The 69,707-nt window shown below is 42.7% G+C and overlaps 4 protein-coding genes and 1 long non-coding RNA gene across 10 annotated transcripts in view; 3 read left to right on the forward strand and 2 right to left on the reverse strand.

Moving 5' to 3' along the window:
- Positions 1-6,506: 6,506 nt before the first annotated feature.
- On the forward strand, positions 6,507-8,843 carry LECT2 (leukocyte cell derived chemotaxin 2). Its single transcript, XM_008498288.2, has 4 exons — positions 6,507-6,609; positions 7,543-7,639; positions 7,761-7,906; positions 8,420-8,843. The coding sequence occupies exons 1-4, from the start codon at positions 6,555-6,557 to the stop codon at positions 8,584-8,586; spliced, it is 465 nt and encodes a 154-aa protein (XP_008496510.1). The 5' UTR covers positions 6,507-6,554; the 3' UTR covers positions 8,587-8,843.
- Positions 8,844-14,641: 5,798 nt separating this feature from the next.
- LOC103532511 (myeloid protein 1) lies at positions 14,642-19,448 on the forward strand. The gene is made up of 7 exons (XM_030459415.1): positions 14,642-14,765; positions 15,301-15,433; positions 16,284-16,435; positions 16,967-17,137; positions 17,873-17,987; positions 18,523-18,674; positions 19,211-19,448. The coding sequence occupies exons 1-7, from the start codon at positions 14,720-14,722 to the stop codon at positions 19,399-19,401; spliced, it is 960 nt and encodes a 319-aa protein (XP_030315275.1). The 5' UTR covers positions 14,642-14,719; the 3' UTR covers positions 19,402-19,448.
- A 524-nt stretch (positions 19,449-19,972) lies between these two features.
- On the reverse strand, positions 19,973-33,454 carry FBXL21P. Of its 4 annotated transcripts, none has more exons than XM_030459205.1 (8): positions 32,986-33,245; positions 30,040-30,135; positions 28,580-28,720; positions 26,207-26,658; positions 25,142-25,264; positions 24,283-24,454; positions 23,137-23,270; positions 19,973-20,277 (listed from the first exon to the last, which is right to left on the reverse strand). In XM_030459205.1, exons 4-8 carry the CDS (start codon positions 26,576-26,578, stop codon positions 20,152-20,154), a joined length of 927 nt encoding a protein of 308 aa, XP_030315065.1. In that variant the 5' UTR covers positions 26,579-26,658; positions 28,580-28,720; positions 30,040-30,135; positions 32,986-33,245; the 3' UTR covers positions 19,973-20,151. The 4 variants fall into 4 exon arrangements, with proteins under 4 accessions (XP_030315065.1, XP_030315064.1, XP_030315062.1 ...); XM_030459203.1 differs by lacking the exon at positions 19,973-20,277 and adding an exon at positions 33,318-33,449 and having other exon boundaries at positions 22,627-23,270; positions 32,986-33,172; XM_030459204.1 differs by lacking the exons at positions 19,973-20,277; positions 32,986-33,245 and adding an exon at positions 33,318-33,454 and having other exon boundaries at positions 20,976-23,270.
- A 19,613-nt stretch (positions 33,455-53,067) lies between these two features.
- Positions 53,068-65,591, reverse strand: SLC25A48 (solute carrier family 25 member 48). 3 transcript variants are annotated; one of them, XM_030459185.1, is made up of 8 exons: positions 65,502-65,591; positions 63,535-63,578; positions 60,988-61,059; positions 60,195-60,447; positions 59,822-60,070; positions 58,498-58,631; positions 55,328-55,457; positions 54,654-54,743 (listed from the first exon to the last, which is right to left on the reverse strand). In XM_030459185.1, the coding sequence occupies exons 4-7, from the start codon at positions 60,424-60,426 to the stop codon at positions 55,335-55,337; spliced, it is 738 nt and encodes a 245-aa protein (XP_030315045.1). In that variant the 5' UTR covers positions 60,427-60,447; positions 60,988-61,059; positions 63,535-63,578; positions 65,502-65,591; the 3' UTR covers positions 54,654-54,743; positions 55,328-55,334. The 3 variants fall into 3 exon arrangements, with proteins under 3 accessions (XP_030315043.1, XP_030315045.1, XP_030315042.1); XM_030459182.1 differs by lacking the exon at positions 65,502-65,591 and adding an exon at positions 65,367-65,493; XM_030459183.1 differs by lacking the exons at positions 55,328-55,457; positions 65,502-65,591 and adding an exon at positions 65,367-65,493 and having other exon boundaries at positions 53,068-54,743.
- LOC115599065 overlaps positions 65,163-69,707 on the forward strand; it is a 6,148-nt gene continuing 1,603 nt past the window's right edge. The window contains exon 1 of the long non-coding RNA XR_003988123.1: positions 65,163-65,282. This is a non-coding gene — a long non-coding RNA (uncharacterized LOC115599065). The remainder of the gene's footprint in view (positions 65,283-69,707) is intronic.

The raw sequence follows: 69,707 nt of genomic DNA on the forward strand, positions 1-69,707 counted from the left end.
GCAACCCAACCACTCACAAGTGAGGAAGGCATCCTTTGCCAGAAATCCAGCCGTACAGAGCCGAAAAGCCACTGCACCATCTGCTGGACACTGTCGGGAGGAGTTTCAGACAAGCTGCATCAGATACTGTCCTGTAGAAAACACGTTAATTTTTCATTAAGAAGTTTTTCCAATTGGACTGCCCAGATGAAACCACAGCACAGTTGAAAGCATCTCTCAGCCCAGATGGAGATGCCCATTGGTGTAATCTGCTCTGGGTACCAGGAATGGTAAAATCCAGCATCAGCCAGGACTAGGAGTGGATGGGCAGCTGAGAAGCTTCCTCCCAAGTTATTGCCTTGGGCAAAGGGAGGCAGTGAGGCTCCAGCATAACAAATATTTAAGCAAACGGTTAATTTTCCTCCATCAGGACCACAGAAGAGGAGGAATTACTCGATCCAGAATCAGCAGCATTTTGTACCAATGCTAAAATTACCCTTGAATGAGCTGTGGAAATACGATCACTTAAACACTTTGCAGTACTTCAGGCTAGACAGTGGTCTATAATTACATGGTTCCCCTTCAGAGCCCTGCCAAGGGGCCTTTCTCACAGTTTTTATTTTAGTGAGGGCAGGGCTCTGCCAGCCCCACAGGAGGGGTCAGGGAATATCTGCCTTTGCCTTTCAGCAAAACCAGCCTCAACCCCTGTGCCACATTTGCTGCCTGCAACCTTGCTAAATCCAGCAGCAGCTCCTCTTAAAGTGTAAAAGAAAATCTGCTGAGCACAAAAGACCAACAGTCACCACAACAGCTGCAGCACTTATTTTTTTAGTCATCCTCATGTGCTTTCAAATTTAAATATACAGTATATGGCACTTCTCTGTGCTGCTAAGGCCCAAGTACTGAGAAGTTGCTTGTGGGCTGATCCTAGAGGCTGGGATACCTGAACAGGGAAATTTGGGATCCTGGACACCACAAGACTTGGTTGGAGATTTGCATTGTGCCAAGATAAGTTTGTTCCTCCCTTCTCCCAAGTGAACACAGAGGTGCTGGAGCACAGCCATGGATGGCAGGAGGTGTAGAAGCACATGGGTGTTCAATGAAGGAAAAGCAAAATGCTTCCATTTGTGCCCATGAAACTCCATTAACAGCAGCCACTGGCTCAGTATTTCATGTCAGATAATGAACCCATCCCCAGAGAGGGCAGAGGATTTATCTTGTACTACCTGGCCCTTCCTGAGCACAGGGGGGATGTGCACACACAAAGCAGAAAGAAGAAAGGATCACAGAGCACCTGCACACACCAGTTCAGCCCAGTCCAAGTGACCAACCACATAAACCCCAGCACTGGAACTGGGCTTCCCTTAATAATGGAATCATTTTGGTTGGAAAAAAATTTTTAAGATTATCAAGTCCAAGTGTTAACCCAGGACTGCCAAGACCAGCACTAAACCATGTCCCTCAGCACCACAGCTACCTGGCTTTGAGACCCCACTAGGGATGGTGACCCCATCACTGCTCTGGGCATCCTGGAACAGGGCCTGACAACCCAGTACGTACATACAGACATTTTACCGCTCTGTGCAGATGCAGAGATCCGGAGACCTGAGGAAGAGCAGCTCACCAGGACTGTGTTCTGCTGCTCTCCATCAGAGGGCAGTGGCAGCCCAGCCATTGTCACCTCTCCGGCAGAGCCCAGCTCGTCTCATGAGTCCTTCCTGCTCCAGACGAGGAGGTGCAGCTCTTCCCTGCTTCCCAAAGCCAAGACCTGGCTAGGACCAGGTATCCACAGGTTTCTGGATGAGCCCAGCTGTACCAATACGAGAATTTGCTCAATAGCTTTTTGTTTTTGTTTTTTTTCTTTTAAAGGAAAGAAACAAACAACGAAACACCCAAATACTCCCAAACTCAGCAACCAGACAATAGCACAGATAAGGCCACTGATGGACAAAATGCAGAGGGTTACCATTGCCCTTGGACATAGGAGACATCTCAGGACTGATGCTCTGCAGAAGAGACACAGGGCTGTGCAGCTTGTCCCATCACACTTCACCACCCTGACAGGGATACAGAACCACAAACACATTTATTTACATTTATTTCTGCAGGAATCAACAGGCAGCTGTGAAGAAAAGTGAAGGTTCTAAAGCCAACAAAGGGTTAAATTAAATATTAGGTGCAAAGTCTCACAAACTTTCTATGGCCTGGGCTGGGATCTCACAGGGCAGCCTGGAGGCATCTCTGCATCCCTGGGGAAGCATCAGAGGGACAAATGGATGCCCAGGGTTGCACACAGCTTCTTCAGTTGCTTACAGGATCTAATAAAAAAACCACAAGGTTTTTTTTACAGATGGAAGCAGGGCTTTTTGAGGAACCACAAACCCCTTCTTTTCCACAGGCTGAATGTTTCAAAACTGTTTCTCCACGAAACTCTGCAATAAAGTCTCTAAATTACACTCATTAGTTAAATTGGGTTGCATTACCATCCTTTCCCTCAGTGCCTATTACACCAGCTGGATGCTGCATTTCAGAAATCCATTACATGCTAACAATATTTCCTCTTAAAAAAATAATAATTAAAAAAAGAAGCCTTTTGGGTGACAAAATAGTTTTGGTTTCTTTAAAGGTCTAAGATATTAAAGAAAGGAGGGGAGGGCAGATAGAACAGCTGCTCTTGGACACCAGCGTACTTTCTAGAATGCCCTGTTCTTCCAATTGGTTTTCTTTATTTATATAAGCATAATTAACAGAAAAAATAAGTTGTTATCCCCATAGACAGCTTTTTGACTAAATCAGTGTGAAGAAAACACGGGCAGCACGATTCAGAGCAGCCAGAGGGCAAGCGTGTTGGCAGATGGGATTGCAGCTCCTCACCTCCTTGTGTGGCTGATTTGTGGTGTTTCCCACCACCAGAAAAGGAGAAGAGAAATAAGATGTTGATAACAGACATCTGCAGTACCATTCCTTGGGGCTTACTTCCCTTAACTTCATGTTGGAAATTAAACTGTCATATTGCAAAACCCACATATTTCCGAAACCCAAAACTTAGGTAAGCAAACTCCCTCTATCTGCTACTGCAATCCACCCATACACAGGGATTTCACCCTATTTTACTACAGAGATCTTTTGAGCATAATTAGGTGCTTCAGGTTGTACACTAAGTGATGAAGAAAATGAGAAGGCTTCTGTCTGCTGGGTTTCTGCACTAAAACAAAACCCAGAGTAGGCTGTGAGCTTCAGTGTACCTGGAGTACCAAGGGGTGGGAGGAGGGAATAAAGAGCTGAGAATTCCCAGCCTTTACATCATTGCCTGCATACTCAGTCCTGCCTTGCTACTTGGTCAAACAGAAAGGAAACTGTTCTAGCTCTTTGCATCCCTCCTGTACCAGGAAAAAAGAAGCCCCCTTGGCAACAGGGTTGCTAAGTGGCAAGCTGAGGCAAACGCTTCCTCTGTAATAAAAGCTTTATTAGATCCCAGCACGGCTACAATTTTGGAAATTGCTTTTAGTGAGTTTGATGGGTTTCAGAGCAAGGATGTAATGTCATTGTCTTTTTAATTTGATCTTATTCAAATTACATTTAATGTGATTGCACCATGGTGGTTTGCTTGTATATGAGCACTTTATCATCTCACTACTTTTCACCCCTCTGCAATCAAGACACCCCCTCACCCCACTGTGTTACCCTAAACACAGCACAGCAGGTATTAAAAAACCACAGGATATCCAGCAAAGCTGCATTTGGGGGAGTTTTTTCCCCTTTCAGACACACCTGTTACCCAGGCTCTGCAGCCCCCACTAAAGAAGAGGGTTTATTTTCCCCACACAAACACATTTTAACCTCAATTTCTCCATGGCTCCCAGCCCCACGTGAGATGAGAAGAAACCCTGTCCTGCTGCACTTACCTCCTCTGTAGCTTCACATCCTTCCTAAGGACTCCTTCGTCACCTGCAACCCACAAGCTCTGCCCTGGGTTTCACTCCCTGTATCCTGCTTTTAACACTTTCACACACCTGCCCTCAAGGCAGAATCAATTAACTGCCAATTGCTGCCACCTTTCTGCAACTGGGTTTTCTGTAAAATAAAAATAAAAAAAACCCCGACCAAACAACCAGGAAACAACAAAAAAAACCAAAACACCAATACCAAAAGTTTGGCTTTGGTTGGTAACAAGCAAAATGGTAGATTGTGGGCATTGTTTCAGTCCTTGCAATATTGTTCAGATGCAGAATAAGACTGTAACCCCTTTGAACCACCCTGTGGTGGGTGCAGAGAAGGTGAGCAAGGGATCCACTGCTCTTGCTCAGCTTACACAAAATCTATGCTAATCTCTCTCTGCCTGACTGATTTTCATATGGAGGTATAATGTAAAATGACAGCAAATAAGTTATTCATAATTTAATTTACTCACTTAGCTCTGGAAAATAAATAACTAAATAGATTGTTTCTGTTAGCAAAATCAAAACAAACCCAGGGGGTCAAACCTTGCAGACCTCAGCAATCTTCCTACCTTCTACACAACAGAGGCATCAAGGCAGCAGTTTATTAAAAGACCCTGGAGAAAGCAATTTCCAAGCTGAGAATCCAGATTTCAAAACTCTCAACCCTTTGAAGCACATGAGCTGGAGAACAGTTTTGAGTGTCTACTTGTCCAGGTGTATTGGTCATAACATGGATTCAGAACATGAACAGAAGTTTCCTGTTGTGACTGCTCTGATGAGTCAGGGAAATACCAGAGATGGGATTGGGTGATAGCCAGGAGACCTTACTGGTGTTTTTTGGAGGATGACCTTGAACCTGGTAGGTTTTCCTATTGTATCTCCCCATAGTAGGTTCACCTCTGCTGCACTAAACTGAGTCTGCAACTTGAAGCTAAGTATCTGATCTTCAGGGTATTAATTAGTAACAGAATTAGAAAAATTAAAAAAGCTATTTTCTGAGTTTCTGAGGAAATGCAAAGAATTATTTATGTCAATTCTTTTTTCCTCTTTGATCTCAATTGGTCAGTTTCTAACAAAACTTGTAATTAACAAAATGAATTGAAGATAATGCAGTTTTATCTGGATTGGTTTAGCTGAGCCCTGGCCACTATTATTTTTCTCCCACATGCTCTGTCTAAACATATCATTTCAAAATGTTACTGTCAAACAGATCTTTCCCTGCTGTACATAAAATACTTGATGAGCAGGAAAGCAGCAAACCAGGAGCATTTCTTCCAGAGATAAAAAATCCCACAGGTATTCAAATGGGAGCTGAGAGTGTGGGAAGGCAGTGACAGGCTTAAAACCCCTCATGCAGCAGGGTGGGCATGACTCTTCTTGTCCTGAACTGCAGTGAGTGGTCTGGAGCTGAACCATCTCAGGTGGCCTCCACTTGTCTGTGCAGCCTGCTCCAGCCAGGCTTCAGCTGGAACCAGCTGTTAGCTCTGTCCAAGCCAAGCTCTTCCCTTGTCACTGTTACTGGATGACAGACAGAAGTGACATAGTTGGATGACACTTCACCAGGAGAAAGGGGAAGTAGGAGACAACTCATGTGCCTTGAAGAGATCCTGGTAGGATCATCCTCCTTTCCATGCAACACAACTTCTGTTGGGCAGCATGCACCAGCAGCTGGTGTTTCCATCACTGGCTAAGCTGGGTTTGAACCCCCTGCAGCAGAACTCCTCTTGGCCCAGCTTTGGGACATAAGGCCACTTCATCCACCTGGTGCCACAAAACACCCAGAGAGGGCACAGCACCCCAGCTGAAGGCCCTGCCCCAAACCTGTATCTAACCTGGGCTCTCTGGTTTTATTGCACAGAGAAAAAAAGTCAGTGGCTCCCAGTAACAAAACAAGAAGCCAGAGACTCAGAAGGCAAACAACTTCCAGCTCCTGGCTGCAAACCAGGGCAAAATGTTCCCTCCCTTCCCAGAAACAACTCTCAAGGTGGCCTTGTTTGTGCTCCAGTGTTCTTTACTTCCCTGTACTTTGGTCAGCCACACTATTATAGGGTTCATAACATTTTCCATTCAGGGGCAGGGAAGACTGTAAACAAGTGTCTCTCCCACTGTTCCAGATAAAGGTTCAGCAGCAGCAACATGGCAATACCTGGGAGGCACTGAGGAAGGGTCTCAACAGGTCACGTAACCAGGTTTTTCTTGCACGAGGTTGGATGTGATGTGTGGTACAAGGCTGTGTCCACCTGCATGAACCTCTTCTCATGAAGTGGTGGGAAGGCGAAATATCCATCCAGATTTTTTTAAAGTTCATTTGAACTCTTTTCCCTCTTCTCCAGCCAAGTTATTTTGCACAGCTTCAGGATTGTGCAACACAAGGAAATGAAGTGAAGGAATTACAAATTGTTTAACAGTTATGGGCTAGTTGTTAAAAAAATCAGATAAGCCCATTGGGCTGCTATTGCTCAATAGGTTGGAGCCTCTGCCCCACCAATTGGCCACAATCTGCCAGCAAAAGAGCTGAGGCCACAGGAGTTTTCTGGTTGGCTGGAAAAAATGGATACAGCCTCTCTTGGGATGTATAAATAGAAAGTAAAGTATTTTTCACCTGGCAGTTTGGAAGCAGAGCTTTCAAAGGACATGAAAATGCACCGAGTCACAGCAGTCATCATCTTGCTGGTTGCCATCTCCACTGGTGAGTTACCTGAATTTTGGTAAATGTTGCTCATTGTAACCTACCTTCCTTCTCTCTCTCTCTTTTTTTTTTTTTTCTTAATATGTTTATTTTTGTAATAGAGTGTATCTGCAAATATTTGGGAACTGATCTCTTCTCTGACACTTTTTTGCTTTTAAAAATAAGCCCCTTTGCATTGCATAGAAACCTCAACTGTAAAGTACCCTTTGTAGATCTGGTAAATATCTGGTAAAGAGTTATGGCAGATTTTTGTTGGAGTGACAATGTTGACTGAGTAAGAAAGAACCCACTGCAGCATTTCAGTGACTACCAGTATGCACATTTTCTTAAAAGCTTTTTACTTAAAGCACAGCCCACTGAGCAGTCAGTGTTCCCAGGTATGTTTCTATGTTTAATGTCATCACCTGTGCATGAAGAATGGACAATTCATTAAAATAATGAAAGCTACCTCCAATAAAGGGCTGCTTTGCTTGAGAAAGGCATTAGAGGTTTCCTGCACCCTGTTAGCCCCAGACATTCAGTGCCAGCATATTGTTTCCCCTGGTTTTGTGTAATCCCACAGCCCAACAGGGACAGTCCCTGATGAGCTGATAATTGATAAACATCAATTTGTTGCTTCTTGTTCATCCCATTCCTGCAGGAGAATGCCATGGGAAACCCTAGGTGAGGGTAGCAGGGCTGTTAGGAGCTGCTTTAACTACCCTCAGATGTCACTGAACACAGCATAAAACAAAGAAATGCTGTTTCAGTGCATCAATAAAATTCACTTGCATTAAAAAATGAACAGCCTTCTAGTTCCCTGAAGCCTGATCTGTGGTTACAGCAAAGTCCAAGGGGCCTTGCTACAGATTAAACATAGACTGGGAAATCCCCTTTTGAGCTTGCAGGTTTCAACTTCCATTTTTCTCTTTTCCTTTTTTTTTTTTTTTTCAGCTGCTGCAGCACAATGGGGGAGAGTCTGCTCAGGTCAATCCTCCAACAGAATCAGAGGCTGTGACTCCCATGGCTGTGGCAGATACAATGCTCCCAGGTACTGGGCTGGTGGACGATGGCTGCACTTGAAACTTTCCTAAAATAAAAATAAGCATGAAAAACCTCTAGCTGGCAAGGCTGTCTGACCCAGGCTAACCTCCTTTGCTCTCCCTCTTCAGAGGCTCAAGGAAGCACAAGGGAGTGGACGTGGTGTGCACGGACGGCTCGGAGGTGTACGCACCCTTCACGGGCACCATTGACAAACAAGCCAAGCCCTACGGAAACGGCAACGCCATCGATGATGGAGTCCAACTCTCAGGATCAGGTAGCAGAGCTGAGAGGCGCCTGTTGCACAAAGCTGGATTGCAAAATGCTCCAGTTTATTTGTACAGCCTTTACCTGAGCCAAAAATAACAAACTCAGCCCAAAAGGTATCATGTTTGCATGTCCACCCAAGTGAAAACTTGAACTCTGAAATCCGGGTTATGCTAATGGAGGAAAATTAATTGCCAGGATTACAGTGTTTCCCTCTATTAAAAGAGTCTAAGGGTGAGGCTGGTCCCTTTGCACATTTTGGATATTTAAAGGAACAGCCTCTGACTTGCTCAGGGAACTTTCCTCACCTTAAACCCCTTCCCCATGTTCCTCCTTGTTAATTCTTTTCTTTGCCCACTCTCTTTTCTTGACACTACAGGGGCATCACAGCACCTTCTATAACTCTTTCCACTGCTGAATCTCATATCCTTTTATTGCTGTTTGCATTTTGCAACTGAATGTTTACCAGACCTTTAAACCATCTCCAACAGTTTTCCCTCCTTTCTCCCTCCCCTGTCAACAGGATTCTGCATTAAGATGTTTTACATCAAACCCATCAAGTACAGAGGCTCCATCAAGAAAGGAGAGAAAATCGGTGTCCTGCTACCCATGCAAAGGGTCTACAGAGGAATCATCTCCCATGTCCACATCCAGAACTGCGACTTATCAGACCCTACTTCCAACCTGTAAATGGGTGACTGCACCTCGGGGGCAAAGGCTTCAACCCCACTCTGTATTCATTACATCTCTTAGGCACTGCTAGGCACTGTAGTAAAGCAGAAGCCACCATCCTTCAAACAGCTGTTCCACCTAAAATGTATCCCTGACCAAAATGATGGTTATTTGAAGATGAAGGGACCCAAAGTGAGGCAGAGCACACACTTCAAAGCTGCTATCACATCCTGCAGAGCACTAAGCTTGTACATGATGGCTGAAGCTGCAGGGAAGCGACAGGCCCGGGGAAGGTTGTGGGTTCTTCTACTGTGGTGGGATACAGTTAATTTTTTTCATAGCATGTATGGAGCTATGTTTTGGGGACTGGCTGGGCATCAGTTAGTTGGTGGTGAGCAATTGTTTTCATTTGCATCACTTGCCTTGCTTGGGTTTTATTTCTCCTTGCATTTTCCTTTCCATTACAATTTATTGTTACCATCATTATTATTTTCTTTCATTGCATTTTCTTTCCATTAATAAATTGTTCTTATCTCAACCCATGAGTTTTCTCACCTTTTACCCTTCAAGTTCTCTTCCCCCAATCCTGCTGGAGGGGGATGTGAGCGAGATGAACATGCATGATGTTAAACCACGTTGCTGAGGTTAAACCATGACATTTCTTGATGCTCTAAACCTCAAGAGTCCTTGACACAGAGCAGACCCCTGTGAGCCCTGCTGCAGCTCACTCCTCTTGGATTTTTCTGCTATCTTTGCAACTAAACACAAAAATATCTTTAAGAAACCAGAAATTTCACTTGTGCTTGCAAATGGAAAATCAAATTATTAAAGAGCTACTTCAGTACAAATTGTTTTCAATTCCTATGGCACAGTCAGAGTTTGGGCTGTGTTGTGGTTTTGGTTTTTCTTTCATTTTTTTTTTTAATGCACCTGGGAAGAAAAAAACCAAAATCATAAAGCTGAAACTCTAATCTTTCCTGGAGCCCACAACCAAAACAATAAAGCAACACCTATGAAGTAACTCATTACTTTTTACCAGACTCGTGCTTCAGGGTTGCCTTATTTCCAGGTTCCTTTTTGTCCAAGTGAGGCATTTCTTTCCATTAATAAATCAGCTGAAGACTTCTCTGTGAGAAGCAGCTCTTGTTAAGGGGACAGAGCTTTTCAGACAGAGCCTACCAGAATGCTGCTGGGAATATCAAGTGCTGAAGTATTCCAAACACCAGTATGTGCTAATACAACTTCAGCCTCAGACAAGCAGGAAAACTCTTCCAGTGGGAGCCTCACAGCAGATTTGTTTCTTCTAATAAACTTCAGCAAGACTTTTCCTATGATAGCGAAAAGTGCTTAACCTGTTGTGTCCCACTCACCTTCCTCAGAAAAAAAATTTAATTTTTGCTTTGAATGATGCATCAGCACATCGATACAAATACAAAACCAAAAGCTACAGGATGAGGCAATAAAGGTGAGGCAATGAGATGGCCACTTTATTGGGTACAAGCGGAACTGAAAAGCTGCCAAAAGAGCAGCCCCACAGATGGGGACATCCCCCTTCCCGGGAGTGCCTTGCTCTTATCCCCTTCTTCCTCTTGCTTTTCCTCTCGCCCGCTCTTGCCTCCACGTTCCTTCCACACACGACTGATGCCTCTTCTTTCTTCTGCAGGAGGAGGACACGGGCAGGACCCGCAAGTCCCCACTCCCCACCTGACCACTGCCCATCCTGCCACACCCATCCCCTGTATCCCTAAAAGGAGATGAAGCACAGACTACACACCCCCTTCCCCTTGACACCACTCTAAGCACCTCTCACCCCGCACCACCACTCTCCCCCTCCACCCTTCCACCCTCCCCTCAGAAAAAACCTCGCCAATCGACTTTTCTCACCCAATTGGTGCTCCGGGTGTCCCAGCTGCTGCCAGCCGAGTTCCAGCCGAGTTCGGAGGTGGCACCCTGGGCAAATGCAGCTGTGCATGCAAAGCAGCAGCCCAAGTGGCTGGTGCTTGGGACCTGCTTATGGGGCTTCCCTCCCTAAATAATTTCTCCTTCTTCGCTCTTGGCCTGCTCTTCCTTTCCTGGCCCTTTCCCGCCAAATTTAATTCTCTGCCCTTCTCCCTTTCCCCTCCTATCCCTACCCATGCCTGCTTCTCTTCCCATTCCCTGCTCTGCCCTTCTTTTCCCTGCTCTACCTTTACCTTTTCTGCTTCGCCCTCACCCACCTCATCTCGGCTCTCAGCCCCAGGAGCAGTTCAGGGGGGTGGCAGGAGGCTGGGGGGAAGGGGCCCATTCCGGGCACCGGGGACGTGCTTCAAGCAGGGCCTGGGTCCTGCCCAGGCAGCCCTGGCACTGGGAAGCCCTTTGCTTGTCTTTTCTTGCGTTGGGCTGAGCCAGCAGTTTTTTCACCTGTTCTGCAAGGATCCCTTTCATTTTATACGTTTGTACGACAAGGTCCAAGATTAACTGCCTAAGGCTGCAACCTAAATCTATGCTATGGCTTGCTAGTTCCCCAAGTAGTAAAGGATTTCTGGAGGATTCAAGCAGAGTTTTTTCTTCCCCATGAGACAGGTAGCAGAAAGATTTTGTGTTCCTCAATCCTTCATTGCTAAAACCTGTCTAGCCCAGGCTTAGCAAGTATGTTAATCAAGGCAAAATAAATTTGAGATGGAGTCTTCAGACCAGCAAAACTTCAGCTTCAGCTCATATTCAGCAAAGAATAAAAGGCAACACATTCTGAACTCCCACAGCCTGCTATCTGCTCAAAATGCCATGCCCAGCGGTGCCTTTTAGCTGAGCAGCTAGCACAACCTGCTGACATCACAGTGTAAGCTGTGTAAAAAGAGCTTAATTCTTCATTGTGGCTAAAAGCCTGTCTCAGCCTCGTCAAGTGATCAGAAGCCTGAATAAATACTGTTACGGTCCAAAGTAACATTAAAATTTATTTTTGTTTTGGATCCGCAAAACAAAGTCCAACCATAAAAGGGCTGGGTGCAAGAAGACTTTATCTGACAATTGACAGAGGCAAAATTATAGAGCCAGGCAAAAGGGGGAGAGAGGAAAAGAAGATATAAGAGAGACAGAAAAGTGCAGAGAATGGGTAAGAAAGTGGGAAGAAAGAACGACAGAGAGAGAGAGAAAGAGTCACCACCAGGGGTCCAGCTGTCCAGTGAGTTTCTTGCCAAGGTGTCACCCCCTGCTCAGTTCTGGCCAGCCAGGTCCTACACCCTAGACAGGGTTATTCACTTTAAAATTGCTTTTTTGAGATCATTGCAAATTAGTGAGGTCAGACTCTCACAAATAGCAAGCCCAATTTGTCTTATGGGTGCATCAGCTTGATTTTCACCAGGAAAGCTTCCCAATTGCAGAAGCAAATTATTCTGCAATTAATTTTTAAATCTCAATATAATTTTTAATGATTAGCACAAAAAATATTAAGAAAAAGAAAAGCTTTTAAGGTTCTTTAGTAACATATTGTACATAAAGTAGCCTGAAGGCCAGTGCTCAGCCTTGACTTGTTCCCATACAGATTGCACTTTGCTAGCCAAGAGGGACAAAGCCAAATTGTTCTGTAAAATACAGCTAGGAAGAGGATTTCCCTTTTTAATTGCCTCCTGACAAGCCTAGCAACCTATGGTTAGGATACTGTAACATCACCAAGAAGAGATGTGCAGCCCCTGTTTATCCAATTTACTGGGGCTGCAGCCCCACAGAGCTTGCAAATAGGAAGGACTTTTATGGACAAGATCATCACGCTTTGGAAGTTGGTTGAATCCCACTAAGCTGAAATAGATGCAAAGAAAATTATGGAGAAACCAGATCTCACTTGTGGGCAACAAACAGAGGATGACAGCACAGCTGGGAGGAAACCACAGACCTTTGCTAAAGGCTGGGTTTGCTCTGGCTCAGGGTTTGGCTTGTGCTGCTGCTTCTGCTCGAAGGGTCCACTGCCATTGCCCACTTGGGTGTTGCTGTTTTCTGGATTTTTCCCTTTGAAAATCTCATTTCATCATTCTACCATCTGACTTTTCTCATTTAAGAGATAATGTTCAGATAGTTAATATACTAAGAGGGACCAGTCTGATGTTTCCAAGCTTTATGGACACAGCCATGGCAGGTATCCAAAAGCCTGAGTGCAGAGGACCCTCTTGAACCATGACATAATTTACCCAGCAGAATCACAGTACCCTTGGAAGGTCTGCATGACAAATTAGGTATTTCTCATGGACATCCTCAGACTTAACTCCTTCCCAGCTCCAACACTTGTACTTTCCCACTGCACTATCCCTCAAAGGGATTTACACATCCAGGGTAGTTACTACTGCCATACAATGGATGAAATGGTGAACTCTCATCATTCATGCAAAAGAAGTCAGCATTTCCCAATGGAATGGGAATGGGCTGCCCAGGGAAGTAGTGGATTCTCCATCCCTGGAGATATTTAAAAAGAGACTGGATGTGGCACTCAGTGCCATGGTCTAGCAATCGCAACGGTGGTTCAAGGGTTGGACTTGATGATCTCTGAGGTCCCTTCCAACCCAGACAATTCTATGATTCTATGAAGTCAGCCCATCTGCTCTCCTGTGCTCCTCACACCATGGGCTCCTCTCCATCTCCTTGCCCACTCCTGCCCACAAGGAAGGAAATGGTGCAAGTGCAGCTCCCAGGGCTGTGCAACACCAGCCACTTGTTCCATATCCTTCTGTTGGGATGTGCTAAGCAGCCAGTTTGGTGCTTTCACAACTGCACCTACCAACTGTCAAGTTAACATCTCTGTTGCCCAACACAGGAATCCCACCAACCTTAGCTCAGAGCTTGTGTTATTTGGAAGCCTGAGTTCCATATATCAAGAAAATTACAACCGAAAGCCCCATCAGAACCTGACTGATTGGACAGAACATGTCTATAAATATTTGGTGCCAGTGAATGTGGAAAACAGCAGATTTTCCTGGCAGGATTGAGGAGAAAGAAGCAGGGGGGGAAATCAGCTAAGCCACTGGTAATATCCCCAGGGAAAGGCAAAAGATTGCTGGGGGGTTAAATATTGGCTTCAAAAAAGCTTGGAACCACAAATGAAAAAATTCATCTTCTGCTGCTTGTTCCATGGAGATTTTCTGAAAACAGAATGTACAGACTCTCTTTGCAAACTGCAAGTCTGGCAGAGAGACATCTGTCCTCTGAAGAAGACCTGCAGAACATCCAGGGGTTTCTGTAACTTGGACTATGGGATTGTTTATGTGGACACTCCTGACTCATTTAACTTTCCTATTAACTAATGCATACCCAGGGGAAAAAAAAGTGTTTTCCTGTAAGTAGTGCAGAAAAACTAAATGGAAAGAACAATTAAAAGACACACGAACAAGCCTGCTTACTAGGACAATAACTGAAATTAAGCAGATACTAAATGAATAATTTTAAAACCCAGATTTTTTAACACCATGTCAGATAATGCAATGCAACTTGGGCTTGCAGCTCTTCATTGGAGAACTTGAAGATGTTTTAGTAAGAACTTAGTTGTCAAAAACTATGGTTTCAGTGAAAAGACTTCATGGATTTAAGTCTAGAGTAGGTGATCATTTCACATGAACAGGAAAAAAAGATGTTTCAAACAGCATTTTCAACTCTTAGCCTGAGTAACTGTTCAAGCTACATCAAACTTTACATCTTCATGTGTTCTGTCACTCTGTTAAAAAGCTCTAATGGTCACATGCACTGGGATGAGCAGTGAAGGACAAACTGGTTATGTTCACTGTGGAGTTTTGCCTCTTTTTCTCTTCAGCTCAGTCTTCTGGACCATATTCTTGGTTCCCACCACTTCTGGCCTAAGTGTGCCCTTGCTTCAGGAGGGGGAAGAAAAAGTGGCAAGAAATGGTTCAACCAGAGCTTCCTGAAATGCAGGATTGTTCGTTTCCACCTGTTCCTGTGTGCTAAGACACCAATTCCTTTATCCATCTTTCCGAACCAGCTTACAACTTCTGAGAGTTAAGACATCCTCAGTGCCTAATATGGCAACATGCTCTGCCCAGACCTGTAACACTTTGCTCAAGACCAGTTGGCCAAGATAACAGACTCAGGCTTCCAAAAACACATAAATACCCCAGGCAGCTTCTTGCTCAACGTCTTTGATTCATTCAAAGAACTTGGGTGAAACAGCCACAAAATGCCAGCTCTCAGTCTGGTCACTCTGGTCAGCTTGGTATCCACAGGTGAGTTGAGATCTATTGCAGTTTGTCTTGATTGGTTTTAGGCAGACACTAATGAATTACTGACTTTTGCTCCAGAAGAAACAATGCTAAGTTTTTTCAGTCTAGTTTTATGAAGAGGGATGGCAATGTGCACAATTAAGAATACTATAAAATATGGATTGGGTGTGCATGTTGTCATATGTTGCTGTGCTTAGAGGTTTCATGAAGAATATGAAAATAGTTTGACTTATTTCACAAACTGGTAGTAAAAATAGTGATGGTTTTGCTTTTAGTGTTTGTATCTTAAAAGGAGACCTCTAGAAAAAGCGATCAAATCTCTGTAACTTGTTGTACAATGTTCTTTTACCTCCAGTTTCTCAAATTATAAATACCCATGAGCCAGTCTCCAAATTACTTAAAGAAGAAATTTCTCTTCTGTGACAGAAGAGTTATATCTTCCACTTCAGACACACTACTGTGCAACTTAACACTTTCTGTTGTGCCATAGGAATTACCATGGTTGAATCCTCCTTGTTTTCCTCTCTTGCTCCTGCAGTTTTTGCCAAGCAGTTGGATGCACACCCACCCCAACAACATAACAGGCACTGGGCACAGATCTGCAGTGGGAATCCCACCAACAAAATCCGGGGCTGTGACAAATACGGCTGTGGCCAATTTGGTGCTGACAGGTAATGGGGTGGGGCTCTGGGAGGCTGGAGGGTTTGCTCTTGCTTTTCTAAATTAAATGGTCACCCAGAAGAAAGAGGAGAGTTTAATTTGAGCTGGCATTTAGAATGAGGGAAGGACTGGTGTCTGCCAGACCTCTTACTTTGGGGGCATTAATCTCCCTAAAGTGCTGTTTAGCTGATGCATGGGTGAAGAAGTGAGACTGCTACATGAAATAGCAGCCAGGGTAGTAAAGGAAATGCAAAGGATTTGTGCCATTTATTCTTGTTGCTTATAGACTAGATTTTAACTAACATTCAGCACCAGCTTACAGGAAGCTGAGTAAATTAACTTATGCAAGGTAAAAGTATGCCACTATCACTATCTTTAAGTAGGCACCTCCTAATAGAACAGCTTATGTTTCCCTGAAAAACACTTTATACACAGAACAGCTCCTGCCTTTCCTGCCTTTTCCTCATCCCCTTTCCCTGAGCTCCGTAAGAAGCATCCACCCTTATCATGCAGCTTTCAAACTTCTAAATGAGAAAACATCAAATGTCAGATCCTGTTTTACACTAGCATAGAAATATTTTGGGGTAGAACAGTGGTACTTTTCTATAACAGCTTGAAATATCCCATGAACTTGGAAAAACTAAAAAGACACTTAAAATTTGAAATCTCACCCCCTTTTAGAGAATGTCAGAGTAACACACTTCTCAATAATAAAAGATGGAACAAAGCCAGCTTTTCATTCTAATTTCATTGCAGATGCAAAAATGTTAGACAAGCTTGATTTTGTACTGTGTTAACTGGTGTATTGTGGCATAATATTAAACCTAACAGATTTCTCTGATTACTTACTTATGTTTCCAGGCACAGTGGCAAAAGAAAGCACGTGGGTGTGGATGTCATCTGTGCTGATGGAGCCACAGTGTATGCTCCTTTCAGTGGCCAGCTCTCAGGACCCATTCGATTCTTTCATAATGGAAATGCCATTGATGATGGAGTCCAAATCAGGGGATCAGGCAAGTAATACCAGCAAATACATAGACAAATCCACAAGGAATAGCTTCATTTACTTGAGTAAGGTTTCTGTGGCTCTTCAAGCAAAGAGTTGATTCATCTTACACCCTCTCTAGTTCCTAAGTCAAAGCACAACTAGACTGCTGCTAAGAAATGGCAGAAATCAGCACCTGCAAGATGTAGTCCTGTACCTACGCTTTTCTTGAAGAGAAGGAAGAAAGGAGTTGAAAAACAGATAGTAGAAAAGCAAGCAGCCCAAATCAGGAAAAAAAAAAAAAAAAAGCAAGCTGTAAAAAGAAAGTATCAGAAACACACCCTCAGTTTTGCTGTGATGATGCTTTCCTATCCCTTTTTCCAACCCCCCCTTTTCCACAACAAGCCAAGTAATTTTGATTTCAGGATTCTTGCTACCCCACCTACACCTCTGCTTCCTCTTTAGTCTCCAGTAAGATAGCATGGAAAGTTTCTTGCTCACCCCAAGAACAGATGCAGCTGATGCTTCCTGAGCTCACTTCGTCTCCCATCTCTTCCAGGTTTCTGTGTGAAGCTTGTCTGTATCCATCCCATCAAGTACCACGGCCAAATCCACCGAGGACAACTACTTGGGAGGATGCTGCCCATGCAAAAAGTATTTCCTGGCATTACCTCTCACATCCATGTTGAGAACTGTGACCACTCCGATCCTACTCATCTACTCACACCTGGTAAGAAACCAACCAAACAAAAACCCAAACCAACAAACCCTAGAATAAGTAGTAGAATGAATTAAAATTAAATTATTCATTAATTTTAAATAAAGACAACAGTATCAAATAGCAATAGACCTCTCTGTCTTCAGGTCTCCCTGACAGCAACATCCAAAAGAAAGGAAACATGCATTACACACACAGCATTACAGGACTGTAGAAGTGTTACAGGAGGGAGAACAGCTCAGTTTACCAAGTTGTGTTTCTTGCCCTCCTGTGACACAGCAGTATCAATTCTCAGCAATAAGCTAAGCAGACAACTCTTCTGTTTGTACCCTTTCAACTGGAAGCAATGCTTTCAGGATTGCCTCTTAGCAGACTTTAGGATGATTCTTTGCAAACTCAAATTTCAAGCTTTGACAGTCATGTAGAAAAGGACTTAAGAGTCCAGTCCCATTAGCCCAGGTGTAGAGTAAGAAACAAAACCAAGTCCTTTTCCAACCCTCAAATTATACCCTAGGAACCACAACCCTCTTCTGAACTTTTCTCTTTAAAAAATTCTGCTTATAGGAGCTAGCCCTGATCTAGAAATATTACAATTCAATCTTCAGCGTACATTTGATTTACATTTCCTAAAAAGGAAACACATCCAGCTACACGAGTGGGATGTAATTCTTGTATATTCCTACCTAATTACAGTCAAAACAGAACCTAAAAGCTAACTTTGATATGCTGTGCTTCTATGTTTTAAAGATGTCCCACCACTCCCACAACATGGCAGACACTGGGCAACTCTGTGCTCTGGGAATCCTACAAATGAGATAAGAGGCTGTGACAGTTATGGCTGTGGATACTACGGAGCTCCAAGGTACTCTAGAATGGGAACTTGTTATGGGTCCTCCACTGAAACAGAGTCAAACTCTCTTTAAGCCATTTAAGAATTACAGCTTTAAAGGCTTAGGTTGGACATGAGGAAACAACTTCAGTGCAGGTGTAATGCAGCATCAGAACAGGCTGCTCAGGTTGTTCATAAAACCTCTGTTCTTGTAGGTTTTTATGACTTAGACTCAGCTGGGCCAAACCTGATGTGATGTTGGGAACTGTCTTGGCTCAAGTGGAAGGCTGGACTTGGTGTCCCCCATGGGTCCCCGCCAACATCACTGTGACCTTAGTTTTATATAAAGCCTTGGAAGAATGGCATTTCTTTTCTCCAATCTGCAAAACTTCACCAACCCAACACAGCTTTACATCATTTATACCAAAAGACTTCATAGAGACTCTTCAGTCAACTTTGCCCCAGTATAAACACAACCAATTTCCAGATCTTGTCAGCATGCTAAATAATCAATCTCTAGATATAGGGTTAGGCCTGACAAAAGACTTCTCTACTTACTTCTTTTCAGACAAAATGGTAAAGGAAAGCACACGGCTGTGGATGTCATCTGTGCAGATGGAGCAACCGTGTATGCTCCCTTTTCAGGCGAGCTGTCTGGACCCATTAAATTCTTCCATAATGGAAATGCCATTGATGATGGAGTCCAAATCAGGGGATCAGGTAAAACCAGACATTTTCCATTCAATATTTCTTTCTGTTTTAAGCAGATGTATGACATATTACCCTGAGCTAGCCAAATATTTAAGCAAAGTGCATTTTCTGAAGCACTGCATCTTCTATGCATGCAGAACTTTTTGCTCTTGTTAAGAGTGTAAAAAGAGGATCACCCACTCCTAAATACAAGTTGAGATCTCATGGTCAGCACCTATTACTTTTCTCTCTTCAAGTTGCAGCCCAAAGTGCTGTGGAGGGAAAGTGTAAAAATTAAAGTTTAGGTTTCTGTAGAATGATCTTGTTTGCTAAAGGAGGAATTCCCACCTTCTTCCTGCCTCCCACTTTTCCTCCTCCTCCAAACTAACAATTCCAGCCACTATCTCTAATTTCCAAACCCCACTATCTTTGCTGTTTTGGCTACTGCTATGTCAGTGGAAAGGAAATAGCAGAAAACATGAGTATTTTTTAAATACAGTTAGCACAGAAGAACAAATGCTCCACTAGTCATCTGCTTTTTCCCCTCCTGCTCTTGTTTTCCCCAGGTTTTTGTGTAAAACTGGTCTGCATCCATCCTATCAGATACAACGGTAGAATTTCTAAAGGCCAAGTCCTTGGGAGAATGTTGCCAATGCAAAGAGTATTTCCTGGGATTGTGTCTCATATTCATGTTGAGAACTGTGATCGCTCGGATCCTACCAGCAACCTGGAAAGGGGGCAAGGGCGAAGAGAGTGATGCAGAAACGTAGTAAAGTCCAAATAAATTCATCTCAGCATCCAAAAGTTGTTCTCCTTATCATGTGGGTAGCCTAGAGTGAAGGGAAGCCTTGACTGAAGGGAGGAAAAGTGTATTTTACAGAATTAAAAATGTTATATGATTTAACACTTTGGGTCTTACATGTTTGCAAGGTTCCAGGTAACAGGTGGGTACTGTTTGATAAGACCTTGTAGCTGTTGTGAATGTTGATACAACATTAGGCTAATTTATGAACTTTACTACACCTTGGCCAACAGAATTTCTATTTTGAAGGCACCTGAACTGAGAAAAACTAGAGGGAGACTTCCCAAAACACTCCACAAAGCATTAAAAAAAAAAAAAAATGGTGTCTCTACTGGATGGCAAAAGGGACTCCACAGCAGTAAAAAAAGATTCAGGTTTTTGTTGGGAATTTGCATTCAAGAGACCCAGGAAATCAGCAATGACTAATTATAAGTTTTCTCAATGAACACAAAATGTGTTTCTCAGCAAGCACAAAAACTAGCTCACCCCCTCATGTGGCAGAAAAGGTGCATGACTGAGCTTCTCACCAGTATCTGGACTTCTCAGTGATCCTGCAAATCTCTTTTAATGCATCAGGTGTAAATTCTGTCCATTTTGAAGGGCTTAGTTATTCTAAAAAACTATATCATTGCATTATATATGTTAGAGATGGGAACCAAGAAAGCATGAAACTAGGAAAAAGCAGTAAAATAGGTAAAACTTGCCTCAGCTAGGACAAAGCAGAGCTTGGGGGTACAGGCCACTGAAAGCATAGCAGGCAGGGGGGCAGGCAGCTCTCTCCAGGTTCTTGCCAAGTACAGTGACTCCACTGCAGTCATTTGGGATGACCAGCTAAAGATGAAAAAGAAACTAATGGTGGTTCACACAACTCAAAATGCACATAACCATAGCACCAACACATGACACTAGACAAAACTAGCACTACAACTATAAAACTCAACATTAACACGTCAGAAATTACATTTCAATTAAAATTAGCTTCCCATACCACCAGTGAAGGACCAGCATTCCACATAGAGACTGATGTATCAATTTTGATGTAGTTTAGTTATAAACTCAAGTCTCAACTGGGATCACTTGTTAAGATGAATGCACACCCCAAAAAATAGCATATAAACTTACATTAATAAATGCAGGCCTATTTTTCCAGAAGCTTGGAGCTGAAGTGAGCTGACACTCATGGCTTTGCAGAAAAATTGCTTTATTAAGGACGGACAAAGGAATGGTACTCAGAAGATTTAAATGGTGTCCTTTTGAACTGTATTTCTGTATAAAGCCACCAGTTGTTGAAACTTCATTAAGGCTAATACATTGGCTAAAGAGACATGGAGGACTCTACCAACCATCTACAAGATTTGTCCACCTTGCATTTTACAGTTTCAGGGCACCAAAAACCCTCAAAGTTGAGGCACAAACATGAACAGCAATGACAAATCTGCTATAATTCAAGAAATGAACATTATTACTGTCTCTCTCCAGGTTTCTAATGAGGACATGGGCAACAGACGGATAAGAGTCTAGCATGAGTATACATACTAGATCACTTTATTCTGTTTACATTTAAAGCAAACCACACTTCTTGAACCAAATACTGCTTAGAAGTAACCCTTGTCTTTTGTTTAAAAGACAATTACAATTTCCCTGATGAAGGAAGCAAGTGCTTGGGTAACAGGTGTTAATAAACAAACAGGTACTTTATAACTGTGCAGCAGGCAATCATGCACCACTGACTCAGACATGCATTATCAGTTCATCTAAAACTCTTTAGCTTGCAACTGGACACAAGCCTGCCCAAGATAATGATGGTTTCACTATTTAGCTGTTATTCTTGCAGTAAAGTAAGCATGGAAGGAACTGACAGCTTATTTGATGTGACAAGTACTACCAGCAAATTAAATCTAGACTTCTAAGTAGGAAAAAGAGAACAACTACACCATGAAAATAATTCCAGCAAAATCTGTATGCAATGCATTTCAGTTTACAGCGTGCAAAACATCGACACAAAAATACGTATTTTAATTTACATCAACTCATTGTTTTTTCCCTTTAAAGAAAACAAAGTAGTAAAAAAAAATTCTTCAAAAACCAATAGTAACAAATATTAAACAGTCCTGAATTAAAAATTTCAGCATCACCTCCAGCAATCCTTATTCTAGAAATCAGGGCTTACAGCACTACTCTGAGGTACAGGCAAGGTTACCACAGCCCATTTTGGCCTCTAACTGGAAAGTTATTTTGTTCAGGTTTTTTTAAGTGCTCCAATAACTTGATTCCAGATGGAAAGTGACTGAGGACAGCTGTATTCCATTTGATCCTTCCTTCTCACTAGCAACACTTGTGATCTCCTTCTTACCTCTTAATAATGAAACCTGGAACAGCATTCAGAGATCAATCTCTGTAATGTAAAACTTCACTCTCTCAAGTCCAGAAGCAATTCCTTATATTCTTGAAGCTTCCAAAGTGCTTTGTCATTCACCCAAGCAATTAAGTGGAGTACTTTTCATCTAGATTATTTTAACAAGGTCTTTCTCCCATCCATTTAATGAACAGGGCAGAAAACCAACATACAGTGCAATGCAGTCCTAGATTTTAGCTAATCTGACAAAATTATTTGAAGTGCAATTTAAAACTCATACCTTTTGTAAGCACAGCTTATTTACCTCAACATTTTAATACACTGGCATGAATAATCTGGTCTAGTCCAAGTGTTTTAAGTGTAAAAGCTTGTACACTCAAACAGGAATACTTTCAAAAATAACTGCATAAAACAGTGACAAGTAATAGCTTTCCTGAACTCCAAATTGTATCCAGTTTCTCATGAAATCAGATTTACCAAAGGAAAAAACTTTCTCTAATTCTCTTCTGAATACATTGGAAAGTCTAAACAAAGACAATTAAAAAAAATAAACTTTGTGTATGAAGAGTTAAACTACAGCTTAGAGAAGCCCAAGTTCATTTACGACTGAAGCACCTGTAAACCAAAGACATACTTGTAGAAGGGTTAAGTAATCTATTCTCTATTTTAATACACCATAAACATTCTAAAATGTTTTGCTGTTACACCACTAGAGGCTCTCAAGGTAGAAAAACTATTCTGGAAATGTTTTCATGTTTCATTTTGAAAGTTTTCTATTTGCATAGACAACAACCCCCTGATTCTAAACAGTTTACCCACAGATTTTACCATGTTGGCATCATATCAGGAAACCACATCCTTCCAAGGTGTTTGGAGACTTCCAAATGAAGTTGATCTAAGCTGTAATCATTATCTGGGATCAGGACCTCCTCCATTATAGAAAGCTGGGTAAGCCTGCCCCCACACATCTTTACAAATTCAATAAAACCTCTGCAAGTTACTTCACATTCACCAAGCCCCATGGCTGTGAGGTTCTTACAGCGCTTTGCGATCTGAATGAGCTCCTCATCCAAAGGCTGAAGTCCATTAGCACACACAACCAGCTCGATCAGCCTGGGGCAATACAAGCCAATACGGCCCAGCATTGCCTTGCTTACTGCACGACCAAAGTACAGGTGTGTAACAGGGGTTTCCTCTCTGATGAAAGCATCGAATTCTTCTTCGTACAAGAAGAAATACATCACAATGTTGACCTTGGGGGAGTGTTTGACAAAAGCATCCCAGCTTTGCTTTTTAATGGTGTGAAATTCAACTTCTCCGGGGTTTTCACTCACAATGTCTACACGAAGGTGTTCAAGGACTACATGTTTTTCACTCGAAAGAGCCAGCAGCAGTTCATCACTTAATACATAGTAGTTCAAAGCCAGCTCTTTAAGTCCGTGACACTGGTCAGCAACACAAAGGATTCCTGTGGAAGAAAAAAAATAATTCTGTAAAATGCAAGGTGAATATAAGCACAGTTGTTTGCTGAAAAACTCAACCAAGTGCTAATGCTATTGGCTTGAGTGTTCCTGCCTACATCCAAAACCCAGTAATTATGATAAAGTTCTTTTATGGATTTTTGGCCATTCACTCTTATCAAGCAACAAGTCTAACTAGTGACCCACATCTTGAATAGGCAGAGCTTTCTTCCTCTTTGCCCTTCCCTGTGCAAGATTTCCTAAACTTTGAAGAGGTACTTTCTAGTACCCCTGAAGGGAGGGAGCATGGCACCAACCAATGCTAAAATGAGCAAGATCAAACTACCAGATCTGGACACACGAGGGCACTACAGAAGCTGAAAGTCTTGGTTTTACACTATTCGTTTAGCAAACTTGTACACACTATGAATTATTAACACTTTTTTTCAATAAACTAAATTCACAGCACCTTTAGAAACATTTATTGACAACTGCTTTCATCTCCTTTATCCTACACCAAGCAGTAGTTGATTCCCAGGTCAGGAAATTTGCATGTGTGCTCCTAATCAATGCCAATCAAATCTACAAATCTGCACACATTAAGCAGCACACTTTTGGTTACCCTTACCCAGAACTGACATTGAATATTGACCCCTTGGACACGTGTTAAAGGCTTCCACTAATATTGGAGGCTCTTCCTCTTCAAGGGTTATCATTAGAGGTACTTAAACAACTGAGAAAAATGTAAAAAAAATCCCACAAAACAAAAAAACCCCCAGGATTCTAGAAGATGCAGTCAACAGAGGAGTACCTCCAAAATCTCTAATATAACTCACTCAGTAACACAAAGACATTATTTTTCTTCCCCTTCCAGGTCTCCAAAGTTAAATTAGGTCAATAAAAGGCCTCTGCTAAGAGGCTCAGAAGAGCACCAGAAGTTTTATAAATAACTTTTTTCAAACTAAGCCTCGACTATTGTTTTATACTTCAGTGTATTTTTCATATATATTCACTACTCACCAGCTGGTGACACATGAGGACAGCTGCTCATTTTGAGCAGTTTTAGAGTAGCACTGTTGTTAGCAACAAGAACTTTCAAGGAAGGATCATCAAGTGGTGTGTCATCTATCTTGACTGATGACAATGACTTGGAGTTTACAAAAACTACTGTTAGTGCTGAAGCAAAGTGGGCCTGTTTAAAGAAATTGAGGGAGGGGGAAAATAATTAAAAGATAGGCAGAACATGGACATCTAAGCATCAGGTTCTGTATGCACAAGAAAGTGGGAAACTCATCACTTCCTTAGGCATCCCCCTTCTTGTGTAAAGAAAGGCTTATCTGGGCATGAACACTGGAAACCTTTGCTTAAAAACAAGCTGCTGCATGTGACAAAAATTAACTTTACTTCAGTAGTTAACCCATCCACCCAGAATTATCATCTTTTCACTGGAATAACGCAGGGGTAAGTGGACACAGTGATGTGCCCAAAGTACCTAGAATTTATCTGCACAAAGCAAATAGCATTTATTTTTCAGAAAACAACTCTGCTGTGATCTATAGTCACAGAAAAAACTTCTCTCAAATAGTTTAACTATGTGTTGCCCCATGTGATCATTTTACCTTTAATCTCATAACAAGGAAACTCAAGCCCCCTAAATGATTCCCCATCTCTACATCACAAATTATCAACACAACTAAATTTAATGAAAGCAATTGATGTTTAATTATTTTCCTTATACTAATGGGTGCCACAAATTAAAGAAGAAATGCCAATAAAACTAGATTCTTTCATAAAAATTACCATCAATCAAATAACACTAGAAAGCTAAAGTGGTTTAAAGAGTGAACTGAGCCACTCTAGTTACAGTTTGTTACGTTACCTGTGAGACATTCATGAAGCTTGGTTTTGCTGTAGAAATCAAACCCAGTGTCCTCATAGAACAGTTCACCAACTGAGAAAGGATGTTACAGGCTGTTTCTGCTGACTCTGTACTACTATCAACCTATAAAAGCAATTTTAATAATGAAGTCATTCTTTATTATTACTTAGAAAACATCATCATGGATCCCTAAGACTACAAGCTCTACACTGACTCAGCTGTACTGCGCCAGATCACATAATTAGGGATTTCAAAACAATAAGGAGTTCAGGAAAGTTACTACTAGAAAATTTTCCTGACTGTGACTGCTGCTTTTTGCTCGTATGAACAGAGAGATTAAATGTAAGCCTTGACTTCAAATAACCTCATGTCTTCCTAAACACCTGTAATTGTTATGATAGACAGTGATATATATGCATCTTTTTAAAATGCTGATTTGAAACTTACGGAGTGGAAAAATGACTTGATAAAGACTAGATATATTCCAGCAAACTAATCCAATTTACCTGCAGGGACACAACCTCTGAATCTTGAATAATGAACTGATTCTCAATTCATCTATAAGCCTAATGATTAACTTTAAACAAAATATATTTCACCTCACCTTCCTCCTCTGTAGTAGCTGAGACAATACAAGAGTTGCTGAAAAAGCATAACAGTTGCTTTAAGGCATCTTGATGCCAATGTATTATAACTGGTTTTATAAAGTGCAGAAGATAGAGGTATTTAGTAACTGATTATCCATGAACTGCTGTGCAATCAAATCAGAAATATTCATCTGCACAATAATCTGCAGAGATTCACAGAAACTACATATTCTGCAAATTCTGGAAAAATATCACAATCTTCAGCACTGCATCACATGACATTTGCTCTTCCTTTACTTTATAGAGATTAAGAGTATACAAAATGGAAGGAAACAATGTTTATGCATGAAAATAAATAGTTGCAGTAGCTGCATTTTTAAACCTAAGACTTCCCAAGTCTTGAGCCAATTGACAGAGAAGCAGCAAACATTATGCACAGCTACGTAACAAAACAAGGCTCCATTCATCCCAGACTTACCTTGAAGCTGACGTACTGCAGATGGTCAGCATGTTTCTTGATAATCTGCTGAATGAGATCAGGATGTGTAGACTTTAAGTAAGAAGTAGCTGGCTGGTTAAGTTCAAATTCAAATCTCCTCCAGAGATCTGGGATGTGAAAAACTTCATTCCACCTCTGGCAAACAGAAGATGCCCTGGCTCGATCTACTAAAGGTAGAAACTGAAAAATCCGCAGAATAACATGGTGTGGGAGGCTTCCCCAGTCTACTGAGGAGTGCAAGTCAGATTTCCCAAAAACTGACTCATATGAACAAGTTTTCTGTTTTTTGCTTTTCTGTGATGTTTCAGGAGCTTTGTTTTCAACCACAACCTTCTGCTTAGCTCTCTTCATCGTGGAAGTTTCAGGTACTGGAACAATCTGATGTTTTTAAGCCGCAGAGTTTCCTGAAAGGTCTCGTGTTCAGCAGGTCTCTAGAAAAACACAAAAGATTGGGGAAGGAAGGGAGTAAGGCAGTGAACACAAAGTAAGAGATAACAAATTAGTAAAATGTATACATAGTACATTGCTATGAAACAAGGTACATCCACAGACCAACACCACGTGCACAGATACTAGCAAGGACCTTCTTTCTTGAAACCATTTATTTTGTACGACTTGACCTGAAGCTGGAGAACTTGGGCTTGTTAACTTGCAAATGAGGTTTCATGTCTTAGTATTTCACAGTATATAACTAATTTTGGAGGGGAAAGAAAGTATTTAGCAGCAATTTAGTTCAGCAGTAGCAAATTGTTTATGTTTAAGCTCAAACTCAGCACACTAGGGAATCTGCTCAAGATTTCTAAAAGAATTTTATCAACTATAGAACTCAGTTCATAAACTGCCTTTTTAAACACAGATTAACTTTGAACAGGCAAGTTCAGAAGAATCAGATACTCAAGTTTTGCACAATTCCACCACTGCTTTGGTTGAGTTTTTTTGGTTTGGTTGGTTTTTTAAAATGGTGCTACGCTGAGGACAAAATGATTGTTGTACAACTAACAACAAACTTCAGAGACCTCTTATCAACACAGGGCAAGGTAAGTGAGGTTCACATGATGTTTTTCAGCAGGAAAAAAGGACAATGACCCTGGAACAGAGCAAACAGCAGGAATCTGCTTCACTGAAGAACCTTTGCCACATCAGAGTTCAGAAAAGAGCAGCATAGAGAAGAGCTCTGCTTTCTACTCAAGTCCATTCTAGGCTGAATTCTGTTATTCAGTCAGTTCTCAACCAGCTTCTCTGCTGTCTGTCCTCTTGACAAACTGTCTCAGACACCAAGGAATCTTTTTTGAACTCTTCACTTAAGTTTAAATTTATTTAAAGTCTTTAGTTTAAAGTTATTTATAGTCTTTAAAGTTCCATTTATGACAGGGGTAGGTTATAAAAGCAGACGGATGAGGTAGCAACACCCATTAAATTATCTTTAATAACCTAAGTTTTTCTTCCCTGAATAGACACGTGCCTTGCATTAACAAACAAAGGCAGCAAGTCAGAGAGAATGAAGAACAATACACTCCAAAACAAAGCAGTATTTCTAAACAACACATTAGTGTTACTAATGTAATGAAGATGCAAGCTCAGCATGAGTAAATGTTGTGCCTTATCAAACCACCTCATCAGATTCTGTTTTATGACTTTTCAGTGCTTTAAGTTGCACAATGAATGGGCATTCCAAAGCACTATGTGTGGATGGAGCAATTAATTACATGAATCTCTCTTCCAGTACCTCATAGATTTGCTAAACTTAGCTTAAATCTTAGCTTTTTTTATTCCCTCTCCTTCCTCAGAAGGAATTACACATTTAGTGTACTTAGAAAAGTACATAACAAAAAATAAAATTAAGCAAATGCTGTTGGCTGAGAAAATTTGCTGATTATTCTCATGCAAATCTGCAACATCTCAGTAAAACGTGTGTTGCTGAAAAAAATTGTCCTTATTTCTTAAAACTTAAAAAAAATGACCTAAAAAATTCTTATTTGAAACGTATTTTTGGTTCGTGAGTGCTGTTGTGGCATGTGAGAACTACCAGAAAGGGAACCATCCCCTTTGCCTAACCACAGGCCAGGCAAGAGACCAGATGAGGCATACCCAGTCCTGATAGATGAAGAGCTGTGACATCCAAATCACCACTGTGAAACACAAAGCCAGAAAAAGGTTCCATTGGTTACATAACATGAAGTTTTTGCCCAAATGAAGTCCTGATATTTACTGTGAAAATGTGAATACTTATTTCATGATGAATACTTAGGCTCTGAAGAGAATATCTTTTAAAACATTGCTCAACTGAATTACAGTTCCATGTGAATTCCATGTAACCCAGGTACTCAAGGAGAAGCTGACATGCACACATACCTCCAAAGAATGTGGAAGTTCCTGTCAAGTTACCAGCACCTTTCTGGTACCTAAACATCCATCCAAGTGTTGAGTCATCCTGACAGTGTACACAGAGTCCTTAACCAGAAGGCAGAGACTGGTCCCAGGAGATGAACTGACCTGTGAAGCCACCAACCAAAGAGAAACTGTTCTGCAGTGTCTGGGAGAACCACTGAAGGGACTAAACTCAGTTTTGGAACAAAGACTGAGACAAACAGTATGCTCCACACAGCAGGGCAGATGTGAAAGAACAGAATGTAATAAATTAGTTTTACCCAATGTTCTCTGAAAGCTATTGTTTAACTAATGGGAAGCTGTAATTGTTGACATAAGTCTAGTTTTTGCATTACAATTTCAGTCACATCACTACTCTTATGCAACACATACATCTCTGCATTCTTGAACATCACTAAAAAAGTTAAAAACCTGAATAAGAAATTTCTTTTTTGCTTTTTTGCAATACCACATGAATAAAAATAGTAATACTTAAAAGATATGATTTACAGTACTTTAAAATGTAAGAATTCTAGGCTTTAAATGTTACTAACTTTTACTCCAAAAGTATACTTCCTACATTGTGATCAACTTGACAGTAATCAAAGTACTTAGCCTAATTGAACTTTCTGGAAAAAAAGATTCAGATGATGTACAAACACACTCCCATATGAACACAGAAAACCTACCCTCTGTATTAGTATGAAAACTATCTTGGTCTGCTGTAAAAAAGCATACTCAAACCCTCCAAATTCAGCTACCCATTAGTTGAAGATGGCTTAATGGAAAGTTATGGGATAGCAACACACACCTCACTAAATCATGACAGGTTGGCAAGGAGACAGTTGATCTCAAAACTGAACATGTTCATGAAACATTGTATTCAACCACTAGTAAAGTCTTTGGAAGCCTTCTAACACTTAACTTTTTTTTTTCTTTAAAAAGTGGGAGATTAGGCTTTAAGATTCTCTCAGGCTTTACCAACTATCTCTTGAAAAACTTCTTGTATTTTCAACGCAAAATCAAACTCAAAAACTTAAATTTGTGCAAGTAATGTTGCAGCTCAGCTCTCACACCAGAAAATTTAACAGCTGCATAGTTATGCTTGTCTGTAATTAGAAAGTTGATATTCATCAGTAACTCTGCTCACAGGTGGCATCTGAAAGTGTGATTTATGGTGGCCTTGTGTTGCACCCAGTCTGCAAGTATTACATGTTCTTCTGGCAAGTGAGCACACTGTCCCTTTGCTAACTCTGCATGGCACATAACATATATTTGCAAAAGTGCAGTCAGTTTCTAACAGATAAATGGTGTGTTCATAATGTCACATGTAAACCAAACATGTCAGTAACTTTATAGTTTAGAGAGAAAAAAAAAATTAAAAATTAAACACAGAAGTGGATTAAGTTTATAAACACCACAATCTTTTGAAGTGGCTTTCTTACCTAAAGGATGCTTCCAAATTACAACAGGCAATAAAGGAATGAACTGAGACAGCTGCAGCCATGGGGCACTCACAAGCATCTGTCTGCCTTCCCTTCCTGTCCAGAAAAAAAAAAGGTCACAAAAACCTTCATTAGTTAAAAATAAAAATAAAATCCTTGTATTGCATACAATGTGTAAATTATAGGAATACACTGACACTAATCTATACATTTTCTTGCTTTAGTGAAGGAGCTTGAGGGCTTCCTCTTAACACAAGGTACCTTAACCCACATTCCAAATACTGTATTGTTGATAGAAACGTGAGGTCAGATTAAGTATAAAACTGATGGGAAACAAATGTTGCAACTGTATTTACACTGTAAACAATACAATGTAAACTAAGTTATTCAGTATTTGCATAATCATTACCATTAATAGTGAAGTTTGGGAAACAACACCACCTATAGCTACTAACATAAGAGTCACGGAACACAGACAAAAAAAACCTTTTTTTTTTTTTTTTTTTTTTTTGCCTGCCTTTTCCCCTTCATTGGCTTCCTACTGACCTAGTGAGCAACGTGACAAATGATTAAAAGAGAGGCCACATGGCACAGCTTCCCACACCCAACGTGCAGCAGCCTGATGCCCCCGCCCTGGCCAGGCAGTCACACGGCAAGGAGCATGGCAGGAGCTGCACAACAACAAACACCCAGCCCGCAGCCTCCTCCGTCTATGAACTCCCAGAAAGCAAATGAGGTTTTACAAGCTGGTGAGTGTATCACAACCTACCACACTGGGGGGCTTAGATTAATAGCTCCCTACCTCCTCCCATACTATTTAATACTGTGTTACAGAGAAGTCTGTGTGTAAGCATCTCCCATTAGGAATACTCACTCCAAGCTTCACACTCAAGAATATCACTAAGCTTGCATTTATAAAAACACCCCAAATAAATGAAACCTTTCTAAAGTTTAAATGCCTATAATCAAGCCGAGGGGAGGAAGTACACCCTCACATCTATTCTACATTTAAGGTTTCAGTATTTTTACCAACACCTCTCAGTGTGGCTGCAAGCAAAATAATTGTTAACAGTAAACAAACATCTGGAAACTAAGAAAGTATGTTAATATTCTTTATATAAATATCCTTTTGGAAGAAAAAAATGTGTCAAATGCCTGTCTATTAATGTAGTCAACAGAGACTAGTTACAATGTTCAGCAGGTTTCTGAATTCCACAAATATTTGGGAATATTTGAGAATTAAGGGGTCACCTACAACATCTGAATACTCCTCACCAGACTGATGAATTAAGCTTTTCTGTCACAGACTTGTCCTAGAATCTCCAGTGCAGAAGGATGTTTGGACTTTTATATGGTAGACAGAAGTAGCAGAATTTTAGATTTTACTTTTTTTTTTAAAGTTACTGAAAGTAACAAAACAGCCTAATGACATTTCCTTCAATGTCCAAAGCAGTTTACATTATGTCATATTATGTCAGCTCATGTATGCAGCAATGTTTGTAATAAAAAATAACGAGTCATCAGAGGTGCAATCAAATGTAAACTTGTTATGCATGTAACAGTGAATTACTAAGTCTAAGAAAGAGTTACCTAAGTTATTATCTAAGATAAACAGCAGCAACACGGTTGCTGAAATGAAATACTTGATGAGGTTTAGCAAACCTGCTCATATTCTTGTTCATGTAGAGCAAAACATCAAATATTGGTGCACCACTCTTTACTGCTGTTTTCCTATGCAAACTCTTTGACTTCAATGTCCTGTGATTAAGTATTTTGCACAGCTGCATGTTCTCCTACCCAAACAAATTCAAATCCACAAAAATCAACAAGTGACCCAGAAAAAACCCAAGTTATTTAACATGGGTTACTGTCTCTGCATCTTATCCTAGTGATAGCACCATAAACTTCTGCTAATTAAGATGTTAAAAATCAACCATGAGGTGGGATCTTGGTGCAGAGTTCTGAGAAGTGGTCAGCAGCATGTTCTGGTAAGTTAGCATCTCCTTACTATAGGAATTATTAAAATAAAACACATTAAAATCAGGTTTCTAGAAGAGACAGTAAAAAGCAAAATCAAACACAACCAAACAAACACAGGAAAAATTAAATTCCTGAAAAATAAAAAAATCTTTCAAATAACTAAGCTTGGAAATCCACTGGGACAAATGGAACATCACAATAATGAAGTTTTAACTTTCTAACAGTTAGAAATTACTGCTTATGGGTCTGCCTTTAGCAGCTAAAATACTTGATACATTAATCACGGTGTCTTTAAGAAATCATAGTTCAGTGATATAGTATCAAGGTCATCCACTCACGACCACGTTAAGAAATTCCTAATTATGGAATTCACAATCCCTGTGGGGAAGGAAAGCAGCAGATACAGAGCCCAAGAATGACAGCGTTGGAAAGCTGTTGCAACTGCTGGTGTTGCAGTATGATTTTCACTGCTGATTATGTTTCAAAATATAGATCAAAAATGCAATTTAAGCGTTAAGCCTCAGAAGAGTGAGCTCCCTTATTTTTATAAATCCCTTATAAACGGTGATCTCCCTTATTTTTTCTTCAATTTGGCAGTGATCTTGACCCCAGACTCCCCTTGTTTTACCAGATGTATCTGAAGCTCCACAGCTCTCCAAGGGCTCTGTTTAAAGCCTACTAAAGCAGAAAAAAACCCAACAAAGCAAAAAGCAAGCAAGCAACCAACCAAAACCACCAAACACCACAAAATCGCAGTTTTTCTAGAAAGGTTTCTACCCAACTTTAACAAGCCATTCAAGCTCTTTACATTGGGAAAAAAAAAAAACCCAAAACAAACCACCTGGCAGCCCCCGATCCCCGCTCGGTCCCTCTCCTGACGTTCCACCTACACGAGGGAACAAACCCGCCGACAAAATACATCAAACCCTTCCTGCGCACTGAGGGGTGTTTAGGCTTCTATTTCACCTCAAAATTCAGCACAAGGTGGCTCCTTAGCGAACGCAGCCCGAGGCAGGACATTATCTTCCTCGCAGGTGTCCTCCGCAGCTCTCCCTGAGGGGAAGGAACGCGGTCGGGCCCCTCACCGCGGCCCGGGGCTGTGACACCCCCTCTTCGGGAGGAGCTTTACGGATGCCACACGCACACAGCAGCCCTGCAGAGGTCAGGCTCCCTCAGGGCTCAGAAAGAATTAAGGTCTCCAGCTTCCTGGCCCACTGCCAGGGGACCCCGTGGCCTCTCCCCTCCTCCGGCCTCCCAGCAAGGTGTGTCCCCCACCACCACCCTGCCCCGCCTCTCACCGCCGCCTCCGCGCCGCTCCCCCGCACTGTCAGCGCCGAAGCCAGACCGCAGAGCACTCAGGAAGACACCGCGAAGAAGCCGCAAAGCCTCTGGCTCCGCCGACCACCCTGGCCACGCCGCCGCCCGCCGAGGGGAGGAGCCGACGGCCGCCAGCCGCGGCCCCGCCGACCCAGTGCGCAGGCGCCGGCCGAGGCGTCAGGGATTAATTGCGGGCGCCATTTCGTGCCCGGGCGAGCCTCGCCCCAGGGTAAAATGGGGAGGGCGAGCGATGAGTTGAGGCTGGGGGCCACGGAAGCATCCGCGGGGATCTTACCCCCTGGTCGCCTGTCTTCTCCTTTCCTTCTCCTTTCCTTCTCCTTTCCTTCTCCTTTCCTTCTCCTTTCCTTCTCCAGAGCAGGCGCTTCTGACCACGTCGTCTGTAGGCTCTGTCTCCCCCTCATAATATTTCTGACATGAAGTAACCACATCTTCCTTGAGCTAGGGCAGTCCTGGGACTTGTAAACTGCCCCGTCAGCCTCTTCAGGAGGCTCTTTCGTCCAAGGGGGGGCTTTCCCGTTGGAGTTAGGCTGCTGGAAAGCAGCTTTGTGGCACTGTAGGGAAGGAGGTCCCTCATTTCTGTCTGGAGATGCAAAATGTAGGTGGGAGCAACACCCTCTCTTACAGGGTTGTGTTTCCACTCAGCCAGCCCACAGCTGCTCAGTTCCCAGAGGAATGCTTAGAAGATGGGAGTACAGGAAGTTTTGCTGATTTTTAGCTACCTCGTGGCCAAAAAGGTCCCATTCTGAACTGCTTTAAAAGGCTTGGTGTTCATACCCTTGCTGCCTGCCTTGTCACATCACTCTGCCAGGGACAGAGGGCTCAGGCGCTGGGTCCTGTGGCTATCCAGAGATACAAAAAATACGCCTCTAATTAGCTTAAAAATAATGTTTTTAAAGTGTAGATTTTTACCACAGCAGGCGTACCGTGCTCATCATCACTGAGCACTTCTTTCTGATCACAATATCTGAAGAGTTCGGGTTTTGTTACCTGCTGCTACAAAACACTTGAAACCACAGATTTCCTAGTTCAGGCATACATTAATAATTCACCAACAGCACACCTTTATAGCATCTATTTAAGAAGAGATAATACTAAACATATGAAGCATTTCAATGGTAGATTTTCTCTGCCTTAAATAAAAGCAAAGTTGGCAAAATATAACTGAATATTTGTATTCAGAAACAAGGTTTCTCCAAGCAAATCTGAAAATTAGAAAATGAGCATGTTAAGGGGCTGATGAAGCAAACTGAAAGGAATATTGATGATACTGTGACATCTTCAAAACACAGTTTCTTCAAGCAGAATGACAAAATGCACACATTTAAAAATAAATTTAATTTAGAAAATCTACCAAAACCTCTCTTACATATCTAGGTCTTGACTGTCCCTAAAGGAAGTACGAGATAAAGTTCCAAGTGATTTTTTTTTTCCAAGTCTCCCTGGTATATGTTTTTAAACTCATTGTTACTCTCTATAGGCAGTAAGAGGGGATAGATTGAAAACAGAGATTAATAGAGATTTGCAGCTAGTATCTAAACCCACCAGTCATAGATTTCTTTGGGAGACTGCCAACCTTTGGGGTGCTTTACAGGAACAGGTTCAAATGTTCTTTAGAAAACCTTGTATGGACTAATCTCTGAGGTTTTCAGTGTAGAAGTTTCTTCTTTTGATCCGGTCTAGCAGAGATGTGTTGTACTCTTAAAACGGAGAGAAATACAGAGTAGTAGAGGAGAATTCTATGCATTTTATAGCTATACTCATTATTACTCTAAAATACTTGCAGATATGTATATGAACATCATCAGCAAACAAAATAATCTCTGGATTTTTCAGCACTGGAAGGAAATAAGCATAAACATGGGCACACAGCAGCAGCTTCAGTCTTCTGCTCATCTTCTAGGTATCAAGTAGCTGCCTGGCACAGAGCTGCTGTTTGTGGCTTCAGATCTTTCATCTCATACACAAGCTGAAAAAAGATGAAGGCAAACTGCACCACTTTGTTTCAGCATGACTGTGATTCTGACAAATCTACGTAACCAAAAGATACTTGTGGTTTCACACTTGCTGTCTTAGACTCTTGGGAGATAACACAGTGCAGGGCTACCACCAAAGTTTCACAGAGACACCTTTATTTGGTCTGTCTTTTCTCTACAAATAGTTACCTTTGTATTAGGGTGCTAAGCCAAATAAGTATTTATGTTGTACTTTTTCCTTTTAAACATTTAGAAAGGACCACGTATTTTACAGTGTTGCAAACATGAGGTCATACTGTCATTATTAATTTAAAACCCAAATGCTCAGACTTTGTGATCAAACGTGGTAGCTTTAAGCTCACCTGAGCAAACTAGAATATCAGATGATGATCATGCCCAGAAAGTGGGTTAGTATGTCATGTTTGCTGGAGCCTTGAGAGCTGCTTTGCTAGACACCAGCTGCTGCACAGTCAGACAAGAAGAAACAACCTGCTTTAGGAACAGAAATCACCCAGTTTCTTTTGTGAAAGTTTCTATTATTTGCTCTGAATCTGAAATAAAATCAATAAAAATGTTAAACTGTGAGGATAGGTCATTTATATGCTTCATTATTGCCTTCCTTAAGAGTTAAAACAGGGTATTGTATGGACAAACCCTTGTGAGAAAAAACTAAGCTTTTAGAAATGCAGTAACAGTCTAATATCCTGTCTTCAGAAAGAAGCATTAGTCACTGAAGGGACTGATTCCAAATATGTTGCAACCCTATCCTTTTGTTTGTTGATGTAAGTACGTGAGATGGTACATTACAATTGTATTTTACGTATGCTAGATATGAATCTTTCACACAAACCTGATAGAAGGTACAGTTAACCATGGCCATTAAACTGCAAAACAGATTTAAGGAAATTATTGATACAGATGCTCTTTGCACTATCTGTGGAAAGAGCCACCACAAAAGCATATTAAAATCCCACCAGACCAGTGTGCTTTAGCCTCTAAAATTTTAAAACATGTCATCTCTAACCAAATGCTTTTTCTACTATTACCTTTTTTAATAAACTTTTGGTCAGGGCATTGTTGGGGCTGTCTGGAAGCCAGGGAGGTACCACATCCAGCTGGGAGGGGCCTCACCAACCAGCCCAGCAAGGCAGGTCCAGGGGTGCCAGCCAGGTTCTACCAAGAGTCCAATCATCAAGTCTGAGGTGATGGGGCAGGTCCAAGGTCAAGCCAAGTCAGTGTCCCTGGCCAGGAAGAGGGGGGACAGTGGCTGCAGACCAGCACTGCTGCAGTTTTGCTCAGGGAGGAAGGGAAGGAATAGGGCTGAGCTTAAATGGGAACCTGGGGCCCTGAGCGGGGGTGTGGGTGTGGCTCCAGGTGAGGCTGCTCAGGGCCATTAGTATCCATTAATTAATTAGTGCCTGGGCACTTTCGATTGGTAGCTCTGCTCACTAATCCTTAAAGTACAGGCTATGTGAACCTCTGAAGGAATATTATCTGAGCAGCATTAAAAATAAACTGCCAGCTAATTCAACTTTCTGTTTACTGGTGTTGACCTGGAGGTTGCCAGATTTGGGGGAAAATTTTTTTTTCTCTGATTCAGATTTTTTTATGTCATTGGATATTGGTTAAATGCCAGAGATCAGTGAGGACCAAAGTTTGGTCTTTCAAACCCATCCATTGTGTTTACATTCAGGCGTTGCTGTAGCATCACTTGGTCACACGAGGGAACTCGTGTGTCAGTCTCTGATTTAGTTTTTCTATTAAACCTCTGAAGACACCACAGACTATCAAGAGAATATGTTAGGATATGCATGTGTGCTAGACATGTAAGTGTGCATATATAACTTTACACATTTTTATATACCTGTGCCTTTTGGTTACCAAAGAAGGGAAACTTCATATAAAAGCAGGAACAACAACCCGAGGAGGAATGACTGCAGAAGAGAGCCTTAAAAATATCATTATTGTACTCCTAGGCATATCTTAGACTCATGGCTTTATGCTTACTGAAGAACTGTAAACAGAACTGTAAAACTGTAAAACTGTATTTACAGAACTGTAAATCCCAAAACTCAGATTCATGTACAGTATCAGGTCACAGATGGGGGCACAACATGCTCCTTCCCAGCAGATCCTGGCCAGCAGGGATTACTCTCACCAATGTTTTTGAGCAGCTCTTAGTTTTAACTCTCTGGTTGGAGCCCAGGGTTACCTTTCACCTTTGCAGAGAATCCTTAACCAGCCAAAACTTGGCCATCCTTGGCATCTGTCCCAGAATCTAGAGTGCTGAATGTACATATATGTTTTCATGTTTATTAGATGTCTTCATTAAGGGAGAAGTCTATAAAATAACTAATTTTCAATTTCTGCCAGATGCCAGTGGCAGCAGCATGGATTGTATCCCATCTGCTGAGGTCTCATTTTTCTAAAATAAAGCTATGAATTCAGAGCTTTCTAACTTGAGAATTAATGCTGTCCTTAGAACCTGGAGTCACACCTCTTCCTACACTGATGTTCCTACCATTCAAGCAGTTGGCCAATACCAATGTCTTTGCAAGTTCCTTCAAGAAATCACAAAACAAATGCCCCTAATAAGCTGAGCACAGTATGGAAACTTTTCTTGGAAACCTGGCTGCTGGTTTTGTCCATCTGCTAGAGAAAATAGCCCATGCACAGCTTACCAGTTAACCCCTGGCAGCTCAGTAGCTGGATATGGATCTGGATTTATTGATATTTGAGTTACAGATGCACACCCTGGGGTGTTCTTGGTCCCTCAAGCAGACTCATTAAGCAAACTGTAGTGGCTCTTCAGCTCATCCCATGGCTGTGAAGATGTGCAAATGCACTCATGGCTCATGCACTGTGCCAGCATGAGCTACCTAGTATGAGTTGCAGCATCCAGTCCTGGTTGATTTGTCTTTCAGATGTGTCATGTCCATTTGCATCTTTTCCCTTTTGTTCTCTGACTTGTGAGTTCCATAGTTCCCTTCAAGTTTTCTTTCTGTACAACTGCTGCTCTGCAGATACAGCAGAATCATGAAGAACATCCTCACCATGGCACTGCTCCACATGCAGTGGGTGTTGGGCCACACCTCAGTGATGTGTTACAATTATTTTGGGAACCTTGGAAAAAAACGTGCTCTACTCCATAGGGCTGCTTCCTAGAACTGTTACAGATTTTGTTGGAGATCTGGTAGTAGATGTTTGGAAAGACCTGCAAGTTTTGCAAAACACAGAGTGGATTCTGTTAGGTTGGTTCTTATTTATGCAATGGAAAACGGTGTAGGTTGGAGAAGGCAGCTTTCCTAACCTGCTCTTGTTTACTGGACCACAAATCATGTGGATATCTGCCAGTTTTGATAGATGGTAGGGCTGCTGGTCCTGAAATGCTCAAGAGAAGGCTACACATAACTAATCATTACCTATCATCTGCACATCTGATTTATTAAACAAGCTAATTATTAATTTAACTGCACCACACCTGCATACCGTTGTTCTGTTTGTTTAACTTTGTGGGATAAGAAAGTTTGCACAATCTGATTTTGAAGATCTTCAAAGTCTGGGATTAGTCCAAGAAAATTACAAAAAGGTTAGACCTGAGGCCAGGTGTACAGTCATGAACATGTCTCATGCTGTTGGGATTTATCATGTCGTACCACAACGGGGATGTAAGCAGAAACACAGTCAGAAAGGTGAAGACCTAGTAGTATTCCTGAGTGCTCTTGCTCATTCTGGACTTGGTTTGTGTCTCCATATACTTTTAGATGCCCTTTACTAGCATATATCTGTTGTTTTGAAATAGAGAAAATTTACAGGTCTGGAAGGCTCTCCTTGGAAAAGAGTACATGATGGGATAGTGCTGTCATTCTGAGGGTCTGGGCTTTAGCCACTCTCATCCTTGTGAAATAATCTGCAATAACTGGTCTTCCAGCTTGATCAGGAATTGTGGTAGGGGTTATCACAAATAAATAGCTACCAAAGTGTGAAGCAAAACTAAAGCCTGGTGATAACAACTTCATTTCATACTAGAGCCAGAAGAGTGCCAGCTGTTGAACCATGTGGAAGTATTTGGTAATTTCCCAGAAACTTTCAGGAAATACTGAATGGGAGCAAAAACTATTTAGTCTTATTAATTCTCGTAAGGTTTTCTTAGAACATTTAATTTAAAAAAATAGAAGGTTTTCCTTAGTTTTCAGCTGCTGAAAATGAAAAAAATTCCCTACGTTTTCCAGTGGGAATATGAATAGATAGTTACTGCTTGAAGGGTTGGACTCGATGATCTCTGAGGTCCCTTCCAACCCAGCCAATTCTATGATTCTATGATCATGCATGTAGTATGGAAAAGATTGGGTTAGATTTTGTAAGAGTTAATTACAAACCCATCCTTTATATTTTTCAAGTCAGACAAAACTTGCCAGGAACGATAGCTATGCCAGGTTTCCTTTCATCATTGATAAATCTGAAGAGGATGAAGCATGTTGCTACAAGCACTTACCTGGGTGTTGATTGAAAAGATGCTTTTAATGAATACACTTGGAATTGCCTTTTTGAACAGAAAAACTGAGAACTTGCCCAAGTGCAATTTAATATTATGCCTAAACTCACCTAACTGAAGACAGCCAGTGCATGTAAAGTCCCCTTTTTCATCACCCTCTCCCAGATATATGAAGAATCATAACTGAGGATGAAAGAATGAAAACTGAGGGTTATTTTCAGGTTGGACACTTTTCTGTCCCTCACAGCCCCATAAGTCCTGCACAGAAAACTGTTTAGCACAACCAAGTTGTTCCAAAGCCCAGGTATTTTTGAGTCAGTGGGTCACATCCTGAGCAGCAGGTGCCTGAAATAAATGGGGGCATTACGTTGAAATATGTGCTATATACACAGAGCTGTTCTGAATTGCACATAGATCAATAAAAGGATTATTGGGATGGTGAAAGCTGCATAAAATTATCCTTCATCTGCCTCTCTTGTCCTCCGTGATCCATTAATATGACAGAGTCTGCCAGGAGCAGAGAGACCAGACTTAAAACACCTAATTTTCCCTTCCCTGTTCCCAAGACTATTCCAGACCTTTTGGCTCCTCAGCCATCCACCAAGGAAGGGGATCACTGGGTCCTAAATGCCTGTTTTCTTAAATCCTTGTGAGATCTGCTAGAGCAGCTGCTCCTTTGGGGTGCTTGCCTCTAAATAGGTGATAATGATCAAATGCACTTCTGTGCTTCTCCTTCCTTGCAAACATCATGGCCTGTATTTCTTATTGCTCTATGTTGCTGAAAAGGCTTTGTGGTCAATGGGAAGCTTTCAGTCTTTAAGTTTCTTTTCTATTGCATTTTACTTAATCATTTGATGACAGGAATATGGGAGCACAGCAAAATCAGAGCCAGAAACTTTTTTCTGCCACAGTGGAACAAAGTTATATCTTAATAGCTGATTTATATCCTTCCTGAAGTTATTGTCAGACAGAACATCTCTCCCACAGGCTGATTGTGAAGTCAGAAGTAGGCTGATGATTATCTGCATCTCTTAAGTCATGAGTTCCCTCTTCTTTGGCTTTTTTACAATTCCATTTCTGGGGGGAGTCAGGGGAAACTCCCTCACTCCTGGACTTTTTGGTGACCTACTATTGCGGGAAAATAGTTAGTTAGTCTCAAAGTTATCAAATTAAAAAACAGCAATTTGAATTAAATAAACAAACCAAGGACATCTCTTTTCATGTGAAGCCTATTGATGATGCTGTTTCTGACACAAGTAAAAAGAAATCTCACTCACATTTTACATGAAAAAAGATGCCTTTAACGTAGTTCCTAATTTACTGTCACTTTTTCTAGATTATTACTTGATACAAGCTTAGGATTATTTCATGTATTACTACACTATTAGATCTAAGATAGCAGAAGCAATCTTGACATACTGCTCAGTGCTAAGTATCTTTTGTTTTTAAAGTCAGCCTGTGAATCAGGAAAAAAGGCCATTATGGCAATATAGGTGTTGTGATAGTGAAGCATTTTGCCTTCTCTTTTCAGCTCTTTCACTCCTTTGCTGGCCTGAGCCATGTTGCTAATGAGTTATAATCCATTCTGTGTCTCAACAAGAAGGAAATACCATTTATCTTGTAGCTCCTAACAGCAGTGTGAACATTCAGGATTATTTACACAAGTTTATACAAGAGGACAAAAGATTACTGCTTGAACTGGCTGGGAAGTTACATATGGAGCTTTTGTTTCTGCTGAACTGATGGAAGAGATGAAAGAGAAGTGTATCTGAGCTCATGGTTCTATAGTAAGATCTTCTTCAAAGCCAGTCCTAAATACCTCCTGAGAAAGAAAGAGTTGTCACAGAACAGTTCCAAATACAGAACGTGTCTGTGAAGATCCTGTAATTTATAGATCACCCTGTTTGATTCTGGGAGGGATGCACATGAACATCCTGAGAGTTTTTAGTTCTAACTTTTGGAGATCTTTTCAGTTGATTGAATCAAAAGTGGGAGATCAAGAGAGAACATGGGAAGGTCTGCAAGCAAACAGTAGCAGTCTCCAGACAACTGTAAAATGCAGAGGGTTGGGTGAGGATTTCTCCATCTCACCAAACCCTTGATTCATTACTTTTCTGTAAAGCTAGAAGTGTGAGACTTGTCCACATGCCTCAGGAGGGTGTTGTGAGGATTAGTCAGACGAGATCAATTTTCTTATACAAATATGTAAAACTGCTTTTGAATACTGAGTGTGATTTATGGCTGGAAAGCATTTGAATAGCAGCCCAGTGCTTCTCTTTCCAATAGCATGGCATATACCAGACTTTTTCTTACAGGGGTGCCAGAAACTCAGAAAACAAACAATCAAAAACCAAACAGAACATACCAGATGCACAGAGGCATCTGTAGAAAGATGTGAGAAAGGCAAAATAGTTGTTTTATTCCTTGGTTTTATCTACATCAGCATTACCTGAAAAATAGTCTTCTGTGGTTTAGTATTTATTATCTCCATATTGTATTTGAAAGAGGTGGCAGAAGCTCCTCAAGAAATGCATTTCTTCTGATATATGTCACATAAATTTAACAGCTTTTATATAGTTACATCAGATGCATTTCTATAATCTAGTTCTATCTTTTCCCCCAAGCTATTCTTAGTGGAAACCTTAAGACCAATAATAGAGTTTTTGAGGGTTTCCATCATGCTTTTGATTCTAGAAACGTATTATATATCATTATACATCAATATACATCAATATAACACTCCATGCTGAAGAAATAAAGGGGATTATATGCCCGGGTCTGTTCCTTGAAGTCTAAAAAATCCACCATACTCCTGTGAAGGTGGTGAGGAAATGACATCTTGGAGGTCTTTTAAGATCCTCAATCTCAAAGGCCAGCCCTGGTACAATGCTCCATCTCCTTTGTTCCTCTCCGAGGCACAAGGGAAATGAAATCTGACCTTCTCTCAGCTGTTTGGCATTTCCCCTTGTGTAAAGAGATCTAAGAAGCTACTAGTAAGGCTGGAATAGGTAGCTAAGATAAGCATCTCCCTTTATATGCTTTTTTTCTTCCAGCAAAGCTTCCTTTTTGCTGCTTTTGTTTCTGCTGAACTTATTGAAGAGGTGAAAGAGAAGTGTATCTGAGCTCATGGTTCTATAGTAAGATCTTCTTCAAAGCCAGTCCTAAATACCTCCTAAGAAAGAAAAAATTGCCCACAGAACAGTTCCAAATACACAAGCCCATTAAGAATTTGTAATTAACCCTGAGTATGGTCTTGTTTTTGTATGTTAAGCTGCTCATGCATTCTCAGCTTGTAAATATTTAGAAGAAAACAACAAAAAAAGTAGCTTTAGGCTGGAAAGTCTGCAACCTTGAAAGAAAGCAACTTATTTGCAGTGTGTAGATATTATAAAGAAATAAAACTGATGCAGAAGAAAGACATATAATTTCTCTTTGGAATCCACAAATACTGCTGGTGCTATCCAGTGGCCAGAGTGAAGAGAAAAAAAAATAGAGGTTAAGAAGATGTTGAAGAATGGGAAGGGAAGCCTTGGAGTTCTGTAGCAACAGTATCTGGCAGACAGGAATGGGAACAGGCACAACCTCGAGCTGTTTGCACAAAGGCATTTTACTGTAGCATCTCCCATGAGTGAAATTGCTGGAGCTTTGCAGAAACATTTTGACCCCAACTGATAAGAACACAGGGTATTCAAACCTTTTACCAAGTATTAAATATATAAAATGAATACTTTTGGTGCTCAGGTAAATTACAGTTTTATTGCTTTAGGAGTTGTTACTTCAACCTTTTATACTTCAGGTGAACAATAAATACAATAAATAAATTTTCTTAACCCCTTCTTATTGAAGAATGTCTGGGGGGTTTTAAAGCTTTTTCAAATTGTTTTTTGAGCTGCTGGATTTATTGATTGCTTGATAGGTTCTCAGGATTGTATTCAAAAATTCCTTCACGTTCCCCTTGGTCTTGTACTGGCATTGATTCCCACGTGCCAGGCTCTGTGATAGAAGAAAGAGGAAGGACTGGGTTACCAAAAACTTTGTTAAGAATAAAGGATTGAAAGAGTTAAAATACACATTCTTCAGAGCTAAGCAAGGATTTAAAAAACAGTTCCTAAAGAACTGCTCCTTGAGCAATGAGTGTAAAAAGAGCTTTTCACACAAGGTGACAGATGGACTGTCATGTGGCTGAAGTAATTTAAACTGGGCTGTTTCAGCCTAACAGAGAGGGCAGGATGAGAAGCTGGATGAGATATGGTCAATGGGTCTGCTGGGTGCTCCAGTGCCCTTTGAACAATATTCCCCTTTGAAGTCTGAGACACTGAGACAGCAGCATCTTCAGTGTCATTGAATTACACAACAGGTTTGCCCAGTATGTAAATAAAGGCTGTTTCATTGCCTCAGAAAAGCCACCTGGGGATCCCAGAGCCACAAGTTTGAAGATGCTGCAGGTCACAGCAGAATTTTATGCCCAGGATTCCTTGGAAGAAACTGCAGCTTAGGAAGTATCAGTGCTCCAGAAGAGAAGGATCTCTTTACCTGCCTGTCCCAGCCACGCTGTGTCTGCACACCTAATCTCTGGTTTTATACATTACTATTTAGTGTAGAAACACATTTTGAAGAAAGCAAAAAAGAAACCTCAGGGAGCTGTATTTAAAGGTCCTCATGCTAAAGGAGTTTGGAAAAGGGCAGAGGCACAGTGGGGCAGAACCCATCTCCCTGCTTCCTCTGCCAGCTTTCCATTGCCTCACACATGTTGCAGCCATCACATCTGGCTCCTGCATAAAACAGGTGTTTAAAACACATTCAAAATGAATCAAACACCTAGCCCAAACACTTAAATAAGAAAAAAAAAACCACAACTCTTGTAAAAGATAGGCAGGGACCTGCTGAAAAGTAAGAGAAGTCTTACTTCACATAGTTTTCTATCCAGTTGAATCTGAAAGGTGAGATTAAGCCTCGTAGTGACTTCATTTGAAGACACGTTGTTTTTCAGCATGTGTTCAGTTCCTTCCACAAAGCATGCCAATTCGTAGCCAGGCTGTTAAAGAGAGAAGGTTTTAGAAGAAGCTAGAATGCGTATTTTTGTCTACAGAAAGAAGAAATACATATTCCTTAATGTGGCACCCATGTCAAAATTAAATGCTGCATATTTCTGCATTCTGATGAAAACTGACACAAGAACTCTGGGGTGGGGGGCTGTAAAACACCAAATCATCATCATCATCAATCATAGGAAACACCTGTCACATCTCTCTGAAAACCTCAAGCCATAAAAGCCTTAAAAGCAACTTCTCTGAAGAATAGTTTCAGCTAATTCTGGGTTTCACCATATCCAAGGAGGCTTAGAAAATGAAATGGTCACCTAGAGCTGAGCACCTGAGGCCCAGGTTCACTCAGTATTTGGGCACCTAACTATAAAACAAGGTCTTGCAGGGAATTTCAAAGCAAAACCTCTTGATTTGTCAGACAAGCTCACAGAGGACTTTTGCCTAACTCCAAGCTTGGTTCTGACTGCCCTAATAATGGGAGGACTTCTGCTTGCTTCCCACCACTGTTCATCAAACTCAGTTTTGCTGCTACTAGTGTATTAAAACCTTCCTCCTCACTGAAAGCAGAAGTTCTATAAGGAGCAAAGTGAACAAATTAAAACTCAGTCAATACTTAACTTCTTTAACAACTACAGTAGCTTAAAAAAACCCCAGACTTACCTCAGCGATGGGAAGACATGAACATGACTGAAAAGGAAAAGAGTGAGCATTAAAATCCAATACTGCTATTTTTAACAGACAAGTATATTTTTCTTTAGGTTCATGCTATTTATATTCTCAAAAGCCATGTACTCACACTTCCAGCTGTCTCCCTACATGGGCAACCTACAGAATCGTCCCTCTGCAAGAACAAGTGAGAAATCAGTATTTATCATCATCTACTTTTCAAGCATGCAGTTCCACAGAGTTAAGGTGCTGAGGAGTCACTTACAAGTAGATGTTTTGTATGCCGGATAATTTCCCGGACACTGCAATTCTGTGCTTGCACAGAGAGCAGCAAAAAGGAGAAGAGAAGGTATGGCAGCATGCTGGCATTCAGGTGCAATCAGTCTGATGGGTGACAGGAGAATAGGAGGACACTCCTTTTAATTGAGTCTTCACAAAATTCCCATTCTAATACGGAAAAACCCAATTATAAAACTGATACCAGGTGCCCACTATCTTTCCCACTAGCTTGGATAGCATTTTAGAGAAATCAAATGTGGAATTATGTCACCTACTGCTGTGAGTTGACTTCAGCACTGCGGAAATTCACAAATGCTCCTCAAGAAGTGATTAATTTGACCATTGTGTTATCACACCCCAACAGGAAACAATGGTTACAAATCTACGAAAGCATTTTTTTTTCAGATGTGGGTTTTGTCTCCTATGCTTATGCATACTACGGTTCTGTGAAAGCAAAGAGATGATAAAGTTCAGCATTGCCAGAGTTCCTGAGAAAACCAACCGACAGGCTTGCAAGCCTCGTTTCCCCTGGATTCCAAGCAGAACCTTTCCCAACAAAAGGTGATGATGCTGCCAGGCACTGTTGTGCAGACAGACAAACAACCAGAGTTGTGGAGCTGTGCCCGGAGAAGTTGTTAGACTGAATTACAGCTGCCACATCTGCAGGGCAATCCTTGGCTGTGGCCCCACCTCTGCCAAGTGCAAGCACTGCAGTGCACAGATAAGGATCAGGCCCTCAGAGTGCAAACACTGCCTGCAAACAACATTCCATCCCTAACCTTTGAAGCAGAAAGGAGTGGATGCAAAAGTAGTCTTAGGTGACCAAAATGGTATTAACTTGGAAATCTTCTCAGGTGGAGTCTCTTAGGCAGGTTGAATGTCTTCTAGAGCTTTCTGTGGCCATGGAGGTTTCCTTTTTTCAAGTTGCACACCTTGGCAGAGCAAGTAGGAGATCTTTAGATTTCTTTTAGATCCCCAAAGTCGACTTGTAAGCTTCCCTCTTGTTAGGGTTTAAATCCTGTTATATCTCAAAGATCTTCTCCAAAACCTTGAACCTTCTGCTAGTCAGCATAGCTGAAGGATGAGTGTGATATATCTGGAAACTAGCCTGGAAAAAGAAAACATCAGGTTGCAATTTTCTGGTTTTTTCTCTGGCATTTGCCTATTGGCAAGGGATTCATCTGTCCAAGCACAGCTCCCTTGCCTGCCCAGGGAGCAGAGGAGGTTCTGCCTGCTGCTCCTGTTCTGCCCTGCTGCCTGCACACTGAGCACCAGCTCTGGGCTGGGGCGGATGCTCCCTGGCCTTTTATTTGACATTTCTCCCTAGGTGATTTAGCGTGGGAAGTGTGCATCCCATTAGGCATCTGCAGCTTTCACCCAGGCCCTAGGGAATACCTAGAAAAATCCAGAATCTCTCCCTTGGCAAGCCAAAGCTGGCAGCAGGCTGAGTTATCATTGACAAAATTTATTGCATGTGAGTCAGGTAGCAGCATCTTCCAAGGCACTGGGCTCTTAGAGAAGGGCTAAAATTATGGATTTGTGATCAAAAGCCTGTGATTCCTTGAAAAGTAGTGAAGAGACTTTCATGATGGTTACATCTCCCTACAGGAAGAGCTTTCTACTGAAGCAGAGCATGGGCATGGTGCTCTCTGTGTATTCACCCAGTAAGACCCCACAGCAAGAACTAGAATGGTTAGTTCAAAGCATAAATCCCTGAAGGAAATAAATGGTGTGGGACACTTGGTTTCTCAGAAGGCTGAAAAAATGGTTTGACATGGTTTGGAAAGAAAGAATTCACAAGCATCTTTGATTCAGCCAAGGTTTTGCAACAAATATGGTAACAAGCCATGAGGAGAGAGGAACAGGGAGCTCTTCGTGGTAGCCAGGAGTACCTTCTGCTTCTTATTTTTAAATAAAATATGTTAATTAGAAATCCCATTTTGCCCAGTAGGTGCTACACTCTGTCTTTCAAAGAATCTTACAGAATCTGATATACTAAGCAGGGTCCCTAGGACCTCTTTCCCTTTGGAATGATGTCTCAGGGCAGTTTCCATGCTCTGTAAGTGAAAGAAATTGGTGGCATAAATTGTAGGCAAGGGACATAATTAGGATCTTTCCATACATGAGGTGCAATTATGTTCACTGGACAGTGAACAGATCAGATAATGTCTTCCCAGGATGACCAGGCAAAAGGACAAATCAGAATGGCAGAACCTCCAGAGCTGCTCTTGAGCTGCTCCCCAATCCCATGGCTCCTCCTCACAGGCTGATACCAGCCCTTGCTCTGCACCTTTTCCTTTCTACTGGGTTGTGTAGTGAGGTCCATCTCATGCTGCTTTTGTTCCAGGGCAAACTGGTCCCCAGAGAAGCTGTATTCACAGTGAATCAGAAATCACCAGAAGTCAAACTATTAGGGAAAGAACCGTCCATGTATTGGGTAGAGCACCCAATATCCATGTACTGAGTGGCACCAGCTCTGGATTCTCTTTGGAGAATTTAGGATTTATTCCAGCATTCAGAGGCTGTTTAATCTAGGTATTTGATCTCCCTCCATTCCTCTTACTTAATCTCTCTTCAAGCAACATGAGCCAAACTATAGAGAGATTCCAGCCCAGAACAGGTTTTTGGAAAAAGTGAACACACAAAACTCACCAAATATATTTCTGTGATATCTTACAGGTATTTCCCTCTAACTCCTTTGGAAACCCTCATCTCATGTCCTGCACAATTTTGGTTTCTGTGCACATATTTTGGGATATATTCTCTTTTAATGGAACTACTTTGACGAGAGGTCAATTGACTGAAAATGCCACGCAAGTGTCCAAGTTCCAAATAACTCTTTTAGCATGGTCAGCATGAACCTCCAGATCTTCTGAGTACTCATGAGAGAATTTGCATCCCACTGTAGTATCTGTACACTTTGGGGTTTTTTCAGTGTGGCAAAAGATTCCCTCTAGAAGAAAACCACCCAGATAAGATGCCAGCTAGTTTCACATTTGCTGTGTACACTGATAAACATGTAAGAGCCTGCAAAGACCACAGATGAAAAGATGCTATTGGCAGTTTCATTTTCCAGACATAAGGTGGCTTGGAATATTTTTTTTTCTTTCTTTTAGAGAAATATGACCTATGCTAGTCTATAATTAAAGGAAGATAAGCTCATTCTAAGTCCTCCACAAAAGGGTAAACCAAAGCATAGTAATAGCAAGATTGAATGTGACAGAAAGGCTTAAAACCAAAATGAACTCCAGGAACATTTCATATACCAGCTTGAAGAGGGCAGTGGCACCTCCTGGTAGCCCCACAGTCTACTTTGTCCTAGCAGATGGACCCCCAGATATTTAAACTAACCAGTCAAAACTGGCAGTGCCCAGGAGGTGTGAGATGGGGAATCCACCTGAGGGACCTTCAGAGCTGCAAGTCATCCTTGTTTCAGGCAATAGTAGAGGCACTGGAGCTTCCCTGGGTTTTCTAGCAAGGCAGCCAAGCTTGCCATGCTGCAGTCAGACTTAGGGAGAGCTGAAGCACCTAAAAAGCAAAAAGCCCTGACAGCTTTTTGTGCATCTCACAACCTACAGCCTCCAGAAATAAGCAGAGGAAAACAGGAATTGCCCACAAAATTCACCAGTCCTCTTGTATTTTAAGGTTTTCTTGGTGGCATTGCTCTCACCTCAGTATCCCCTTTTGTGGGCCTGAACACTTTCACATCAGGAAAGAGAAACATTACAGAGCTGTCAGATTATAAACCCACTCACCCTTCCTTGCTTGTCCCACAGTGAGATGACTCTGGGTGCTGGATTTCCCTCTCAGCACAGCATGCAGATGAAGGCTGAACATCTGGGACAGACAGACAGACAAAGCAAAGCATTCCCTCCTGGGCTGTGTTAGAGCTCTCTCAGACAAACCTGCATTGCAGCTCACTTTTCATGCTGGAAGCACTGAAATAAACATCTGCCAGCTGATTGATTGAAACACAGCAACCCAATTTAATAATGAAATAAACATGGATATTGGTTCACACCTGGTTGCATGAGCAAGAATAGGCTGGCCCTCTTCCCTGTGAGTTGGCAGGATTTTCTATGTTTTTTGTAAAGTTGGCTACGTTAGTGCTAAAATGTTTTGAAACATAGAGTAGTTTGGGTTGGAAAAGACCATTAAGATCATGAAGCCCAACCCTTGACCCAGCACACTGCACAATCTACCACTAAGCCATATGCCTAAGTGCTACATCTACACACTTTCTAAATACCTCCAGGGGTGGTAGACATGAGGGATCAGACCATGAGATGCTCCAAGCCATGAAGATGAGCTATGTTTGTTCTGGTGCTTTCACAGCAGTGAGACTGTGTAGGTGCCAGTCTTGAAGCAGTGAGTGTCAGCAGCAGGGCAGTCTCAGCCTCTGCTTCCCCATTGCAGCGTTCTTGTCTCTCCAAATGTTTCTCCTTGTGACCCAAGATTATGCTCACCCAAGAGGACCTTCATATTCTTTTCAGTGTTTTGGTATTCTATAATCCAGTAGCTTTAGTATTTCACCTTACTATCAAAGGATTTTTTGATGTATTCAGCATTTTTTATCTTACAGGGAAACCTCATGTGGGACATTCTAGAACCCCTTAAAAAGATCCTCTCCTCCTGATGCATGTTTGGTCTGAGCATGTTGGTTGTTCCACTGGTGTCTGATTCTGGAGCTATCACAAGATCTACACTTTTAGAAAACTGCTTTGAAAACTAGTGTAACTACTTAAATTTCCCTTTGCTGCATCTCTTAAATAACCCTTGGATCCTATCTCTGGAGGGATGCTTTATGTACTACTCGTTGAAGTTGGTGGTGATCACTACAGGAGCATCTCTGGGCAGAGGGTGGCTGTGGAGAGGAGAAGCTGTTATCATGCAGTTTATAGTCAATTTAGCAACTTTAACTCTCCCCATTTCTCTCCTTGGATCTCATAGTTTCTTCTGACTCTACACTTAATCTTTTTCTTCAGGGGTACAAGATGGGCATCGACCTTCTTGGCTTCTATGAATGCAACATCTAGGAGAGAAATCTTACACTGTTAACAATCTCTATGACCAGACAAGGAACTTCAGATAAACCAAGGAGATAGATCTTAACGCCTACAAAGACGTCAGCTACTCCTCTGTCTCAGAGTACAACAGAAAAAGAGGAACTGAGATGAAGAGTGTGATCTTGCCTTCCCCCGAGGTGTGGACACGCAAGACCAGGACTCCCAAGGTGTGAGAAAATCTCAGCCTGGCCTGGAGCCATCACAGGCAGAGTTTCAGCAGCACAAAGCCACTGGAGGAGAGCTCCTTCAAGGGACAGAAACTCCACCCTGCTTGGGAGAAGGATTCAAGGACATTTCAGGTGCCCAGGAGCAGCAGGGGATGCAGACACAGGGAGAGGAGGTGGCCTCCTCCTTGCCCCCTGGCTGTAGAGCAGCCCCAGCCTGCTCCTACCTTGCAACTTATGGAGCCCACAAGGCTTCTTTCTCCCAGCACCAAAGACCTTCAGGTTAGGGATGGTTTTCCCAGAAAAATAGCTTTTCACTAGGATATATGTTCCCATTTAATTTTTTGTTGGATTTTTGATTCTTTTTTGGTTTTGAGCCAGGGAAATCAGCTGCTATTGCCTTCCCTTCCCTAGCACAACATAGTGAATAAACTGGGAAAAACAGCTACAGCCATTAGTGCAAACAGCACCTCATTAAGTAATGTAGGGTGTTGTAAGAGCTGGAACAGCACCAGCAACCTCAAAGGTAATTAAAGATTCATTTAAGGCATGACAGATCTGAGTGTGGTTTCATATTAGGGGCAAGAGAAACATAGAAGTAGGGGTCCCTGGTCCTTCTGGTCTCCTGTCTTATTTTTTACCAGTTTCAGGATTTACTACATTTATCTTACAAACGTGAGGCTCTGGGAGCATCTATGCACAAGCTCTCAAGCAGATGGCTTCTCCCACCCTAGTGGGGCTTGAGCACATGCAGGCAGCAGGTCACCATGCCCACAGCACTGACAGAGGAGCAGGTCCATATCCTGAATTCTGTTGACAGGGAGGAATTTTCATTAGTGTAAGTCAGGGCAAACTCACCAAAATGTGCAGGCAGAGCCCCATACAAAGTCCTTGAAGAGGATTCCTTAGAGATCCTAATTACTATCAATATATAATGATATTATTTCTAAAAAAAAATAAATGCATTTGATATGTCATAAAGTAATGTCTAAACAGAAGACACAGACATGTCCAGGCTCTGTAGGCATAAATTATAACTTCCATCCTTCAAGATCTGGAGCTGACCCCCTGGTGGTGTCACCCAGCCCTACCACTGGACCTCTTTCTTCAGTGAAACAGCCAGGCAACCACCACTTCAAAAGCAAGGCCAAGTTGTTGACTGGACTCCATGGGTATAGATCTGCAGTGATCCATCACAGCAATGGCTACAAACATCCCAAAAAATGCTGTGCCTCAAACAGTGCTCATCCCAAACCTTCTTCACCTGACCCAGCATCAGCCTGATCTCCTGTGTGCTGAAGGGCTTCTGTCACCCTCAAAATCCTGGTGCTGCAGCACAGAGCTGCTTTGCCTCACTCAGGGTTTGTCTGTCAATGCTAATGAGGTGATGCACTCATTAAGCAGTGCACCCAGGGCTTGCCTCCAGCACTGCTGGGCTAGGGAAGATGTTGGCAGGGCAGGATCACCCCAGAATCTCCTGTCAGATGCCCAGCATGGGGCTGCCCTCTTGAGAAGGGAGGGCGTGCTGGTCTGGCAGCAAATCTGAACGTGGGGGTGAATGGAGCAAGGCAGAAAGAGATGGTCTGGCAGCTGAGAAGCCACAGAGTGAGCGGCAGACAGCTGTGCCCTGTCATGGTCAAGGATGCCATCATGTGGCTGAAGCTTTTTATTCACTTCCTTCTTGCTTTGCATGTTTTTATATAAAAAAGCTTTCTGCCTTCTGTTCCCTTTCAACAGCAGATAATCCAAAACGCTGACAGTTCCTTTGGGCAGGTGTGTGTGCACGAGAATGTTTTCCTGATAAATCCTGGCTGTCCATTGCCAAATTGGTTTCATTAGATGAAAAACACCACAAAAAATCAGCATGATTTTTCCCTGTGGAATGTGGATCTCAGGGCTTTACGCCCAGAGGGGCACTGAACAGACCTAACCTGGGCACCACAAGGTCAGGATCACTGAGATACACAACACATTCTAAACCTCATCAGTTTCATTAATTAATGGGCCATTTTACACAGTGCAGGCAGACAAGCAACACCATTTATTTGCATGGAAGAAATAGTCTCCCCAAGTATTATCCCTGGAGACATAAGGCATTATACATCTAGAGAGCACATTTTACCTCTATGCATTAAAACAGGCAACATGGGAAGTCTAAATCCTTAAATGCTGCCAGCAACAAGTGCTTGTGTGAAGGCTCATCAATTTAATCCACACTGTTTATCAAAACCAGTTCCCTGTCTTCTTGCCAAGCTCAAAGGCACCATGATCCTCCTTGCCTGCAAGTCCTGAGATGAAGCAACACCAGCTCTTTCTCCCTCTTTTTAAGGCTGGTTCTGGGGGAAAGTCACTCTTCCATTTCTAATTCAGATGTGAGCAAAGAGGAGTCCAAGGTTGGGGACCCCATTTCTGAGGTTTTCACGTCTTGTCACATAAGTCATTCATCCATGGAAGAGAACTTAAGAGTTTCTATTTCTTTCTCCACCTTTATCTAGAGGAAAGCTAGACAGATGAAGAGAGGAGGAACTGTACATTTCCCAGAGGACAGTGTTGTCTCAGACTGTCCCCCTATGTCCCTCTGTGTGCAAGGAAGTTACCCCTCAGCCTCCTCTGCCAGTGCCAGCAGAGTCCTCTCAGACAGCAACCTGGTTCTTTTTGGATTTTGGCATCAGAAGCTCCATGCTTAGAAAACAAAGCACGAAGACATTTCACAGCATTAACAGGAATAATAACGACAATTATTAAAAAGATCTTGGAATAACTGAAAGGCTGAAGTAGACCAAAGAGAGACCTGGGTCTGCCCCCGTCGGCTCAGTGGGATTGCAGCTGGAGGTATGAAGATGGCCCATATATTTTAGAGAATAGTTTTGGATAAACTCTGCATCCCTTTAAGAGATTTCCTTTGGTGGTGGTTTTCCAAGGCTTCAAAGTGATGACTGCAGGATTTGGCAGTTGGCAAGCTGGACAGTCAAGTGAGGAAAATCAGAAAGTCCAACAAGATCCATCCCTGTGGAAGGCTACACAGGGAGAGTTAGATAAATTAATTGGCAGCCCTTTCTTTGAAATGTAGGTTCTATCCTGGCCCAATCCAGGACTTGCTTTATTGTTTTCTGAAGAAAAAGAGCAGCTTCATCTCAGAGTTTAACATCCTCCTATTTCCAAATTTAATTCACACATTGGATAATCAACTGAAGTCGTTGAAGCCCTTCACATCTTTTCATGGTACTCTTGTCCAAATGGCAGCAAAATGGAGAGGTCTGTGCTGTAGAACATGAGTATCCATTCCTGTGGGTGGAGCCATCCAATTCTTTCATCCTGCAATCAGGCAAGCATCTGGTGGGAATCCAAACCTTCCTACATGAAAAGCACCTGCACACCAATCATACTCCTGTGGGTAAGCAGAGGGAGTTGTTCTCTTGGCTTAATGCAAAAAATGTCATTGGTCAAAAAGTCAAACACTAATGTGGGGGATTATTAAGGTGCTCTTAGACAACAGAGTGAAATAATAAATGGTCTCTGGATTGACTGATCTGGTGCAGTTTTCAGAGTCCTCCAGGGACTGAGGTCACGCCAGAAGAGAAAGCAGATGCTGTGGGTGCAGGACAGGAGTCTTCGGTCAGAGCAACTCAGCCCCCACCAACACCACTCTGCTGATGTGGCTCAGGAAAGTAGGAGACTTTCAGGTCCTCTGGGCAACACTTTTGAAAAAAAAAATGAAGGAAGTTTATAACAGACTGCAGAAAACAGCAAAGGCTGCCAAGAGTAATCTTGAGTATTTAAATACCAAAAAATATCAGATATTTTTAATGCTGCTCCTTTATGCAACCCTAGGTTTAGGAGGGAAAAAGTAAAACTGTGAGTTGATAGTAAAAGACACTTTGGAAGGGGTTAATGACAAGGTCTTTGTGGATGGATCCAGGGAGGAAAGGATACTACTGTGCAGGGACTTTAGTGAGGAGAATAATATTTCAAACTTTATAAATTGTTGCAGAATATTCTTTCAGATTTTCTTTCCTGATTCACACTAATCAAAGCAAACACAACAATCAATGCAGATTGTAATGAAATTCCAAGAGATCTGGAATGAAATTAAAATCCATCAGCACAATGATTTCCTGCCTCAAATCCCACAGACCCAAATTTGGAAAGTATTTGACTATCCAGATGTAGGTAGCCATGTAAGTTATTTGACTTTCAGAGGATCTGTACAATTGCAACTCCATTCTGATTTAAAGATTGATTCTCTAATCTCAATAAAGCTGGAAGGTCTTCGTGTGCTGACCTGGAAGTTAAGGATTGGTCTCAGTTTTGTCTCTTTTCATTGCTTTGAGGGAAAGTTCATAGCCAAGAAACATGGCTGAACTCGCTGGGAATCCTCGCACTGCATTGACCGTGATGCCCCTAAAAAAGACCTGTTGAGGATGGAGAAAGGTTAGAGCAGAGGAATGTAGTGGCTGTTTTCTTCTTCAAAAATTGAATCAAGTTACAGTGGGATTCTGAAGAACCAGTTTTTGGGTTGCTCAGAAGACAGGCTCTTGCTGCTGGGCTTTGTTGAAATATGGAAACACAAAAGTCATCAATTTGGTATCACTGCACTCCAGGGACCCCTCTCTGTATCTGCCAGCAAAAGCTACAAGATGTAGAGGGTAAAAATGTCCTCATGCCACTGGTGTAGAGCAGGAAGCAAGAAATCTAAAATGTTTTCCAGCACTGTCCTACCTTCATACAGCCCTTCCTTCCCTGTGTACTCACATACACACACAGGGACCATGCCAGCCTCAGGGTACCTCAAGAAAGCTGTTGTGTTCCTGCAGCAAATTCTGTGGCTCCTGGGGTTGTTCTATGGGTACAGAAGACAGAAGTGGAGATGAAGTGGAGAAGTGGCTGTGATCCAGCCCGTCTGATGCAGGCCTTGTGTCACATTGACTGTTCTGCAGGTTTCAACTTTCAGCATAGAAACAATTTGTCTATCAGAGGAAAACTAGACTTACTCTGTACCTGGCTCAGAACTGGTCTGGGAAAAATATTTGATAGGATCTGATATTTTCACATGTGGATTCCTGAGGTCAGCCTTTGGTGCACATATGTATCCAAGCATTTATTTTTTATTTATTAAAATAAACATCCACAGCCAGACTCTCATTCTGCTCAGTATTTCTTTTTTGTGAAGATGCTGGCACTTGCAAGAGGGAAAGACTTGTTCAAACGCTTAAAAAGTGCTTAACCAACAGCTTTATTGCCTGCATGGTGACAATTATCCTCCTCCTGTCCTGTGATTTTTGGGCTGTAAAGAATGTCACAGGGTGACTGATGGTTGTCCTTTGCTGCTGCTGATGATGATAGGAGTCACTAGGTATCTGAAGCCAGGAAGGGAGTAAAACCTCATCACTTAAAAAGTGCTTGAACAGTAAAATGCTTTCTGGAAAGTGGAGATGGGGCCTTTGTTGCTCCTCATTCCTGGTTCATCTCCTTTTGAAATCCCGCTGTCTACAAACACTGCCTGGTGTGTGCATGGCTGTGCACAGACCACTGACTTGTGCTGAGCCTATTTACAACACAGTGATCACAGGGAATCTCTCTGCTGCCCTGTTTCTCCCCAGATCACTCCCTTAACTTCTCAGCTAATCATTGTGGTCACTGATCTAAACACCAGAGGTTGAGAACAGACAAGAAAAGCAAAGCAAGCTCCCTTCCAGACTCTACAAAAGCAAAGCTCCCACAGCTGCTGTAGGAAATTATGGAAGGTCTCTGCTCCAAGTCCAGAAGCCCATGGATTTAAGTGTTTATCCAGTATTCACCCTGAAATACTGAGCTCTGCTAACAAAACCAGATCTTGTGTCCAGGAAACCCAGTGCATGGTGCTGACTGGTATGAGACAGAACCAAAACACCCTCACATTTGTTTAGGATAGAATTTGCAATCTGAAGTTACAACATTGGGGAATTTAGGATATTACTTGAGTTATTGAGGTGTTTTATTTTGCTAGAAAAGATAGAAATTTCTGGGAATTCAAGTTTTTGCAGTAGTCATAAAGTAACACAAGAGAGCTATGTGAAATAACAGTGAAGATTTATAAAGAAAAGTCTAGAGCCATAAATTTTTCCCATCAGAATGAACACAGCTGACTATGGAGAAAGAAGGGGGCCAGAGCTGCAGTTTTTTCATGTGCCAGGCAATTATTTTCAGCACTGCAAATGCTGTTCTTTTATCCCAGAATGAAACCATCCAGAGCTGAGTTTGCTGTTTACCAGTTATGCTTCTCCCAACATATAAAAACTTTTTCATCAGCAACTCATTTGGAAAAATTGCAAGCAGTTCATGCATCAAAAAAAACCCCCAAAATCCAAAAAAACAAGTGCCTGAATAATTGTTAATATACAGGCAGGACAAGGAAGGTAAGGGGTGAAGATGAGGATGGAGAAGGAGGGGAAAACTGCTCTGACCACCCCAGCATGGTCTTAAACATCTCTCTAAGAACCTATTCTTCAAATTAATTTGACTTTTTTCACTCAATAACAAAAAACCCCAACAGACTGCAGGCTCCTGTGCCAGCAAGCATAACAGAGTGTCATGTTGGCAAATATTTAAATCACACTGACTTGTGATTTTGCAGGATTATTTGGAGTTTGTTGTTGTTTTTTCTCAACCTGCTGCTTTTCCCTCAGAATGTCAAGATTAATGTTTTGGAGCTAAGAACCCACAGGATGCCTTGATGGCAACTCAAAGACAGATTTATTTTTTTTTTCAGTATCAGAAGACATTGTTTCTTGTAACTAGATGCTGGCAGGGTGATAAGGCTGCAAACCAGATCTCTGCCACTCACATTAATGTAGGCAAAGTCTGCAGGTAGAACAGAGAACTTTTATTACACTAACAGAGTCAGTAAAGGGACATAAGTTGCCTTTTTGGCTTGCAGCCTTTCTACAGGCATGAAGCCAGAGAAATCCTGAATTAAGAGCTTTTGCATTCAGCTCTGTCCTGGTGCAAAATAAATGTGAGCAGTGTAAACCAAAGCAGCAGTTCCACCAAAGCACTGCCCAAACACACCTTCAGCCCCACTGAGTTCCATTCTCACTAACTTTGGTGTCAATGGAAAATATCTGTCCTCTGCTTTTAGTTGAAGCCATCACAGAGGCCAAGATTTTCTACCTTTAATATAGGTCAAGTCAAATCACACCCACAATTAAATAAATGTACCAGCAGGAAGTGTTATTTTAGGTTAATTACACCAGCAGATGGTGACCCCCAGTCATTCCTTTTTTCATTGCTGTAAGGTACATTTTCGCTCTCACTATGATGATTTAGAAAGAATCTACACAATCTACAATATAATTATTTGTTGTCATTATTATAATTCAGAAGTAGCTTTAGTTGAAGGTTTGTGACAACTATTGTACTTCCCAGATGAAAATTAAGTGCCTAACACCCAAATTTACTTCAAAAACCACTTACTTTTAAGCCCTCGTTCTGGTAGCTTTGCGAGATGCAGTCCAGGGTCCCTTTGTACTTGTTTAAATAAACCCCATCTGCCTGAAGTCGACTTTTCACCACATCCATTGGAGTAGCTATCACCCAGGAAATGGCTCCTAGAACAACGTAGAAGTATTTGAACAATCTCTTCTCTATATGTCCTTGGCTTCAGGTCAGGAAACTCAGAAGTTCTTCTCTCATGTGCCACATCACAGTCAAAGGATTCGTCTTGCAGAGCATTTGCCCAGTTCAGGCACAGGAATTATTTTTCTGGGAGCAAAGTTTGTAGAAGCAGCACTGAGATTGTAGGGGTCATGCTGGTAACCAAATGCAGGAGGTGCACCCCAAGCTATCACCCTGCAGGGAACAGCTTCTGAAAAACTGCAAGCCTGTAGAGCTTTCTGAAAAACTGGAGCCCACTTGTTGAAAAGCAAAGAGCAAGCTGAGAATGCAAAGCAGAAGTTGGTCTCTCATGCAACCAAGATTAGGCTCCCCACAGCTGAGATACATCCTATAAAGAATCCTTCTATTCACACTGAGCAGCATGCAGCCAGGTGGGATGGATTGTCTCTGAAAAGGTCAGCATGTGACTGCAATCCATGGCCCAGCTGGACACACAAAAGCTTGTTTGGACCAACATGAGTGTTGGGGCATGGGAGAGAAGCTGTCCAGATGGGCCAGGGCTCTGTTCCTTTGCAGATGAAACAGGCTGATTTTTAATCATTACCTGAGCTAAGGACTGATTGCATTTAGGGATTTGAAATTTGAAAATGGTCAAAAAATAAGGAGTGGATGTAATGGTGACCTTACAGATGTAATCACAGCAAGGGATGCACACACCAGTCTTCCTGGCACTTTGTCATGATTTTGGCAGGTGTACACAGGAAAAAATAAGAAAAGGAAGATCAAAAACGGTCAACTTGGCTTCTGCTGCATGCAGGTAGGGTGCACACACCCTTCTGGTGAGCTGCCAACATGCTGAAGACTTCTGGAGGCATCTTGGCTGCCATCTATCACTGGCAGTGTGCTACACAATGCTGGAAGGCACCCAAGGAGATGAAGGCACTGGCTGTTTTCCTTCTCACTGATTTTGAGCCCAATGAAGATCTGATAACATGACTTCCACAAAGTTTGTTGAGTCTTAAAGTGAATAAAGTGATGCCAGGGACCTGGCCTCAAGGGGAGGAAGGTTGTTCAGGCCCACATCCTCTCCTAGTCACCAGGAGGATGTGATGGGATTCTGAGCCACCTCAGGAGCCCTTCTGTCCTTGTTTTGCCAGCTAGGTGGGGAAAGAAAGGTGCTTACCTGCTACACCCCCTGCCAGCCAGATGGAGAAGGCATTGGGGGAATGGCATCCGTCAGGGGTAATCCATCCACAGAAGAACTTGTAAGGGATGAAATACAGGCAGTACCCAGGAATGTCCCTCAGAAACGTCGCTCCTGTGCCTCGATACATTCCTGCTATCCCCTCCTTCTGTAGGACTGTCCTGAAGCAGTGAAATGGGCCTCGGTACACAGGAAATCCAGAAACCGAGGGCTTCTGTTTAGTGTTTGCTGAAAATAAAAATATTATAAAAGGTACAAACTTTATAATTGCTACAGCTTTAGCGAAGCTGTCCCAAAGCTCTTGGTAAATAGGGAGGACTGGTGGAGAAAGGAAAAAAGTAGTGCTTCCTACCTTTGATGTAGGGCTGTGTTTGCATCTGTAGCCTTATCTTTACCAGTTCCACAGGAGTGCCAATGCCCACGGAGATGAACCCTGCCACCACACTGGCCAGAGCCACATCAGGCAATGCCGGGCTGTGAGCTGGGTCCCCGTGGCGGAGCTGGCTGAGGAGCTGTTGTGTGTTGCTGAAGATCCCAAACACCACGGAGCTGTAGATGGCAGAGCTGGCCAGTGGGAAGGACATTCCTTTGAAAAAACCAGCCACCTGCCCAGGGAAGGGAGCAGGAGATAAGAGAGCTGTGTGACCCCCCCCTGTGTCTATCAGGCAAATACAAGTGGCAGGTGCCACCTGGAACCAACCATCCCATGTGCTGAGCAACTACAAATTAATTTGGACTGCTAAAGACTTGTCAAGATTGTGTGTCCCATATGCTGAAAGCATGGAAAAGTCCAGCTTTTTTTCCTGGCATTACCAAAGGCAGCAAAATGCTTGGGCAGAGCTTTGCTAGCACGTATGGGCAAAACCATCACTGTGAATGTAGCACCTTGAGCCCTGTGGAGACACAGGCAGTGTCATTTGTCACTCCACACCTGGAATATGTCTTTTTCTATTGGATTGACCAAGAGAGTTACCTTAGAGTTAAGCATGAGAAGGCTATCAGGGTTTGCAGACTCAGTGGCACAAACTATTGCTTTCATATAACTACTGGTGTCAACAGTGATTTGGTTTCAGAACTGTGTGTATTTATTTATTTACCTCTTTGTATTTTCCACCAGTATGTTTTAAGTAAGACAAAGTACTTACAGACTCATTTCTGTACACAGTGAGAAAACAGTTGAGTGTATTTCCATATCCTTGCCCAGCTTGCAAACGAGTCTGCAAAAGATATTCATGAAATGTGATTGAAATCCCCTGCTTCCAGCTCAGTAAAAGTTCATACTACATAAACAATGTGTACTTTGCTTTGAGAATGAATCCTTCCCTAGTTGTAAAGAAAACAGAGCAATAAAATAAGATATATATATCTCCACCCCCTTGAGCTTTGCCAGAAGCAGGGCTAAAAGGGACCTCAGAGGTCTGAAGCTTTCTGCAACATCTGGAATCAATGACTTTCAAATTGCTCTTGAGTCCAGACCAGCTACCCCAGCCCTGACAGGCTGCTGTGGGCAGTGCTGTCATTGGCAAGGTCCTGAACATGTGGAAATTTGAGAGTGCTTTGGTCTTCCTCATCTGGGGACTCTCAGTAGAGGTTGGGATGCGTTGCAGAAGGATGGAGTGAAGAGCTCCCCTGGGAGGCTTCTGGGGCCCTTCCCATCCAAGGTGTATTTTAAGACATAGCCATACTAAAGGAGCCAAAGTAATTGAGCTCAGAAATTCTCCATGCTTCACTCATAAAGACATTTTCACATAATTTCAAACAAAGACATTTTGTTTCTGGAAAGCAAAAGTTACAGCCCTTCCAAAAGATGCCTACAACAGCTGTAAGAAAAGGTGTAAATCATGACAAAGGACAAAGCCTGTAGGGCTTCAGCTTGCTCTCCCCTTCTCATATATATAAGTATATAAATACATAAATGCACACACATATTTTGATCATCTTTCATTCAAATTTGCAATTAAAAAATCCTAACAAGTGATGCATTTTTTGGGCTTGGAAGTGTGTGAGGAAATGGGAACTCTGTTTGGTTCATAGGACCTGGGGCTTCAGCAATTAATCTTGGCTGAAGCCAGAGATAATTTTCTAGAGGAAGACACTCACATGTGCTGTCAGGGGTGGTTTTTGGGAATGAGGAATGTATTTCTGGTTGTATCCATCAGCATTGCTGTTAGCAGGAATGGTGAAACAAAGCCTGGAGGGAGAGTGCCAACCTGTGCTGGAGGTAAGTGCCTGGTCTCCTCTGGTGGCTCAGTCCAAGGTGAAGGCTCCATGCACAGCCCTGCCTTCCCTCCTGCCCTCACCTGCCCCCTTAGCCTAGACATTTTCATCTTTGAGTCTCATGGCTTGTGTTTTTTTTTCTTTTACATAGTAACCAGGTTTTCAGAGGTTCAAGTTAATACATTTTTCTGTGTAACTGAGGGCACAGTTTGTCCTCACACAACCAGCACTTAGTTAAGCTGTTAACACCTCACACTGAGATCACTGCTGCCATCTCTACCAAAGTCCACTGACAAAGGTATGGATTCCTCAGGAAAATTCTCCTTTTTGTTTTATGTTAATTGGATCAGGCTCTCGAGTGACTTCCAGAAACCATGGAAATTTCTGGATAAATTAACACAATGTAGAAGATGAAAAGTGAGTAAATGTGAATCTGTTTTAGAGTTTTGCAAGGCTGTGGAAGCTGCGGTGCTGGGAAAGGGCCAGCTGAAGAAGGAGATCTGCTTGGTGGGTACCATGGTGCACTTATTCCATCCAACCTTCAGTCTTGTCCTCTCCTAAGGTGGGGGAGGACCCCAGCACCTTAGCAGCTGTGACAGGATCGGGCTGGCAGGCCACCTCCCAACCCCAAGAGAGAGATCTGTGTGTAAGAAGATGGCTGTGGTGGCCAGGGGAGGATGTGGCATGGACCCTGCCTCCTGCCCATCATCCTTTCAAGGGTCTCAAAGGTGCAAAGAAGACAACTCTTGGGTCTGCCACACCTGACAGCCCTTCCTGGTGCCAGCAACAAGGCTTGGAGCATCTCAGAGCACATGGGCAGAGCAGTGAAAGCCACACAGGGATGTCTATCCCACAATGCAAAAGCAGCAAGGAGCAGAATTTTCCTTTTTATCTCTGCATCAGCAGAGATAGTCAGCTTGGCTGGGTCAAGTTGTTCTGGTGTATGCATGGGCTTGTCTACATCGTACTAGTAAATACCTTCTTACATCTCCAAATCTTTCCCCCTGAGGAATAATTGTCTTGCAGGAATAGGAAATACTACGTCTCATAGCCTTGGGATAACAGTTTCAGCTCTCTGCCCTTCCAGTGGTGCCAACACAAGGAAAACAAGGAAAAATGTGCCTGCAGCAAAACAAATATAGTTTCTCCCCCTCTTTGAATACCTGTCTGTGGCAAAGTTTAATAAAACAGTGGCAGAATTGTTCAGTAAACCCCACATTAAGTGAGGCCAGGTTAAATTTTCAACATTCATCCTCACCAGAGGAACTTGCACATTCTTTTAGTTTCTCATTTGAAATGTGCAGTGGAGAGGAAAAAAGGTTAAAGAAAGCCTATGAAAACATTTCTACTTAGGCTAAATTCCTCTTGGGGTGGCAGGAAAAGGGAGGTCTTTCAAATCATCATCTTAAGAGAGGCCACTGCTCCATCAGTGAGGTTTGGTGGTTACATGAGAGCCCAGTTCAAAGCAGTTTTACCTTAATTGTGTCCAGGGGGTGTCCCACAACCACACTGGCAGTTCCTGGGGATAAAAGCAAAGTATTACACAAAACATTGAAGAAGCTTTCATGACAGGACTGAAAGCCATGGATTTGTAGGGGAGGAAGAGAGATTTCCATAGGAACTGTCATACTGGGCCACTGCAATGCCCAGCACAATGTCCTGTCTCTGACAATGGGCTAAAAGCTGAGCAGAAACACTTGTGCATCTCCAAAACTGCCCTGGATTCCATCAGCTTTACATCTCAAAGGCATCTGAGCAGGAAAAGGAGATGTTGTATTTGTATAACCTGCCAATGAAGAGCAATCCTTCTTTGCACTCTTGTAAGATTATGCAAACATTTAACCCCAAAACAGTGAGAACCAGGTTGGACATTAGAAAATACTTTCTCCTGGCTCAGATAATGATGCATGAGAGCCAGCTGCTGATGGGGCCTGTGATTTGCTGTTTTAAGAGCAGTTTCCAAATACCTGTCAGACAGAAAGGATTCTGTTCTACATCATTCTCTACTGTCCCATTCAGCTGCATCACCCAAGGATCTCTGGGAAGAAACAGCCCCTTCCCTTACATCATCCTGCCCATCTTCCCCTGGCACTTGCTGCCAGGAGCTCCTGCAACAGGGCAGGGCATGATTTGGTTACTCCCTTCTCAGGGAAGATGGAACAATCCGTGTTCCATGGCCAGGATATGGTTTTGTGTCCTTACAGCAAGTTCCAGGATGTTTATGGAGATGCTCATGCTTCTTTCACATCTATAAGTCTCCATGCGAACCACTGTCCTCAAGTCATTAGAGAATAAATGAAATTTCTCACTTGTAATGGATTAGAGCTGAAAAGAGCATCATGTCATTGCTCAGCAATGACTTTATACAAAAATGTGTGATTAAAATGTCTTTCCACCTCTTGGACCTTAATCTGAGACCACTTGTGGTCTAGTGTGAAAACAGGCTGTCACAGCACTGGTGGCTGTTCCCTGGACAGCCCGTCCTGCTCCAAGGTGTGTGGCAATAGCTCAGGTTCAGAGGGGCAGACAGCGTGCCCTGCAGCCTCCCCAGGCTTCAAAGAGCCAAAACTGAGATGCTCGTGTAACCTTTTGGCAGAGGCTCTGGGTTTTTAAAGGCTCAGCTAACCTATTAACCTTGCCTCACTAGTCGGGCTCCCCGAGCCCTCTCACACAGAAACCCCCCTCCCCGTCCCGAACCGGGCTGAGGGGTGGCTAGGGCTCAGCCCAGCATCAGGCTTTATCAGCTCTTATCAGATGATAAACTCAGTGGGTACTTTCAGTTAAGCCCCACGCCGCTGGTGCCGCGTCTCCACGTCCCGGCCTTTCCATTTTTGGCTCCTATCTCATTTTCCGGTGTTTGCATTCAGCTTTTCCAGCAGCCCGGATCGATCCCCCCTCCTTTCCCTGCCAGCATCACTTCCCAGACTGTTTACCGGCTGGGAACCGAAGGGTCAGAGCCAGGCGGTGCCTCCCCGGGGGTGTGTAGGGGGGCGGGTTGGCTGCTGGGAGCTCCGGGAAACGCGGTTGGTCCCTGCGGGGCTCCCAGCTAGGAAAGGAGAGCTAAGGGGGGGGAGCAGGGGGTTGGGGGGACACAGCAGCATCCCACCTACTGCCGCTGAAGTTTTAAGGATCCCTCCCGTGGCAATTAGATTAAACAGCACTTCTGAGCCCCAGCAAAGAAAAGCAAACTGCACAACACGCCGGTCGGAGGCACGGCCCGCAGGTGACCCGGAGGATTTAATTACCGTCCCTTCTTATACCCCTCCCTCCCGGCCCCCCCAAACCCCGAGCCCACGGCTCCACTTACCGCCCACCAAGCCCGCCGCGAACTCCTGCAGCTGGAGGCTGCCCATGCTGCTCCCAGCCCGGCCCACCGGGCAGGGGACCCCGCGGGACAAAGGGTCCCACCGGGCAGGGGACCCCGCGGCAAAGAGGGACTCACCGGGCAGCGGTCCCCACCAGACTGGGGGTCTCAAGGGGCAGGGGTCCCGCCGGGCAAGGGGTCCCCATGGGGAGTGCTCCCCGCCGCACACTCAGCTGCAGTGACAGCACGAACCGGAGCTTAAAGGCGCCGCAGAGGGGCCGGCGGCGGGGAGACACCCGAGGAGGAGGAGGAGGGGGATGGGGGGGGTGGTCTCGGTCAGGCACAGGGATTGGGGGGTGTGGAGAAGGGTGTTTCTGCTGGGACTGTTGCTGCCGGCTGTTGCGACACGGGTCAGAGCAGAAGTCTCTGCAGGCTGCGGCTGGTGGCACCCAGGAGTAAGAAGAGCAACGTTGGGTGGCAGGAAAAGGGGTTCTGTATAGAGAAGGTGAACGGGGGTGATTGAGGGAGCATGCTTTAAATTCGCAAATTCAAGATGTAAATCCAGACAGAGTGCATTGCACACGGCTTTACCCAACTGAAAAACTTCTCCCTTTGCTTCACTGCAATGACCCTGCCTCAGCTTTCCAGGAGATACCCCCAGTTTCAGGAGCCTCCCTTTCAGGAGCCACTCTCACTTTGGGTATTTTCAGAAGATAGCCCCAATTCTTGTGTTTTGGCAAGCAAAGAACAATTTCTCCCTACTCCTTTCTCCCTAGCAGTCATAGTTTTCTTACACCACTATTATCTGCTTCTCCTGCACTTCTTTCTTTCCCAGAGTTGGGAGCCCAGCTCTGTTTAGTTCCCCTTTCATGCAAGTTGCTCCTTTTCACCTTCCTTAGTCATTTCTCAGTAATTTTTTTTTTTTTTTAACTCTTTGAACTGGGCAGCCAGAACCACAAGAGATGGGAAAGAGCCAGGCACTCAACAGCCTAAAGATGTTTTCACTTTTGGCCTCAAACCCTTTTCTGGCAATTCTTAACATACTTTTCTGTTTGATGCTAAAGACATCTCTCTCAAACAGTAAATACCTGCTTTTGAGTCCAGCCTCACACAGTGGCTCCTGTGTGGCACTTTCAATTAGTAAAATCTAATACCTTATGCCTGGATAGCACCCAGCCACACAATAACACAACATCCTCTGGGCTTTAACCAGATCACTTGATATCCTTGTGCTCACCAATTCTATCAGAAAACTCCCCTTGGGCATAAGGGATGTGACTTTGCTTTTCAAAAGAAGCATTGGCCCTTTGTATACATCTGTCTTGTTTGGCTGTGGTTCATTATGGCCCAAAGTGCATTAAGTGCTGGAGATTTGTAGTTCCTTGGATGAGTTTTGGAGGCTTTCTTAAAAGACTGACATCAGGTTTGCTGTACTGCCTTCCTGGAATGCCAAACTGATTTTTTGTTTTAGCATATTTTGTCTACATATTCTGGTAACTATGAAAACATTGACAGTTCAGAAGTAAGAAATCCTGAATGCCAAAATACTGGCTAAAACCAATTTTTTTTCTTAAGTAGTATTTTAATTTCTATTGAGAAAGTAATATTTTCCAGAAAAGGAGATTCAGGTATTCAAGCTGACCTTAAAACAATATCCCATTATGTACATGCACATATACACAAGAAACCTTATCACCCAGTTGGCTGAAAGGAGCCTTTGTCTAGAAATTGCTTGTAGAAATGTGATATTAGATGCATGGTTATCAGTTCAAATAATCTACACCTGAAACTCTAGATTTGTTCCATGTATATATCAATACATGTTCTCCACAAGGAGTTTTCTTCAAGCACCAGGCCCCTAAATGCACAGTGGAGTTTTCAGAGGGGCTGCAGTCCTGGGTAAATGTTGCAGATGTGTGCACAAGCACTGTGGAAACTTATCAGTAATTTAAATGAAATAAAAATAACCAAAAATATGAAATAAATTTACTTCCTCCTTTGCTGCAATTGCATGGTGCTGAAACAGATCTCCTGGGACAGTCTGCCCTCAGCCTCAAGGGCCCAGGATATTTCCCAACATATCTCCCCCCAGCTCACAACCTGGATGACCAACAGCCAGCTCTCAGAGTAAGTGTCCCACAGGCAGCCCCTACAGCCATCCAGCATCTTCACTTGAGGGCCATGAACAGCCTTGTCCAGTGCACCCAGGTCTTGGTGTGCCACAATTTCTGGAGAGCAGGAGAAGCAGCAGCCTATGGAGCCTGGCAAGCTGCAGCTGTGTTCCCACCCAGGCAAAGCTGACCCTCCATCAAGCCAAGGAGGGTTTGACTGAGATAAGCCAGCTCAGTAGGGACATGTCTGAAGCTGAGAGCAGAGCAATGCTGCAATAGGCACCTACAGTATGGAAGACAAGACATTTTTCTCCATTCTGTTATGAGGAGACAGCCAACTGTTCCTTATGCTCCCTGCTCCCCTCCCCTGGATTCATTTTCAACACACCATCTATTGATAAGGCTTGAAAGAGCAGGAAGTCTCCCTGGCAGAGGAGGCTGGGCGGGCAACGTGTGGGTAGACTGGTAATGAGACAAAGTGGAGCAACTTTGCTCAAAGGCATGAACAACTTTCCAAGATTTCACTGCATCATCAACAGCTGTCTGCTCAAGGTGCTCAACTTGGCCTCATCACACTTCATGGTCAGAGGGATGCTGCCTCCAGAACCACAATTAGATTAGTTTTATTTCAGGCAGAGAAGAGAGAGCTGCCAAAGAGGAGATTCAAGGGAGGGGTTGATGTTCAACCAAAGCAGATTGTGCTGTGTGCAGTAGCAATGTGACAATCATGGGAAAAACACTTTGCCAGATCTCTCTAGGAAATGGTGATGCCAATGACCTGCTGTCCTACTCATCAGACTCTCCAGACTCTTGCAGAGGGAATTGGAGCCTGTGGGAAGAGCAGCTGAGCAAGGGAGGAGGTTTTCTCCAAGGTTAGAGACAGGAAGTTCTCTGGAGGCCACACACAAGTTGCAAGCTCAGGGAGCTTCACAGTCCACTAGCCAAGCATCTGCAACAGCCACCCCAAAGTACTTACACTGCAAATACCTGCAGGAGACACCATGCATTTGCTGGCCTCCTGCCTGCTTGTGGTTGAGAGGCAAAATTCTGCCCAGGCTGCCCAAACTCTCTTTCTAAAACACAAAATACTTCACATACAACCATCACATGTTGCCCAACAGTGACATCCTGGACATAAGTCCTTGGAAAATGCCCTTGGGAGTATACCAGGCTCTCTGTGTTTTAGCTTCTTGAACAACAGTCATGGTTTCAAGTAAAAAATGAGGAAATCTGAACTTCAGCAGATTTTTGTTGTAAAACAACAGTGATGTAAAACTGGAAAAAGCTTTGAAAGAGGTATCGAGCCCTAAGAGGTGTTTGGCAGGTGTGGTGGTTGTCCTGGTCTCTCTGACTGTGGAGAGGAGCAGAAGAGAACTGGAATTAAAGAAGGGAGATGGACAGAAGCAGAAACAAGGGGAAGCAGAAGAGGGGGCAGAGGCAGAAGGCAGGCATAGGTTTTCAGGGCTAAGGGATGAGAAGGTCCCAGAGAAAGGGATTTGGAACAGAATTCACCCATTGCAAACGTCCTCCAGTCTATTATCTGACTTTATAATTTAGGAATCCTAGAATCCCTGGGGAGACTCCTTGGAGGACAGTAAGGCACTTTTAACTGGGGCTGGATGTGGTCTCCATAAGTGCATGGTTCAGAGCCCAGATGTGGTCCAATGGTGTCTCTGAGGCATCAATCCAAAGCTCAAGGAAATGCTTATTCCTAAACTGTGCTATTTTTGAAAATCACTCATTCCCTACTTGCTGCCCTTCGAGAGTCCCCATCGGTGTCACCACTAAGTTATACACAAAAAAACTTCAGGTCCATCCTGGACCAGTGTTTGCCCAGTGGATATTTATCCCTGTTGTAATGCTGACTATTTACTTCATTGACTGAGCCAATATCTTTCCTTCAAAACCTCTAGAAGCAACACAAACAATCTGTTGCAATGTATTTCCCCCAGAACCCAGAGCAGTATTTGGTACCTGGAGGAAGCCAGACAGGTATTTCCACTTAAACCAGATGATAATTTGTTAATATCTGGGCAGACAGTGCCACCAAAAGGAAACGTGACAAACTACCCAGCCCAAAAAAACCTTTTGCAGCTGCTTTTTGAGCAGTTGTCATGACTACCCTCCCTCCCTCCACAGCCCCCTGCTTTGTTCCCCACCAGCTCCTCAGAGGGTGCATCCATCTCTAGAAAAACCACATGCAAGCTCTGAAGTTGAGAAATTAAGGGGTTTA

This window comes from Calypte anna, chromosome 13 (assembly GCF_003957555.1).
Source record: "Calypte anna isolate BGI_N300 chromosome 13, bCalAnn1_v1.p, whole genome shotgun sequence".
Lineage (NCBI taxonomy): Eukaryota > Metazoa > Chordata > Aves > Apodiformes > Trochilidae > Calypte > Calypte anna.

Excerpts from the sequence above, each read along its gene's own strand:
- SLC25A48 (XM_030459182.1), bottom strand. The coding sequence starts at position 65,412 with ATGGGCAGCCTCCAGCTGCAGGAGTTCGCGGCGGGCTTGGTGGGCG. Across the intron at positions 60,448-60,987 it reads CTGTGTACAGAAATGAGTCT|GTGGCTGGTTTTTTCAAAGG; the intron begins GTAAGTACTTTG and ends TTCCCTGGGCAG. Across the intron at positions 58,632-59,821 it reads GCTGGCAGGGGGTGTAGCAG|GAGCCATTTCCTGGGTGATA; the intron begins GTAAGCACCTTT and ends ACGTTGTTCTAG.
- FBXL21P (XM_030459204.1), bottom strand. The coding sequence starts at position 26,578 with ATGAAGAGAGCTAAGCAGAAGGTTGTGGTTGAAAACAAAGCTCCTGAA. Across the intron at positions 24,455-25,141 it reads GCTTCATGAATGTCTCACAG|GCCCACTTTGCTTCAGCACT; the intron begins GTAACGTAACAA and ends TTCTTTAAACAG. Across the intron at positions 23,271-24,282 it reads TCCTCATGTGTCACCAGCTG|GAATCCTTTGTGTTGCTGAC; the intron begins GTGAGTAGTGAA and ends TTTCTTCCACAG.
- LOC103532511 (XM_030459415.1), top strand. The coding sequence starts at position 14,720 with ATGCCAGCTCTCAGTCTGGTCACTCTGGTCAGCTTGGTATCCACAG. Across the intron at positions 15,434-16,283 it reads GGCCAATTTGGTGCTGACAG|GCACAGTGGCAAAAGAAAGC; the intron begins GTAATGGGGTGG and ends TTATGTTTCCAG. Across the intron at positions 17,138-17,872 it reads TACTCATCTACTCACACCTG|ATGTCCCACCACTCCCACAA; the intron begins GTAAGAAACCAA and ends TATGTTTTAAAG.
- LECT2 (XM_008498288.2), top strand. The coding sequence starts at position 6,555 with ATGAAAATGCACCGAGTCACAGCAGTCATCATCTTGCTGGTTGCCATC. Across the intron at positions 6,610-7,542 it reads GCTGGTTGCCATCTCCACTG|CTGCTGCAGCACAATGGGGG; the intron begins GTGAGTTACCTG and ends TTTTTTTTTCAG. Across the intron at positions 7,907-8,419 it reads AGTCCAACTCTCAGGATCAG|GATTCTGCATTAAGATGTTT; the intron begins GTAGCAGAGCTG and ends CCCTGTCAACAG.